Source organism: Cherax quadricarinatus, chromosome 86 (assembly GCF_038502225.1).
Source record: "Cherax quadricarinatus isolate ZL_2023a chromosome 86, ASM3850222v1, whole genome shotgun sequence".
NCBI classification, from domain to species: domain Eukaryota; kingdom Metazoa; phylum Arthropoda; class Malacostraca; order Decapoda; family Parastacidae; genus Cherax; species Cherax quadricarinatus.
In genome coordinates, this window is record NC_091377.1 from 18,633,432 (window position 1) to 18,704,861 (window position 71,430).

The following is a 71,430-nucleotide window of genomic DNA, read 5'->3' on the forward strand; positions in this document are numbered from 1 at the left end:
AGCAAAAACAAAAAAGCACTAAAGTGCTTTACCATATACCAAATATTGTACTGAACAAACATATACAGATATATACAGCAATAAACACTGAAAGTAAAGGCATTAAACATGCTATTTACCAGGTGGATTTTATCCATTGTTTTAAAAGTCTGTTAAGCTGAGGGTTCACTACTAGATCGGGTCAAGTGAAATCTAACTCGATACACTGCACTAACTCCATTAATATATACAATATTGCATTTTCCTAAAAAAAAACGAAGATGACTGGAATAGTAGTAAATGTAATAGGCTAAAAACCCAATGGCTTATAAGATTGGTTCTCACCATGTTGTCTGTTTCTAGTTTTATTTTCAGTTTGTGAGAAACCAACAGTCACAAGAATACCTATACAAGTAATATACCTGCAACTCATTCTAATCCTCTCACTGTCCAAAACATATTAATGCTCACTAACCACAATAAAAAAAATGGTAGAGAATCTATTTCTGAAGACAATGACATCAAGAATACAAAATTTGGTGGAAAACTCATGGAATTCCACAGGTGCAAAGTTAATAGTATGGACACAATTTATGCTTCAACAATTTCACCGATTATGAGTCCTATTTTAAGCCAATTCCACTGCTCAATTTGACCAAATTCTTTTAGCTATTTTGCTGGTATAAACCTTGGTAATAAATACCGACAAGTTGGTTTAGAAAGACACGTAAGCAAACACTATAACATATTTATTAGAAAATGTTTCGGTCCTGGGACCTTGATCACTTCTAACATACAGAGGCAGAAAGACATTATATATATAGGCGGAGAGTGAGATGTGACGCACGTGACCTGAGGAATGTCATAAGAACACAAGAATGGAGGAACACTGTAGAAGGCCTACTGGCCCATGCGAGGCAGGTCCTTATCAAAACAACCTCTGCCTATGATGAGGACGGGTAGACGATGAAATCATGTGACTCCTGTGTTGTTGGGTTGGTGCTGCTTAAGTATCATGTATGCCAATGTCATCGATGTAAGGTACGCCTGTGTCCTCCACAGAGACTCTACGGGGCATTTGATGAACTGGAACGAGGCACAACTCGTTCTCACCGAACCAGACCTCAGATGCCGACGGTGCCTAGAAGCCTCACTAATCACCGTCACCGACACTATAGAACGCAACACTGGAAACTACAAAATTTCAAAAACATTGGCATACATGATACTTAAGCAGCACCAACCCAACAACACAGGAGTCACATGATTTCATCGTCTACCCGTCCTCATCATAGGCAGAGGTTGTTTTGATAAGGACCTGCCTCGCATGGGCCAGTAGGCCTTCTACAGTGTTCCTCCATTCTTGTGTTCTTATGACATTCCTCAGGTTACGTGCGTCACATCTCACTCTCCGCCTATATATATAATGTCTTTCTGCCTCTGTATGTTAGAAGTGATCAAGGTCCCAGGACCGAAACGTTTTCTAATAAATATGTTATAGTGTTTGCTTACGTGTCTTTCTAAACCAGCTATTTTGCTATGCCTTCTGTTCTACTGACTGAGCACAAGAAACTGCCCATTTAACTATCAAAACTATACTATAAACTGCACAGAATTTGACTATTTGGCAAAAAAAAAAAAACTGTTGTCATTCCAGGCACTAAAACAACAATTCCTCTGTTCATTAATTGCATCCTAAGGTCTCTCCTATATTGCACTTGCCTTCCACTTTGAATTCATCACAAAAAAATAGATTTTCCCCCATTTGTCAAACACAACATAACCAGGAATGATTGGTCATGGCTTATGACATCCAAATAATTGAATAAGACATAGTAAAAGCCCAAGCAACACACCAGGGAGTGTACGGGAGCTTTACCCACTCTCCAGAAAATCAGCAAAACTAATATTTCTGCTACTTTGAGGCAGACTTCAAGCTATTTCCAGTTCTGGAACCAATCAATATCATTCTATTTCAGCAGCATGTCTTCCATTCTATTAAATTATACCAAGAAACAGATAATAAAACCATCTTAGAAAACACCTCAAACACAAGGTCAGAATTTTGCTTTTCCTATCATGCATCACATAAGGCTGGAATTTTTTCTATACTGTACACACACCACAGACCCTTTCTCTCATATCTAGGCCAAAATTTACCGCTCACAACTTATCTGATTGAGCTGAGCTCATGACATACGTCTACATGACGGACCTTGGTGTCAATAATGTAAATCTACGTGACAGACCTTGGTGTCAATAATGTAAATCTACATGACAGACCTTGGTGTCAATAATGTAAATCTACGTGACAGACCTTGGTGTCAATGATGTAAATCTACATGACAGACCTTGGTGTCAATAATGTAGATCTACATGACAGACCTTGGTGTCAATAATGTAAATCTACATGACAGACCTTGGTGTCAATAATGTAAATCTACGTGACAGACAGTAAAAGGGTTAAAGGTATTTTCTACCCTGCCAGCCTGGTCTTTCAGCCAGGCTTTCTTGTTGAATGCCTGTTCAGCCAAGTTAGTTGTGAACTGTTGTAGTCATTGTATTGTGAGTTAGTTGTGAATTGTTGTAATTGTGGTATTGTGGGTCCATTGCTGTTAGAGGCCCACTGGCCCACTAGCCTGACTGATTAAGACAGATAAGAGTAGTTTGCATTCTCCCAAATTTGGCTTCAGAAACTAGAACAAAAAGAGGGTAGTTTATTTAAACTACCCTCTTTCTGTTCTGGTTAATATCCTGTGAGTGAGCAATTAGTTTGCTACAGTAGATCATTATACTATTACACGGTAGCTAGGTTCCTGAAAATGCTGTGTTAGGTAAATCTGTATTAGATAAACTGAAGAACTTATAGGAAAAATAAGGTTACATTCTTGAGATCCCAAAAAAAGTCAAACAACTTTTGTTTTTTAGACATCCAAATCTTACAAAAATAGGAATGATAATTTTTTTTTGTTGTTGCTTAAGATTACAAATGCAACAGAAATATTATTATTTTTTTCTTTTTTTTCCAACAAGTCAGCCGTCTCCCACCGAGGCAGGGTGACCCAAAAAAGAAAGAAAATCCCCAAAAAGAAAATACTTTCATCATCATTCAACACTTTCACCACGCTCACACATAATCACTGTTTTTGCAGAGGTGCTCAGAATACAACAGCTTAGAAGCATATACGTATAAAGATACACAACATATCCCTCCAAACTGCCAATATCCCAAACCCCTCCTTTAAAGTGCAAGCACTGTACTTCCCATTTCCAGGACTCAAGTCTAACTATATGAAAATAACCAGTTTCCCTGAATCCCTTCACTAAATATTACCCTGCTCACACTCCAACAGATCGTCAGGTCCCAAGTACCATTCGTCTCCATTCACTCCTATCTAACACGCTCACTCACACTTGCTGGAAGTCCAAGCCCCTTGCCCACAAAACCTCCTTTACCCCCTCTCTCCAACCCTTTCGAGGATGACCCCTACCTCGCCTTCCTTCCCCTATAGATTTATATGCTTTCCATGTCATTCTACTTTGATCCATTCTCTCTAAATGACCAAACCATCTCAACAACCCCTCTTCTGCCCTCTGACTAATACTTTTATTAACTCCACACCTTTTCCTAATTTCCACACTCCGAATTTTCTGCATAATGTTTACACCACACATTGCCCTTAGACAGGACATCTCCACTGCCTCCAACCGTCTCCTCGCTGCTGCATTTACCACCCAAGCTTCACACCCATATAAGAGTGTTGGTACTACTATACTTTCATACATTCCCTTCTTTGCCTCCATAGATAACGTTTTTTGACTCCACATATACCTCAATGCACCACTCACCTTTTTTCCCTCATCAATTCTATGATTAACCTCATCCTTCATAAATCCATCTGCCGACATGTCAACTCCCAAGTATCTGAAAACATTCACTTCTTCCATACTCCTCCTCCCCAATTTGATATCCAATTTTTCTTTATCTAAATCATTTGATACCTTAAATTGTGATTGCTGGTTTATGTCAGTGATTGTGAAGAGAGTGGAGATACATGGTGTGGCCCTACTGGGCTGAGGTGGATGGTTGTTGGTTGTCAGCAGAAGTGGATGGTTGAGGTTCTGGTACTAAAGTCGATGGTTGTACTGGAGTGTGCATAAATTCTGTAATGGATCTCTGGGCTCTTTTACCCTGCAGTACATTATAAAGCTGACAGTAAGGCATCATTAGCTGCTCTAGACCCCGTTACAGAGCACTGCTTCTAGATATGTTAGGGTCTTCTTCAGTGAAAAAGTCTGCTAGTTTAGCAGCAACATAGAACTGCTCACATAACTGCTGCAATGTTAACTGCTTTTCTGCAGGTTCTTCTCCTTCTATCTGCCTCCCTTGTATCTATGCATCGAGCTCTGCCAACATTTCCTCTGGACTCCTGTCTTCATCATCATTATCTTCTAAGAGCTCATTCACATCTTCATTCATATCTTCAAAACCATCACCTGGTAATCTCCTTGACAGCTGAACAATTTCCTGAACCTGACTCTCAAGCAAGGAAAAACCAGTGAAAGAAGGCCATAACTTTCCCCAGCTTGCATTTAATGTTGATTGAGGCACTTCATTCCATGCACTTCTAGCATAGCTGATGGCATCTGCAATAATAAATTTATTCCAGAAGCTTGGTACTGCCAGGTTGGAATCAGAGTCCATTGATGCAACTAGTTTTTTTTTTATAACTTTTCTTGTGTAGTTACACTTGAATGACTTAACAATTTCTCAATCCAGTGGTTGTATTAAAGATGTTGTATTTGGAGGTAAAAGTACAGCTTTTACATGCGGGGTCACATCCAGCAAAGCTTCTGGATGAGTACGGGAATTATCAAGAATAAAGAGAGCCTTGAATGCAAACTTCTTGCTGTGCAGGTAAAACTTGACTTTGGGAATAAAGTGACGCTTGAACCAGTCAATAAATATTTCCTGTCATCCATGCTGACTGGTTGACCTCCAAATTACTGGTAAGGTGTTCTTATCTATACCTTTCATTGCACGAGGATTCTTAGAGAGGTAAACAGCCATGGGCTTACACTTGAACTCACCTGACGAATTACCACAAAGGAGCAAGGTGAAGCAATCCTTTGCTGCCTTGAAGCCCAGTGCACTTTTCTCTTGCTGACTTATATAAGTTCTTGTTGGCATTTTCTTCCAAAAAACACTTGTCTTGTCAGCATTAAACACTTGATGTGGCTCACAGCCATCCTCAGAAATAATTTCCTGCAATTCAGCAGGGAAATTACTTGCTGCTGTATGATCAGTTGAAGCACTTTCACCAGAAAACTTAATATTATGTAACTTATTATACAACTTAAAGTTGTGGAACCAGCCTGTGCTAAACACACACACTTTTTCAGGCCTTCCTTCCTTATCACACATTGCTGTAAACAACTGTAAGGCTTTTTCCTTAACTGAGATGAAATTAAGAGGTGGACCTTTCTTTGTTTTTTGTTCAGTCCACTCAAGCCATAAGTTTTCCATTTTATTTACTTGTAATCTACGTGTCATTCTTTTCGTGAGATGACATCCTGGGTTATTCATTACACAAGCTCATATATTCACCTCATTCGTTTTAATTGGACGAACTTACGCTTTATTAAGGCCATAGGCTCTCACTACATCCGCCACATGTGAGCCACTCTTAAGCTTGTCTAATACGTATCTCAATTTTCTCGTAACTCCAAGACTTAAACTCTTAAACCTTTTCTTGCCACTTTCAGCAACATTTATATGTCTACTGGGTGCCATGATTGCTTGGTAGATACAAGATATGGCAACTGAAAGATCAAAATACAATCCACAAACACAGCTAGCTCCTAGGAGAGAATGGTTCTACACACATATGAACCGAAGGCTGGAACGAGGGTGGTGGGGGTGGCAGGGGATGGCGGTAGGTCTTCCCCATTGACTTAGTGGTCTAAACCACAGCCAAGCAGTGGCCTGAGTTGGGCAAATATCCTGCGGGCTATATTCCAAATTTTTTCCCCTCCCGCAAACCGAACCGTGTTATTTTACGAAGTGTTGTATAAAACTGTGCAGCAATTTTTCAATAGTGCAATAATCAAAACGCGCCAAATAAATCCATGTAATATAATAGTCTACTGTACATCCCCTAACCCATAAATCTCTAATCTTTTATCTCAGATAGAAAGACTTTAAATATTTTATCATATATATACGTATATAAATTGTATGATAAAGCTTTTTAACACAATACATGTATTGTTCTCTTTCTTTATGAATTCTCATGTTTCATAGCAGTATTACATCAGACACATCATGATGCCTGCTTGTTGGATTTTTATCCATAATTCATCCTCCTATACTTCTTGTTTCCACTATTTTTCTACTCTCATATATGTATTGTGTTATACGTTGCAATCCTTTCTGATATAGCTGTTGTATTGAAAAATTTTTCACATAATGATAATTTTACTTGACAGCTTATATTAATATAATTATAAACTAATTATTTATATCACTTCAACTATAAACTGCTATAAGAGTTATTTCTGTCATTCTCATTATCATCACACTCCTGTCCCTTTGATACTGTTGTATTAACATGATTTTTTTACTTAGAATGATAAATTTTTTCAACTCCTGTTAACCCTTTACTGTCTCCCACATAGGTCCCTATTATTGATGCCAGGAGGCAGGACCAGCACCAGCCCAGGCTAGGAGCCTTACCACACACTCCAACAACCCCAGTCCACATCCACCACCCACACCACCACCACCACCACAACCAGCCACAAATATCAAGCACCCACCACCAAACAGCATCTAGGATTAACAGAAGGGTGCACATTTTATGTGCAATCCAAATCAATTTCACGACACACACACACACAGTGGAATCAAGCCCAACTATACCCTCAGAGCAATGTCACTGAACTTGAACTCTATTTTGATGAACCCCAGATGAAAATTATAGCAAGGGAAACCAACAGACACTGCCAGTATACACTGGCAAAGCTGGTTTCACCATAATCACAACTGCACGAGTAGAAGGACACAACTCTTCATTTCCACAATCATGCTCATGCCACGTGTGTATAAGCACAATATTGCATCATAATCCCTTATATGTACCCTGACATTCAGTGAATTCATACACATCAACAGATTTATCCTGCCATTATGTATGCTACACTTCTCAGACAAGGCCCAAGAGAAGTGATATGTTAAGCAAAATCAGGGGTGTTTTTATGTATCTCAAGCAAAAGTTCACCAAGTTTTTTCATCTCATCTGGAAAAATGCTATTGATGAGTCTTTGATCGTGTTCAAAAGCAGACTGTCGTTCAAGCAGTATATACCAAGCAAGAAGAAATGCTTTGGTATTAAGCTATTTGTTTTGCGTTATTCTTAAAGTGGAATGGCATTAGATCTCATTGTTTACACAGGAATTAAAATATTGAAAATTACCAGGAAGTTATTGGGAATCTCTGGTGATGTGGTGAAAAAAAATGAAGGACCCATATCCTGGTAAAGGTCATACATTAAAGATTGTTAACTGGTACACAAGCTTTTTACTCAGGAATTTCCTGCAGGTGAACATGTGTGGTACAGTGCAGGCAACATAAACATGCCCAGGTTCAGTGCTGGCATTGGTACTGGTGAGGTGCAGGTTATATGTTAAGCAAGATCAGGGGTGTTTTTATGTATCTCAAGCAGAAGTTCAGCAAGTTTTTTCATCTCATCTGGAATCTTGCTATTGATGAGTCTTTGATCTTGTTCAAAAGCATGATTCTTAAAGTGGAATGGCACTGGATCTCATTGTTTACACAGGAATCAAAACATTGAAAATTACCAGGAAGTTATTGGGAATCTCTGGTGATGTGCTGAAAAAAATGAAGGACTCATATCTTGGTAAAGGCCATACATTATACATGATAACTGGTACACAAGCCCTTTACTCAGGAATTTCCTGCAGTTGAAAATGACAGACATGTGGTACAGTACGGGCAACATAAACATGCCCAGGTTCAGTGCGGGCATTGGTATTAGTGAGCTGCAGGAGGTTCATGACAATATCTTCATGACAATATCATCATGGCATTTTGGTGGTATGACATGTTCTGACATTGTTGCCATTGATCCACCAGCACAAAATGAAAGACATAAGAAAAGTAACTAAACCCATTGTGAAACCAGCTGCTGTTATGGATTACGTGGATTACACCAGCAATGTGTGTCTGGTGGACTAATACAATATGCAGATTGGATATGTTGATGGTGTCCAGAAGAGTTACAACTGGTACATGAAACTCTTCTTCCATCTAGTTGCCACTGCAATGACAAATGCATGCAATATGTACCAGATCAAGACTGGCAACAGATTGCTACATGCCAACTTTTGTCTGTCTATCATCATACAAACAAGAAAGAAATAACGGGTCACAACATATACACCACTGTACTGATCATCAAATACCCTCTTGTTTGAAGTATGGTGATCACTTTCTGAGTGCACTTCTTGCTACAGATAATAAACACCGAGCTCAGCAATTATGTTATGTGTGCACAGACAACAAGGTGCCCAGTAAAGAGCAGGGACATGTGTTCTATATGTAGGGAGTGTAAAATACAGCTGTGAATTGAACCATGTTTTAGGAACTTACACATAAAAGAGTAGTAAAGTAATTGAACATGTGTGTCTATATTGTTTTGTAAAAATATACCAGTGACATTACTAGTGTGGGTATTGTGTTGTATATACACCATGACTAGCCTTATGTGCATTTTGCATGATTTGTGTGTCATAGGGCCACAACAGTTATTGAAAAATGTAAATTAGAAAATCCCAGAACAAAAGGGCACTGCCATCACCACTGTTATCATTAACAGGTCAATAACCCTCAAATTCATATCTTGGTAAATACTGATGGAAAAATTCTTGTGGTCTCATGCACTCTTATTTTGAGAAGAATTTTTTTAAAATCATGATGTTTTCAGTACTTTGAATTTTGGGGGTCATTACAATGAGTTAACACCTTGCAATAAATCCCAAAAAACTTTGTAGTCTTAATAGTTAATACTAGTCTAAATTTGCTTGAAATGCTATGTATCCTATGGACTTTATAATTACAGTGGTACCTCAATATTTGAACTTCATCTGTTCCAGGAGGCTGTTCGAATAGTGAGTTATACGAATATTGAATCAATTTTTCCTATAAGAAATAATGTAAATTGGATTAATCTGTTCCAGGCTCCAAAAAATGACCAATTATGAAACATTTTAAGTAAGAATATTGCTTATTTAAACCTGTAAAATATTTGCATGCATAAAACCATACATAAAAACTATAAAAACAATAAATACATGAAATAAATGAAAATTTAATGAACTTTACTGAGGAATGCTGATGGCCTAGATGTTGTTTGGAAAGGTTGTCACCTGTTTAGTGTTTTTTCTCTTTTTTGTCTTTGTGCAGTAGTACTTGAAGATGATGGGGATTCACTAACATTTGATTTTTTCTTTGGTAAAGAAGCTGTCCAATGTTGTCTGCTCTTGACGACTTTTCAAAAAAAGTTGTCAATATTGTGGCTAGCTGGTCCAGTGGCTAACGCGACGGTCTGGAGTTTCGAGACTCTCTGACCGCGGGTTCAAATCCTGCCCGTGGTATGGTAAAGTTGTCAATATTTTCAATGAACAAGTTGATGCTCCTATTCACAACAATAATGATGGGATGCCCTTTTTCCACCAGGCTCTGTATTTGAGCCCAGTTCATTAATTTCTGCAGTGGAAATGTTGCCTTACTGCTTCCCTCCTCTGAAGAAATTTCCTCAACCACTTCTTGCTGCTCCTTGAAGTTCTGTGGTGATCTTCTGCTCCTTGAAGTTCTGTAGTGATCTTCTGCTCCTTGAAGTTCTGTGGTGATCTTCTGCTCCAAACCCATGGACTGGCCCAGAGAAACAATATCCTTTAGCACAGGCTCTGCCTCAAAGCCTTTAAAATCTCTGACTGACTGTACATAGTCTGGCTACAATTTCTTCCAGGCAGAGTTCATTGTCCTGAAAGAAACTTACCCCCAGGCTTTGTCTATTATCCTTGAACACTGGAGGATATTAAAATGTTTTTCTCTAAAATTCCCTAAGGGTAAACTCTGTTTCAGAGGTCACTTCAAAGCACTTTTTAAACAGTGCTTTTGTGCAGTTTCTAAAAATTGGAAATTACCTGCTGGTCCATGGGTTGGATAAGTGGTGGTAGTGTTAGAGGGGCAAGAATTTCACTTTAATAAAGCTATATTCATCCACCAAATTTTCCTTCAAGCCTGAAGGGTGAGCAGGAGCATTGTCCATTACCAGAAGTACCCTTAATGGTAAGTTTTTACTGCTAGGCACGTCTTCACACTTGAGGCAAACACTTCATGTATACACTCAGTGAAGAACTGCCTTTGTTACCTAAGCTTTACTATTAGCCCTCCACATTACAGTGACTTTACTTTTTATCACATTATTTATCTTAAAAGCCCTTGGATTTTCAGATTGGTACACTACAATTTAATTTTGCAGTCCCCACTAGCATTATCACACAACAAGAGTGTTAGCCTCTCTTTTATGGGCTTGTGTCCTGGTAATGATTTTTCTTGTGTGATGTAGGTTCTCTAAGGCTTTCTTTTCCAAATGAGACCAGTTTCATGACAATTAACCCTTTCAGGGTTGAGAGGCTCTCTCCTAAACTTGTTCTCAGGGTCAAAAATTTTTTGGAAAAAAAATAAAAAATTATTTTTTCTTATGAAATGATAGACAATCTTTTCCCGATCATAATGACATCAAAAGTATGAAATTTGATGGAAAACTTATGGAATTATGCTCTCGCGAAGTTAGCGGTCTCGACATTTATGCATCGGCGACTTCGCCCACTTTGAGCCCTATTTTCGGTCAATTCCAGTGTACTAGTCAACAAAAATCGTAACTATTTTGCTAGAACTCCATTTTTTCTATTGAATGAGTACAAGAAACCACCCATTTACTGATTTCAACTATCCAATAAAGTGGTCAGAAATTGGCAATTTTGACAATTGCACACAAATTTCAAAAGATTCCAATTTCCAAATAGGGTCCAGAATAAACAAGACAGGCATTCCTGGCACTAAAATAAAAGTTTCTCTGTTCACTAGTCATGTCCCCAGGCCTGTCTTACATCTCTTTTGCTTTCCACTTTGAATTTTTATTCTTACAAAAAATAGAAGATTTACTGTTATGCAGACTACTGCATTGGTGTAGAAATGGTATAAATAATATCAGCGCACTTGTGAAAGAATATTAGACTCGCCAGTTGACGTGTATTGGACGCGTAGCATGATTTGTTTACTTTTGAACTTTGGCAAAAATCGAACATTTCTGCTACTTTGAGCTCAATTTCAATGTACTTTTCATTGTGAAACCAATCAAAGTCCTCTCAATTTCTGTAATATATCTTCCATTCTATAAAATGAGACCAGGAAAACTAGAATACAACCATAAATACCATATGAAAATACAGTGCAAAGTCGCTGTTCTAAACCAAAAACACGGTCAGAATTTTTTTTTCTCATTATGCACTGTGTACTGCAAGATTTTTTTTATACTGTGCACACTGACCACACAGACCCATTCTTTCATATAAAAGCCTACCAGCTTTCTCTCGCTAGATCTGAAGGTGCTAGAATTTACGCATACTAGTACGTCAATAACCCTGGCGCGTAAGCTGTACTAGTTTGTCGAAAACCCTGAAAGGGTTAAAAGCCTGTTAAGGAATAAATTCCTCACTGTCTACATAAGTTTTAAATTTCTTAACAAACATTTCTGGCCTGATCTGTGTTAGCAGTGGCAGTCTCCCCATGCCTTACTACACTATGAATCCCACTTGTTTTTTTAAACCTATCAAACAGCCCCTACTTGCCTTATATTCATCACTTTCAGCACTGTTTCCTGGGGTGTCTCCTGGAGTATACCTGGAGAGGGTTTCGGGGGTCAACGACCCCACGACCTGGTCCGTGACCAGACCTTGTGGTGGATTAGAGCCTGATCAACCAGGTTGTTACTGCTGGCCACACACAAACCGATATACGAACCAAAGCCCGGCTGGTCAGGTACTGACTTTAGGTGCTTGTTCAGCACCTTCTTGAAGACAGCCAGGGACCTATTGATAATCCCCCTTATGTATGCTGAGAGGCAGCTGAACAGTCTTCGGCCCCTGACACTTATTGTGTTGTCTATTAGCATACTAGTGGTGCCCCTGCTTTTCATTGGGTGGATGTTGCATCTCCAGCCAAGTCTTTTGCTTTCATAGGGAGAGATTTTCATGTGCAGATTTGGGACTTGTTCCTTGAGGATTTTCCAAGTGTATATTATCATGTATCATTCTAGCCTGCATTCCAGGGAATACAAATCATGGGACTTCAATTGCTCCCAGTAATTTCGGTGCTTTATCGTACTTATGCATGCCATGAAAGTTCTCTGTATATTCTTCAAGTGTACAATTTTGCCTGCCTGGAAAGGTGCCATTAGTGTACAGCAATATTACATTATTATTATTATAATCAAAAAGAAGCGCTAAGCCACAAGGGCTATACAGCGCTGCAGGGTAGGGAAGGAAGCAAGGGAATTGGATGGCAGAAGGGAGGGGGGATGATCAGCAGGTTACAGAAAACAGCGGGGCAGGGGATAGTACGGGGGTAGAGGGTAGCAAGAGATTCAAGTAGAAAGGGCTGAAAGTATCAGAATTTGTGAAGTAAGTCAGTCGTTGTCAAAAAGTCAATGAGAGAGTCCGGATGAAAGGTGGGTCCATCAGCGAGAAGGGAAGGTAAAGAGAGAGCAGCGGGGCGAAGACGACGACAGAGGTAAATTCTGCGTGCTCGTTGATAAAGTGGGCAGTCCAACAGAATGTGGCTGACTGATAATGGAGCTTGGCAATTCTCACAGAGAGGAGCAAGACGCCTTTCCATGAGATATCCATGAGTAAGACGAGTATGGCCAATGCGAAGACGGGAGAGAGTAGTCTCCCAACCTCGACACTGGTGATAAGAAGACGGCCAGTAACCTATACTCGGTTTAATAGACTGAAGTTTGTTGCCGAGCATAGTAGACCAACGTTGTTGCCAACGGGTGTGAAGGTGGGAAGATATTACAGCAAAATAGTCCGTACATGGAATACCTCTATAAGAAACTGGTAGGTCATGTACTGCTGACCGCGCAGCAGTGTCTGCCTGTTCATTGCCCTGTACGTCAACATGACCAGGGACCCAACAACAAACAATATCTTTATGCTTAGTAAAGATGCGGCGTAGCCAAAGTTGGATACGGAGGACTAAGGGGTGAGGTGTATCAAATTTTTGTATAGCCTGTAAAGCACTAAGGGAGTCTGAGACAACCACAAATGATGACACAGGCATAGATGCAATACGGATAAGTGCTGTAAGGATGGCATATAATTCAGCAGTAAAAATACTAGCTGAAGATAGTAAATGCCCTTGTACGACGCTGTCCGGAAACACTGCTGCGAATCCTACGCCGTCAGAAGACTTAGAGCCATCTGTGTACACAGCAATGGCATGAGAATGAGAGTGAAAGTGGTCAAGAAAAAGAGAGCGGGAAGCGACCGTAGACAGTTGGGCTTTCGAGCAAGGGAGGGAGAAAGAACAGACTCGAACAGCTGGAACTTCCCAGGGGGGTAGGGAAAAGTGAGATGCTACATGTACATAGAAAGGTGGTAGTTGAAGAGAAGACAAGAGCGAATGAAGGCGAAGAGAGAAGGGACGGAGTAAGCAGGGGCGGCGAACAAATAAAGAATGTCTACTAATATCAGTGACCATTCTATAAATGGAAGGATTGCGGAGATCATGAGAGCGTACATAGTAGTGCAGGCAATGGGCATCACAGCGATCGGATAAGGATGGAACGTTCGCTTCTGCATAGAGGCTTTCGACAGGGGAAGAGCGAAAAGCACCAAGGCATAAACCCAATCCTTGGTGATGAATGGGGTTAAGGCTAGAGAGAGTAGCAGGAGATGCCGCTGAATAGATCTGGTCACCATAATCAAGTTTCGATAAAATAAGGGTGGAATGTAGGTGAAGGAGGGTTCGACGATCAGCTCCCCACGAAAGATGAGCAAGGGTTTTAAGAAGGTTCAGCCGGCTGTGACAAGTTGCCTTCAGAGAGGTAATGTGAGGTTTCCAGGATAACCTACGATCAAAGAGGAGGCCCAGAAACTTGACTGTATCACGTTCAGGGATACGGGAGCCATAGAGGTACAAAGGATGATCGGAGATGACAGAGCATCTAGTGAAAGTGATTTGGTGGGTTTTAGTGCTGGAAAATTTAAACCCATGTGTGGTGGCCCAATTGGAAACATGGTCGACTGCATGCTGGAGAGAAACTGTAAGGAGGTGACAGTCAGCGCCTGCACAGGCAATAGCGAAGTCATCAACATAGAGTGATGACCAAATATTTGATGGAAGACTAGAGGCCAAATCATTAATAGCAAGGAGAAAAAGTGTTGTGCTCAGAACACATCCCTGGGGGACACCTTCAGCTTGGATAAAGTCCGGGGAGAGCACATTATTAACCCGAACACGGAAATGCCTGTCAGTTAAAAAGTTCTTAAGGAAGGATGGTAGATTGCCTCGAAGGCCTAAGGAGTGGGCTTGGGCTAAAATATTATACCTCCAAGTTGTGTCATATGCCTTCTCAAGGTCAAAAAATATGGCAATAACTGAGTGGTTATTCGCAAAGGCATTACGAACATACGTATCCAAGCGCAGTAAGGGGTCTATGGTAGAACGTCCCTTACGAAAGCCATATTGACGAGTGGAGAGACTGTTGTGTGTCTCTAAATACCACACTAAACGTCTATTTACTAGACGTTCCATTACTTTGCAAACTGCACTGGTAAGAGCAATGGGACGATAGTGGGAGGTTTCATGTCCCGTAGTGCCTGGTTTGCGGAAAGGGAGAACAATGGCGGATTTCCACAGCTGTGGAAGAACTCCTTGTGACCAAATAAGATTGTAAAGGCGTAATAGGACTGCAAGGGCTGACTGATGTAAATGTTGTAGCATACGAATATGAATGTCGTCAGGCCCAGCTGCTGATGATCGACAAGCTGAGAGTGTTGCCTCCAGTTCTTGAAGTGTAAAAGGCACATTATACTGTTCTTCTCTGAGAGAAGAAAAGTCCAAGGGTGCTAACTCTCTGGCAGACTTTGAGGAAAGAAATGAGGGGCATAGATGGAGTCCCTGAGAAATACAGACCAGATGATTGCCAATTTCATTGGCAACATCTAGTGGGTTTGCTATATCAACACCGGCAACCCGCAGAACAGGAGCCGGGTCAGGAGAATATTTACCACTCAGTTTTCGTTCTTTTTTCCAGACTGCACTCATAGAGGAAGCAGAGGTGATGGTGGAGACATAATCTCGCCAGCAAGTGCGTTTAGCGTCACGGATGACACGGCGAGCGATCGCACGCTTCTGTTTAAAATCAAGGAGTCGCTCTGTGGTTCTATTGTACCGGTACCTGCCCCATGCAGCGCGTTTCAAACGTACTGCACGAGCACAAGCAGGAGACCACCAAGGCACGCATTTCTGAGAATGCCTGCCCGAAGTTTGGGGTATAGAATGAGAAGCTGCGGTGAAAACGGAGGACGAGAAGAGGTGTAAAAGCTCATCGATGGAGGACGAAGAAGGAACCTCTTTAAAAACAGTCAGGTGTGAGTAGAGGTTCCAATTTGCCCGATTAAATTGCCAGCGTGGGGTGCGAAGAGGTGGCGAATATGAAGGGGAAGTAAGAATGATTGGGAAATGATCACTGTCATGTAAGTCCGGGAGAACAGACCAAGTGAAGTCTAATGCGGCGGAGGAAGAGCAAACTGAGAGATCGATGCAAGAGAGAGTATGAGTCCGAGGATCAAAATGGGTGTGAGTACCTGTATTTAAAACATGGAGGGGGTGGGTGGCAAGAAAAGCCTCTAACTGAATTCCACGGGAATCACAGTGAGAACCCCCCCAGAGGAAATGGTTGGCATTAAAATCACCAAGTAACAGAATCGGTGGCGGTAATGACGAAACAAGGAAGGCAAAATCCGGAATAGATAATGCCCGAGAAGGAGAGAGATATAAAGAACAGAGCGTATACCACCTATGTAAGTGGATACGGGCTGCTGTGTAATGCAGCGAAGTATGAACAAATAGCTGATGGTACGGAATATCAGTGCGGAGAAGAAGGGCACTTTCATTAAAGGTCCCATCAGGAAAAGGATCTGAAGAATACAATAAATTATAGCCTGAGATGTGAGAAATAACAGCAGAGTGTAATTTTGGTTCCAGTAAGCAAACACCAACAGGGGCAAACTGGGAGAGTAACATCTGAAGCTCACCCCGATTACCCCTGAGGCCGCGTATATTCCACTGTAAAAAGGCCATGATTGGCAATGATAAAGATACTTGAAATCCGCAGGTAAGGGTTCCTACGGACTAGAAGGGTTAGAAAAGTCCACATGCGGAGGCAGTGGAAAATGTTCAAGCAGCGAAGGAACGGTGTGCTGTGAAGAAAGGAGTTGCGCAGATGGAGCAGAGGAGAGAGAAAGAGCGGAAGGTGGATCAGTGTCCATTGATGGTTTGGTCTCTGCAATATATTCAGAGATTGCTTCAAGTGTTTCGGAATTCAGAGATGTCGTATGGGAGACAATATTGGGAATGGTAGGGGGAGGATGAGTAAAGATTGGAACTGTATTGGACTGTACCAAGGTAGGGGGGGGCGAAAGGGTGGAGGGAACTGGAGAAGCGTGGCAGGGGACAGAAGAGACAGGAACCTGGGAGGTGGCAGAAGAGGAAGAAACTTGGGAGGGAACAGGGGAGGAAGGTACATTACGAGGAGGAGGGTGAACCTCTGCACTTGTAACTGAGCCAGTGAGAGGGGAAGAACTAGGGACAGAGACAGGGAGGGTAAAATGAGGAGGTGGAAGATGGGTAGGAGGTGTTACCGGACCTTTTTTTGACTTTTGAGAAGTAGAGGGACGATTGGGAAGAGGTGTCGTACGAGGTCTCGTCGATACTGAGGCTTGTAAGAGAGAACTCGAAGAAGCGAGATTAGACTGAGGCGTTGAAGTAGGGACGTCTGAGCCGAGGACAGCAAAAGGATTAGATACAGGAGTGATTATGGGAGAGGTAACCACAGAGGTGGGTGTAGAAGATGGGATACCAGAAGTGGGGGGACGTTTTGAAACACGGGAATAAGAAACACGTGGGAGTCTCCCTTGGAGGCGGAGATGAGAAACTGCCATGGCATAAGGGAGACCTTCTGTCTCTTTGAGGTAACGGATTTCCCGCTCTTTTAAATAGACCTGACAACGGCGAGAGTACGAAGGGTGAGCCTCATGACAGTTAAGGCAAGAGGGAGATCGATTGCAAGACGTATTAGAATGGTCATCGGCACCACAGACTGGGCATTCGGCGATAGATCTGCAATATTTCACTGGATGGCCAAATCGCCAGCAATTTCTACACTGTTGTGGTGTAGGGATCACCTTTCGAACTTGTAACCGATGTCCTGCTATATAAACTGAGGATGGGAGTTCTCGGCTGTCAAAAGTTAAACGAGCCACATTGCTAGGGTATCGTCTCCGCCCACGGGCAGGAAGAACGTAAGTGTCTACCTTGAGGATTGGGAGATCTTGGAGTTCCAGCTGTTCTAGAATGTCGGTGCCACATGTCTGGAAATTTTGTTGAACTATGGTATGGGGCAGAATGACGGTACCACTACAAGAATTGAGGGAATGATGTTTTTCAAGGGTGACAGGAACAGTATCTATATGGGAAAGACGAGAGAGCTCACGAGCCTGGGTAGCATTCTGTACGGTAATGATGCGCGTACCGCTCTTAAGAGCATGAAAAGAAATATCTTTACCAACATGGCGTAGGAGTGCCTTGCCAATACTATGGTCAGAAAGATAGGCAGTAGAGGAAGTTGGTCGTAAAGTGAAGAATTTAGTCCACTGTTCAGTCTGAAACTGAGCGTGGAAAGGTAGTGAAGGACGTGTCGATCGTTTCTGAGAAGAACGAGAAGGTGAAGGTGGAGAAGTATCATCAGCAGGTAATTGTCGTTGACGTTTAGGCGTGGGACCAGAGTTGGTCCGACGTGGAACGGGTCGGCGATTTGAAAATTGCCGCACCGTAGAGGGAGAGGCCGGAAGCATAGTCAGAGGAGAGCGAAGGTCTGATAAATCGAAGGAGTCAGTCGAGGGCTCAGTACCTGAAGCGGGTGAGGAAACAGCACCGGCAATAGGTACAGAGGCATGAGGAATGTCTGAAGAGTGGTCCAAAGATGAGGCGGGGTCAGAACGGGGTGCGGTATCAAGAAGGGGCCCGGGGGTACCAGGTTCATGGACTAGGGCTGCCATGGTTAGGTTACTTCTTTCTTTTTGTTTTTAAGAAAAAAAAAGAAAGAAGAAAAGAAAATAAAAATAAAAAAAAGAAAAAAAAAGGGGGGACCGGGGAGGGATAGGTCCTAGGAGGAATGAAAGGGCCAGAAATCTCCCTCCGCGCCCAAGAGGACCTCAGCACCGCAAGTAGCGCAGATGCAGCATGGAACCCGTGCCATACCCTACCCATCATGCTAGTAAACTAACAATCCGGGATAGCAACCTCACATCTGCCGAGCTACCTCGGTGGACAAAAGAGAGGGCGGCCGGATATCCGCCACAAAGCATACCTCCTTCAGCCACCACCCCCGGAATCCGAAAGGTGGCTTCCAGAGATACACTCGTCGCCCGAAAGACACCCAAAGCTACTCCGGGATACCGGAGAGGGATCGGGACATCCCCAGGCGATCCAGATTCCACGGCAAACTACGCCACCGCTAAGAACCTCAACGGAATGGGATGGACCCCGGTATCCTTTCTCCTACCCAGGAACTAGCGCGCCTGTGGGAGAAATCCCAAAGGACAAAAAGAGGAAGGGCAAAAGGGAGGAGTGGGGAGGAGGAGGAGGAAAGGAAAAAGGGGAGGATGGGGAGGATGGGATAGGGGAGGGGAGATTGGGGGGTAATTAGGTTCGGTCTGAGGAAGAAGACCGATAGGTCTAATTCCTCAGACCAAGAGCCTCTTCACCACGCCAAGGAGCCCCCCTTGAAGAGGAGCAATATTACAGCTTAGAGAGAACAAGCAATTTGAAGAGAATCATTATGGGCTTGGCATCCCTAGTTTTGAAGGTTCTCATTATCCATCCTATCATTTTCCTAGCAGATATGGAAGATACATTGTTGTGATCTTTGAAAGAGATCTTCTGACATTATCACTCTTTGGTCCTTCACATTAGTTTTTTACTCAATTGTGTGGTTGGAATTTGTTTTATACCCCATTAGTTTTAATTCCCTTGAGTTTTCCCAAACAGAGTAATTGAAATTTGTCTTCATTAAACTTTATACATGTTTTCTGCAGCCTATTTAAATATTTGGTTTATGTCCGCTTAGAGACTTGCAATGTCTTCAATGGAAGACACTGTCATGCAAATTCAGGTGTCATCAGCAAAGGAAGACATAGTGCTATGACTTACATCTCTGTCTATGTCAGATATGAGGATGAGGAACAGGATGGGAGCGAGTACTGTACCTTGGGGAATGGAGCTTTTCACTGTAGCCACCTCTGATTTTACTCTGTTTACTATTACTCTTTGTGTTCTATTTGTTAGGAAGTTCTTGCTCCATCTACCAACTTTTCTTGTTATTCCTTTATCACACATTTTCTGTGCTATTACACCATGATCACACCTGTTAAAGGCTTTCATAAAGTCTATGTATACTACATCTGCATTTTGTTTGTCCTCCAGAGCATCCAAGTCCATGTCATAGTGGTCCAGTAATTGGGATAGGCAGGAGCAACCTGGGTTGTGTAACTGATGGGTATTGATGTGGGTGGCGATCTTCCTTCTTAGAACCTTTTCAAAGATTTTTATGATGCGGAATGTTAGTGCTATCAGTCTGTAATTCTTTGCAATTGCTCTACTGCCACCTTTGTTGAGTGGGGCTATATCTGTTGTTTTTAGTGACTGTGGGATGACCCCTGTGTCCATGCTCCCTCCCCATGGAATGCTTAAGGCACATGAAAGAGGCTTCTTGCAGTTCTTGATGAACACTGAGTTCCACAAGTCTGGGCCTGGGGAAGAGTGCATGGGCATGTCATTTATTGCTTTTACAAAGTCTTGTGGTGTTAGGATAATATCGGAGATTTTTTAAGTAACCAGATTTTGAGTCATGGTCATAAAAAATTCATTTAGATTGTCAACGTTTAGTCTGATTAACGGCTCACTAAACGCCGAGTCATATCTCGCCTAGATCACTATATAATCGCTTTGCTTTTTCACAAATTATTGTTTTAGAAAAATGAAATACCAAAAATGAAATACCAAAAAAGTTTCACAGAGCTTGTACAAATGATGCTTAACGAACGAAAGCTGACAAGAGACAGCACGCGATGCTTTGTTTTCATTGGACTTTGTCCAGATACAGTTTTGTTTAGGTCAAATATCAGGACAATATCCGAATACCAAGTCATATTTTTCTCAAAAAAGTTAGGAAATATCAAGTTGTATGAATATAAGGACATACGTACGAATATTGAGATTCCACTGTATGGTATACTTTATAAAAAGATTTGAATTTGATTGTAAACATTATCTAAAAAATGCTATTCATTTAAGTGTAAAATGATTCTGACATTAGCTCAAAATTCCTTTCCCTATATGCATCCTTACATGGGAAGCTAAAACAGATTTCTTTGAAAAGCCTTTTAAGCACTCAGAACACCTGTATGGTTTCTCTCCAGTATGAGCTCTCATGTGTGTTACTAGAGATGATTTTTTTGAAAAATATTTTAGACACTCTGAACAATTATATAGTTTTTCTCCTGTATGATATCTCATGTGTGATTTTAGAGATGATTTATATAAAAAGTTTTTTAGACATACTGTACATTGATATGGTTTTTGACCTGCATGAACTTTTGTGTGTGTTGCTAAAACAGATTTACACAAAAATTCTTTAAAGCACACTGAACAATTATAAGGTTTCTTTCCTGTATGAACTTTCACATGTTCTGCTAGAGATGAGCGATAAGAAAACTCTTTTCGGCACATTGAACACTGATAAGGTTTTTCCCCTAAATGAGCTCTCATGTGGGTAAATAAAACTGACTCCTTTGAAAAACATTTTTGACAGACTGAGCACTGAAAGGGTTTCTCTCCTGTATGAACTCTTGTGTGTATCACTAGATTTGTTTTACTTGTAAATTCTTTCTGGCACACAGAACATTTGTATGGTTTCTCTCCTGTATGAACACTCATATGCGCTACCTGAGCTGACTTATGTGAAAAACTTTTAAGACACTTTGGACACTTGTATGGCTTCTCTCGTGTATGAACTCTCATGTGTATTACCAAGTGTGATTTTTGTGAAAATTTTTTTAAACATTCTGGACAACTAAATGGCTTCTCTCCTGTATGAATTCTCATGTGCATTCCTAAACTTGAATTATTTTTAAAGTCTTTTAAACATATTGAACACCGAAATGGATTGTCTTCTCCTGTATGAGTGCTCATGTGTATTAGAAGAGCTGATTTGCGAGAAAAGTCTTTCAGACACTCTGGACATTTATACGGCTTTTCACCTGTATGAATCCTCATGTGTACTACTAGGTTTGATTTTAAATTGAAGTTTTTTAGGCACACTGAGCATTTATAAGGTTTCTCTCCTGTATGAACTCTTGAATGCATCATTAGTAGTGATTTTTTTGAAAATGCCTTTACACAAACTGAGCATTTGTATGGTTTCTCTCCTGTATGAATTCGTGTATGCGTTATTAGAACTGACTTTTTTTTAAACTCTTTTGTACATACTGTACATTTGTATGATTTTTCTCCTGTATGAACATTCATATGTGCTACTAGATTTGATTTAATTGAAAAGTGTTTTTGACACACTGAACATACATATGGTCTCTCTCCTGTATGAACCCTCATGTGGGTTACTAAAACTGATTTGTATGAAAAGTCTTTTAGACATTCTTGACACTTATATGGTTTTTCTTTCGTATGAACTCTCATGTGTAATAAAAGATGTGATTTGTATTGAAATTCTTTGACACACATTGAACACTTGAATGGTTTCTCTTGATGAACTTTCTTCATATGTGCTGTTAAAGCTGTTTCACGCACAAAGTTTTTCTGACACAATGAACAGGAAAATGGCCTCTCTCCTAAATGATTTGTCATTGTTCCAATTACAAATTTTACAAGGTCTTTCAGAAACTTTGAACATCTATGTTGTTTCTTCCATACAGAATTACTATCTTATGTTGAATTAGATATAATAGCCTGTTAAAAGTATTTGGGATACTGTACAATAACAGTTTTTCTGTAATGTACAGTCTTATTATATTTTATCTGAAAAATACTTTGACACTAAACAACAGTATGCTTTTAAAAGTCTTACATATTTAGTACATATTTTTCTAGATTCAGAAAGCACTAGGTGTATTCTTTACACACTGAACTCTAACGAGCTTCATCTCCTGTAACTTTTGTAAAATGGTTTTATGAGAAATGGTTTTAGGCACTGAATACTAATATATGAACTTTTACAAAATAATTTTAGATCTTTAAACCATTTACGATTTCACTCAAATGCATCAAAGTATTAACCATGGAATAACTCTGAACAAAAGTGGTGGTTAACAAAATGTGTGGTGGATATAATTTGGTATAAAGAAGTCTGTAATAGTTTATAAGAACCTCTCTTTACATCTTGTCTTTAAAGGTGCTGAGGACGTCTTGCTGAAGTATACTGGTGCTAGTTCTCCTTATGTTGCTTCATGTGAAAAAAAATGCAAAAATATAAATGTCACTTTCAATATCTTTAGCTCAATGTTAATCTTTTATCTTCTCCCAATAATTCACTACTTAATGAAAGTAGGAAGTAGAGTGATGATAGTATTTTGTTAAGCAAGACCCTCCCATGTCCCAGGTGCTATATGGCCCTTACAGGTTTACCCATTTCCCATGAATATAATAATATTAGTAATAATAAGAGTAGTAATAATTTAATAATAATGATAATTAATAATAATTTTATAATAATAAAAGTATTGTAATTAATCAATTCTTCATTTGCAACCTGTCCAACTGTACTTATGACTGTAATGTATTACCCAAGCTTTACTAACTTAAATTTTATTCAAGGTCTAGAATTAAGTAGTAGTAGGAATTATGATTAATGTACCTGAAATGCATTTGTATAATTAGTAGCATTCTCGAGAGCCTTATTTTGTTTCATATTTCATCTGTATTATAATATGATCAAATGCAATATGTAATCATTTTGAATGTATAACTGCTGTATGTGTATGGTTCTTTAGAAATAAATAAAAAAATTTAAGATTAGATTTTATTTTTCAATTTCTTGTCTTTTTTTTTAACAATGGCTGTCTCCCACTGACTTCCACCATCATTTACTCTATCACTGTCTTGCCAGAGGCAAGTCTGAATAATTACTTTCTAAAGAAGGCTCTTTGAAGCACCAAATAGAATAGTAAAATGTCTGCATAACCTCTATAACACTACTAATACTCTTAGATCACTGTGCACATGGACACATGCTCTCACTGTAATGACTCGTGATAAAGGCTTCCAGCTTCACTTGAAGAACCTGGTAAGAAACAACTGACAAGAGTAAGTGACAGATACCATGGTTCATGGAACCCTTCATAGACAGTAGTGTTGCACTCTCTAAAACTCTCTATAGCAGTGTTCAGGATCCATGAGTTACTAATAGGAATCCTGCAAATAGTACCCAGATTCATAGAGGAGGCAGCTGAAAACCTTAGGGAGGATACTTAAAATGCAAAGCACTAAGACACCAAACTCACCTCTCAACCTGTGACATGGGAGATTTATAAAACAAACTGCTAGATAAAAACATCTCTGTGGATGCAATTGGATGTCTTAGGTAAATTATTATTATTATAATCAAAAAGAAGCATTAAGCCACAAGGGCTATACAGTGCTGCAGGGTAGGGAAGGAAGCGAGGGTATTGGGCGGCAGAAGGGAGGAGGGATGATCAGTAGGTTACAGAAAACAGCGGGGCAGGGGATAGTACAGGGGTAGAGGGTAGCAAGAGATTGAGGTAGAAAGGGCTGAAGGTATCAGAATTTGTGAAGTAAATCAGTTGTTGTCAAAAAGTCAATGAGAGAGTCCAGATGAAAGGTGGGTCCATCAGCGAGAAGGGAAGGTAAAGAGAGAGCAGTGGAGTGAAGACGACGATGGAGGTAAATTCTGTGTGCTCGTTGATAAAGTGGGCAGTCCAACAGAATGTGGCTGACTGATAATGGAGCCTGGCAATTCTCACAGAGAGAAGCAGGGCGCCTCTCCATGAGATATCCATGAGTAAGACGAGTATGGCCAATGCGAAGACGGGAGAGAGTAGTCTCCCAACCTCGACACTGGTGATAAGAAGACAGCCAGTAACATATACTTGGTTTAATGGACTGAAGTTTGTTACCGAGCATAGTAGACCAACGTTGTTGCCAACGGGTGTGAAGGTGGGAAGATATTGCAGCAAAATAGTCCGTAAATGGAATACCTCTACAGTGGACCCCCGCATACCGTCGGCATCACATAACGTTTAATCCGCATACCGCTCGCTTTTATCGCAAAAATTTTGCCTCGCATACCGCTCAAAAACCCGCTCACCGCTGTTCGTCCGAGACGCGTCCAATGTGCGCCCTTAGCCAGCCTCACATGTGCCGCCGGTGGCATTGTTTACCAGCCAGCCTCCGCGGTAACATCCAAGCATACAATCGGAACATTTCGTATTATTACAGTGTTTTTGGTGATTTTATCTGCAAAATAAGTGACCATGGGCCCCAAGAAAGCTTCTAGTGCCAACCCTACAGCAATAAGGGTGAGAATTACTATAGAGATGAAGAAAAAGATCATTGATAAGTATGAAAGTGGAGTGCGTGTCTCCGAGCTGGCCAGGTTGTATAATAAACCCCAATCAACCATCGCTACTATTGGTGGTACAGCTGCTGCTGCTGATGTACCACCGTCAGCTGCTGCTGCTGCTGCACTGTCAGCTGCTGCTGCTGCTGTAGCACCGTCAGCTGCTGCTGCTGTTGTACCACCATCAGCTGCTGCTGCTGCTGCTGCTGCTGTAGTACCGTCTGCTGCTGCTGTAGTACCGTCTGCTGCTGCTGTAGCATCGTCTGCTGCTGCTGTAGCACTGTCAGCTGCTGCTGCTGCTATACCACCATCAGCTGCTGCTGTAGTACCATCTGCTGCTGCTGTAGCATCGTCTGCTGCTGCTGTAGCACTGTCAGCTGCTGCTGCTGCTGCTGTAGTACCGTTGTTGGTGTGGCTTATTGAGAATACCAAGAAACAATTAACCCCAGAGGATTTGGCACCCAGGATAACCCAGAAAAGTCAGTGTCATCGAAGACTAACTTATTTCCATTGGGGTCCTTAATCTTGTCTCCCAGGATGCAACCCACACCAGTCGACTAACACCCAGGTGAACAGGGAGAAATGCCTGGAACTAGTGCTCATATTGGTGAATTTAAAGCCAGCAAAGGTTGGTTTGAGAGATTTAAGAATCGTAGTGGCATACACAGTGTGATAAGGCCTGTTCTGGAAGAAAATGCCAAACAGGACCTACAGTACTCAGGAGGAAAAGGCACTCCCAGGACACAGTGTCTCATCAGTCATTGCTGCATCTTCAATAAAGGTAAGTGTCATTTATTCTTCATTTAGTAGAGTAGTACATGCACAATATATATTGTGCATGTACTACTCTACTATTGTGCATGTATCCTTCTCTTTGTGTGTAGGAAAATGTATATTTCATGTGGTAAAATTTTTTTTTTCATACTTTTGGGTGTCTTGCACGGATTAATTTGATTTCCATTATTTCTTATGGGGAAAATTCATTCGCATACCGATCATTTCGCATAACAATGAGCCCTCTTGCACGGATTAAAGTCGCTATGCGGGGGTCCACTGTATATGAAACTGGTAGGTCATGTACTGCTGACCGCGCAGCAGTGTCTGCCTGTTCATTGCCCTGTACGTCAACATGACCAGGGACCCAACAAAAAACAACATCTTTATGCTTGGTAAAGATGCGGCGTAGCCAAAGTTGGATACGGAGGACTAAGGGGTGAGGTGTATCAAATTTCTGTATAGCCTGTAAAGCGCTAAGGGAGTCTGAGACAAGCACAAATGATGACACAGGCATAGATACAATAGGATAAGTGCTGCAAGGATGGCATACAATTCAGCAGTAAAAATACTAGCCGAAGATAGTAAATGCCCTCGTACGACGCTGTCCGGAAACACTGCTGCGAATCCTATGCCGTCAGAAGACTCAGAGCCATCTGTGTACACAGCAATGGCATGAGAATGAGAGTGGAAGTGGTCAAGAAAAAGAGAGCGGGAAGCAACCATAGACAGTTGGGCTTTCGAGCAAGGGAGAGAGAAAGAACAGACTCGAACAGCTGGAACTTCCCAGGGGGGTAGGGAAAAGTGAGATGCTACATGAACATAGAAAGGTGGTAATTGAAGAGAAGACAAGAGCGAATGAAGGCGAAGAGAGAAGGGATGGAGTAAACAGGGGCGGCGAACAAATAAAGAATGTCTACTAATATCAGTGACCATTCTATAAATGGAAGGATTGCGGAGATCATGAGAGCGTACATAGTAGCGAAGGCAATGGGCATCACGGCGATCGGATAAGGATGGAACGTTCGCTTCTGCATAGAGGCTCTCAACAGAGGAAGAGCGAAAAGCACCAAGGCATAAACGTAATCCTTGGTGATGAATGGGGTTAAGGCTAGAGAGAGTAGCAGGGGATGCCGCTGAATAGATCTGGTCACCATAATCAAGTTTCGATAAAATGAGGGTGGAATGTAGGCGAAGGAGGGTTCGACGATCAGCTCCCCATGAAAGATGAGCAAGGGTTTTAAGAAGGTTCAGCTGGCTGTGACAAGTTGCCATCAGAGAGGTAATGTGAGGTTTCCAGGATAACCAACGGTCAAAGAGGAGGCCCAGAAACTTGACTGTATCATGTTCAGGGATACGGGAGCCATAGAGGTACAAAGGATGATCGGAGATGACAGAGCGTCTAGTGAAAGTAATTTGGTGGGTTTTAGTGCTGGAAAATTTAAACCCACGTGTGCTGGCCCAATTGGAAACACGGTCGACCGCATGCTGGAGAGAAACTGTAATGAGGTGAAAGTCAGCGCCTGCACAGGCAATAGCGATGATCGGAGATGACAGAGCGTCTAGTGAAAGTAATTTGGTGGGTTTTAGTGCTGGAAAATTTAAACCCACGTGTGGTGGCCCAATTGGAAACACGGTCGACCGCATGCTGGAGAGAAACTGTAATGAGGTGAAAGTCAGCGCCTGCACAGGCAATAGCGAAGTCATCAACATAGAGTGATGACCAAATATTTGATGGAAGACTTGAGGCCAAATCATTAATAGCAAGGAGAAAAAGTGTTGTGCTCAGAACACATCCCTGGGGGACACCTTCAGCTTGGATAAAGTCCGGGGAGAGCACATTATTAACCCGAACACGGAAATGTCTATCAGTTAAAAAGTTCTTAAGGAAGGATGGTAGATTGCCTCGGAGGCCTAAGGAGTGGGCTTGGGCCAAAATATTATACCTCCAAGTTGTGTCATATGCCTTCTCAAGGTCAAAAAATATGGCAATAACCAAGTGGTTATTTGCAAAGGCATTACGAACATACGTATCCAAGCATAGTAAGGGGTCTATGGTAGAACGTTCCTTACGAAAGCCATATTGACGAGTGGAGAGACTGTTGTTTGTCTCTAAATACCACACTAAACGTCTATTTACCAGGCGTTCCATCACTTTGCAAACTGCACTGGTAAGAGCAATGGGACGATAGTGGGAGGTTTCATGTCCCATAGTACCCAGTTTGAGGAAAGGGAGAACAATGGCTGATTTCCACAGCTGTGGAAGAACTCCTTGTGACCAAATAAGATTGAAAAGGCGTAATAGGACTGCAAGGGCTGACTGATGTAAATGTTGTAGCATACGAATACGAAAGTCGTCGGGCCTAGCTGCCGATGATCGGCAAGCTGAGAGTGTTGCCTCCAGTTCTTGAAGTGTAAAAGGCACATTATACTGTTCTTCTCTGAGAGAAGAAAACTCCAAGGGTACTAACTCTCTGGCAGACTTTGAGGATAGAAACGAGGGGCATAGATGAAGCCCCAGAGAAATATGGACCAGATGATTGCCAATTTCATTGGCAACATCTAGTGGGTTTGCTATATCAACACCGGCAACCCGCAGAACAGGAGCCGGGTCAGGAGAATATTTACCACTCAGTTTTCATACTTTTTTCCAGACTGCACTCACAGAGGAAGCAGAGGTGATGGTGGAGACATAATCTCGCCGGCAAGTGCATTTAGCGTCACGGATGACACGGTGAGCGATCGCACGCTTCTGCTTAAAATCAAGAAGTCTCTCCGTCGTTCTATTATACCGGTACCTGCCCCATGCAGCGCGTTTCAAACGTACTGCACGAGCACAAGCAGGAGACCACCAAGGCACACATTTCTGAGAATGCCTGCCCGAAGTATGGGGTATAGAATGAGAAGCTGCGGTTAAAACGGAGGACGAGAAGAGGTGTAAAAGCTCATCTATGGAGGACGAAGAAGGAACCTCACTAAAAACAGTTAGTTGTGAGTAAAGGTTCCAATTTGCCTGATCAAACTGCCAGCGTGGGATACGAAGAGGTGGTGAATATGAAGGGGAAGTAAGAATGATTGGGAAATGATCGCTGTCATGTAAATCCGGGAGAACAGACCAGGTGAAGTCTAATGCGGCGGAGGAAGAGCAGACTGAGAGATCAATGCAAGAGAGAGTGTGAGTCCAAGGATCAAAATGGGTGTGAGTACCTGTATTTAAAACATGGAGGGGGTGGGTGGCAAGAAAAGCCTCTAACTGAATGCCACGGGAATCACAGTGAGAACCCCCCCAGAGGAAATGATGGGCATTAAAATCGCCAAGTAACAGAATCGGTGGTGGTAATGACGAAACAAGAAAGGCAATATCCGGAATAGATAATGCCCGAGAAGGAGAGAGATATAAAGAACAGAGCGTATATCACCTATGCAAGTGGATACGGGCTGCTGTGTAATGCAGCGAAGTACGAACAAATAGCTGATGGTACGGAATATCAGTGTGTAGAAGAAGGGCACTTTCATTAAAGGTCCCATCAGGAAAAGGATCTGAAGAATACAATAAATTATAGCCTGAGATGGGAGAGAGAACAGAAGAGTGTAATTTTGGTTCCTGTAAGCAAACACCAACAGGGGAAAACTGGGAGAGTAACATCTGAAGCTCACCCAGATTACCTCTGAGGCCGCGTATATTCCACTGTAAATAGGCCATGATTGGCAATGATAAAGATACTTGAAATCCACAGGTAAGGGTTCCTATGGACCAAAGGGGTTAGAAAAGTCCACATGCAGAGGCAGCGGAAAACGTTCAAGCAGTGAAGGAACTGTGCGCTGTGAAGAAAGGAGTTGCACAGATGGAGGAGAGGAGAGAGAAGGAACAGAGGGTGGATCAGTGTCCATTGATGGTTTGGTCTCTGCAATATATTCAGAGATTGCTTCAAGTGTTTCGGAATTCAGAGACGTCGCATGGGAGACAATATTGGAGATGGTAGGGGGAGGATGAGTAAAGATTGGAACTGTAATGGACTGTACCAAGGCAGGGGGGGGGGCGAAAGGGTGGAGGGAACTGGAGAAAAAGCATGGAAGGGGACAGAAGAGGCAGAAACCTGGGAGGTGGCAGAAGAGGAAGAAACTTGGGAGGGAACAGGGGAGGTAGGTATAGTACGAGGAGGAGGGTGAACCTCTACACTTGTAACAGAGCCAGTGAGAGGGGAAGAACCCGGTACAGAGACAGGGAAGGTAAAATAAGGAGGTGGAAGAAGGGAAGGAGGGGTTAAAGGACCTATTTTTGACTTCTGAGAAGTAGAGGGACGATTGGGAGGAGGTGTCGTACGAGGTCTCGTCGATACTGAGGCTTGTGAGGGAGAACACGAAGAAGCGAGAACAGACTGAGGCGTTGAAGTAGGGACGTCTGAGCCTAGGACAGCAAAAGAATTAGATACAGGAGTGACTATGGGAGAGGTAACCACAGAGGAGGTTGCAGAAGATGGGACCCTAGAAGTGGGGAGACGTTTTGAAACACGGGAATAAGAAACACGAGGTAATCTCCCTTGGAGGCGGAGATGAGAAACTGCCATGGCATAAGGGAGACCTTCTGCCTCTTTGAGGTAGCGGATTTCCCGCTCATTTAAGTAGACTTGGCAACGGCGAGAGTACGAAGGGTGAGCCTCATGACAATTAAGGCAAGAAGTAGGTTGATTGCAAGCCGTATTAGAATGGTCATCGGCACCACAGACTGTCCATTCGGCTATGGATCTGCAATATTTCGCTGGATGGCCAAATCGCCAGCAATTTCTACACTGTTGCGGTGTAGGGATCACCTTTCGAACTTGTAACCAATGTCCTGCTACATAAACTGAGGATGTGAGTTCACGGCTGTCAAAAGTTAAACGAGCCACATTGCTAGGGTATCGTCTCCGCCCGCGGGCAGGAAGAACATAAGTGTCTACCTTGAGGATTGGGAGATCTTGGAGTTCCAGCTGTTCAAGAATGTCATTGCCACATGTCTGGAAATTTTGTTGATCTATGGTATGGGGCAGAATGATGGTACCACTACAAGAATTGAGGGAATGATGTTTTTCAATAGCGACAGGAACAGTACAGTGGACCCTCAACCAGCGATATTAATCCGTTCCTGAGAGCTCATCGTTAAGCGAAATAATCGTTAGTCAAGTTAATTTTCCCCATAAGAAATAATGGAAATCAAATTAATCCATGCAAGACACCCCAAAGTATTGAAAAAAAAATATTTACCACATGAAATATTAATTTTAATACACACAAACTGAAGAAGACATGCACAGTTACATGACACTTACCTTTATTGAAGATCTGGTGATGATTGATGGGATGGGAGGAGGGGAGACCGTTGATCTTGTTAATGTTTAGAAAAGGAATCCCCTTCCATTAGCACTTGAGGTAGCAAGTCTTTTTCTTTGGTTACTTCCCTTGTTCTTTTAATGCCACTAGGACCAGCTTCAGAGTCACTGGACTTCTGTCGCACAACATATCTGTCCATAGAAGCCTTTACCTCTCGTTCCTTTATCCTAAAGTGTTTCACGACATTGTCAGTGTAATAGTCACCAGCACGGCTTGCAATAGCTGTGTGAGGGTGATTTTCATCAAAAAAGGTTTGCACTTTAAGCCATATTGCACACATTTCTTTAATCTTTGAAGTAGGCAACTTCTTCAATTTCTCTCTCCCCTCCTCCGAAGCAGTTTCCTCAGGTGTGGCCTCTTTCTGTTGAAGATGATCTAGCAGCTCATCAGTGGTTTGTTCTTCATTGTCCTCCTCCACCAACTCTTCCACATCCTCCCCACTAACCTCACCAATATGAGCACTAGTTCCAGGCATTTTTTCCTGTTCACCTGGGTGTTAGTCAACTGTTGTGGGTCGCATCCTGGGGGACAAGATTAAGGACCCCAATGGAAATAAGTTAGACAGTCCTCGATGATGCACTGACTTTCTTGTGTTATCCTGGGTGGCTAACCCTCCGGGGTTAATCGTTTCTCGGTAATTGTTTCACGTTAAGCCACACCAACAACACTCTCTCCACATCTTCGAGTAATACAGCTGATGGAGGTGCAGCAACAACAGCTGACTGTGGTGCAGCAGCAGCTGCACCTTTGGCAAGACCAGCTTCCTTGACTGCCGTTTTCTTACCCACAATAGCAGCGATGGTTGATTGGGGTTTACTATACAAACGACCAGCTCAGAGACACGCACTCCACTTTCATACTTAGCAATGATCTCTTTCTTCATCTCCATAGTAATTCTCACCCTTTTTGCTGTAGGGTTGGCACTAGAAGCTTTCTTGGGGCCCATGGTGACTTATTTTGCAGGTGCAATCACTACAAAGGCTGTGATAATATGAAATGTTCCAGTTGTTGTATGTTTGGAAGCGACCGCGGTGGCTGGCTAGCTTGTAAACACTGGCACCCAAGGGACAAATGAAGTGCGCTCAGGCCAAAGTGGACGCGTCTCGTACGGACCGAATAGCGCTGGTCGGGTTTTTAAGCGCTAGTTGAGGCAAAATTTTTGCGCTAAAATGTATCGGTAGTCAGATTTATCGTTAATCGATGCCATCGCTGGTTAAGGGTCCACTGTATCTATATGGGAAAGAAGAGAAAGATCATGAGCTTGGGTAGCATTCTGTACTGTGATGATGCGCGTACCGCTCTTAAGAGCATGAAAAGAAATATCTTTACCAACATGGCATAGGAGTGCCTTGCCAATACTGTGGTCGGAAAGATAGGTGGTAAAGTCAGTCGTAAAGTGAAGAATTTAGTCCATTGTGCAGTCTGAAACTGAGCATGGAAAGGGAGTGCAGGACGTGTCGATCTTTTCTGAGAAGAACGAGAAGGTGGAGAAGTATCATCAGCAGGTAATTGTCGTTGGCGTTTAGGCGTGGGACCAGAGTTGATCCGACGTGGAACGGGCCTGTGATTCGAAAATTGCCGCACCATAGAGGGAGAGGCCGGAAGCATAGTCAAAGGAGAGCAGAGGTCAGATAAATCAAAGGAGTCAGTCGAGACCTCAGTACCTGAAGCGGGTGAGGAAACAGCACCAGCAAGGGGTACAGAGGCATGAGGAGTGTCCGAAGAGTGGTCCAAAGACGAGGCGGGGTCAGAACGGGGTGCGGTATCAAGAAGGGGCCTAGGGGTACCAGGTTCATGGATTGGGTTCTCCATGGTTAGGATACTTCTTTCTTTTTGTTTTTAAGAAAAAAAAGAAAGAAGAAAAGAAAATAAAAATAAAAAAAAGAATAAAAAAAAGGGGTGACCGGGGAGGGATAGCTCCTAGGAGGAATGAAAGGGCCAGAAATCTCCCTCCGCGCCCAAGAGGACCTCAGCACCGCAAGTAGCATAGATGTAGCATGGAACCCGTGCCATACCCTACCCATCATGCCAGTGAACCAGCAATCCGGGATAGCAACCTCACATCTGCCGAGCTACCTCGGTGGACAAAAGAGAGGGTGGCCGGATATCCGCCACAAAGCATACCTCCTTCGGCCACCACCCCCGGAATCCGAAAGGTGGCTTCCAGAGATACACCCGTCGCCTGAAAGACACCCAAAGCCACTCTCCGGGATACCGGAGAGGGATCAGGACATCCCCAGGCAATCCAGATTCCACGGCAAACTATGCCACCGCCAAGAACCTCAACGGAATGGGATGGACCCCGGTACCCTTTCCCCTACCTAGGAACTAGTGCGCCTGTGGGAAAAATCCCAAAGGCCAAAAAGAGGAAGGGCAAAAGGGAGGGGTGGGGAGGGGGAGGAGGAAAGGGAAAAGGGGAGGATGGGGAGGATGGGATAGGGAAGGGGGGATTGGGGGGTAATTAGGTTCGGTCTGAGGAAGGAGACCGACAGGTCTAACTCCTCAGACCAAGAGCCTCTTCACCATGCCAAGGAGCCCCCCTGAAGAGGTCTTAGGTAAAGCCCAGTATTCTTCAGTAAGGACTAGCTTCACTGTCTCCTTGCTAGCCAAAAAAAAAAAAAAAAAAAAAAAAAAAAAAAAAAAAAAAAAAAAATCCTGATCATGGCAAATATATGAAAAATTGATGCAAAATCTTAAGTAACCTTCTGTAATCAACCACCTGCCTCGAAACACAATCATCCCTGTGGAAAACTACCACTATCAGCATTCTGAAAACCAGTTACCACATCTGACCCCCAATTTACAACCTAGAAAGGGTCAGGTCAGATGCTTAGAAGATCAGTGTGAACCATTCTGTAGCATACTTTAGGAATGAAATGAAAATCATTAATATCTTTAGGCATGCAACAGAAATCAATTATGTATCATATATGCTGAAAACAGATATGATTACTGATTTCACCCAAGTGAAAAGGAGACTGGATCTAGCACTGAGAGTCAAGTTGGATTAATGAAAGATTTGTATGTAGAAAGGTTTTTTTTAAGCCACTGCAAGCAAACCCACAATCAAAAAATAAAACTATATAGTGTGAGTTTTGTATTCTCTTGTTGCTGAGACAAAAATCTCCCGGGGTTAGAGTAAAAGATGGGGTACTTGTTTTATGTTTATTTCACAAGGGGAGTGCTAACCCATAGGGGTCATACACTGCCTTGGGGAATTTGATGTAATCAAATTCTATCCAAGGAAAGGGTAGTTCCACTTCACTGGATCAAGAGCCTTTCACTGGATGATTGTTGTACAGCATGCAGGGTACACAATCAATACACAAATAACCCGCACATAAAAGAGAGAAGCTTACGACGACGTTTCGGTCCGACTTGGACCATTTACAAAATCACACAAGTCCAAGTCGGGCCGAAACGTCGTCGTAAGCTTCTCTCTTTTATGTGCGAGTTATTTGTGTATCGTTCCAGTCACGGTATTGTGCCTTTTTTTGTTATTTATGTACACGATCAAGTTCCTAGAGCAATAGTCAGAAGGAATACTGTTTTCTGGATAAGGTAGATATTTTGTTCAAGGTGAATGATATGTGATAGGTTGGTGAATGACAGGTTATAGGTAATATATGATAACACAACCTCGAAAGAGCAACTGGAGATCTGGGGCATGTAAAAGCATAATTTCAATTGTGATTTAATTGTGAGTGGTCAGTAGGAAAACTCACAGGTGACACAAGTTCACCTGTTTTACAGTAACATCTTAAATCATGCAATTTATAGCTAATTTTCACCATTGTTCAAAAGTTGTAAACAAGCAGTTACAGGTTTAGCACTGATGTGAGATCAAAGAGCCTCAAACAAAATAAAATACAACCTCTCCTCATTTAACAACGGAGTTCCATTCCTAAGACCACGTCGGTAAATGAATTCATTGCTAAGTGAGGAGCATACTGAAATGGTAATGGGTTTGTGTCAACCATCTTTGATATTGTTTTAACCCTTAAACTGTCCAAACGTAGGTCTACGTTTGCACACACAGTGCTCCGCCCTTGATTTTCTCCATAGAATGTAAAAAAAACGTAGATCTACGTTTGGAGCGCTACACAAGCAAACGTAGATCTACGTTTGGACAGTTTAAGGGTTAATGTCACCTTTGCACCATTTATAACATTTCTGGTATATTTTTAAATGTTTATACAGTAGTGTACTGTATACTGTAATAGACAGAATAGAGGAATTCAGTTCTAATACACATTATTTAGGTATGCATACTCGTCAAAGTGCCTGTCGTAAGTCCAAGTCATCAGTAAACAAGTACGTCGCCAAGTGAGGAGAGGCTGTACATTGATCTTCTCACCCTTGCCAAACAACCCAGTTTCCTTGACCCACCATTTCTGCTGAGGTCCTCCTTATTCTCAATATGCCTGTCTCTGCCTCTCCACCAATCCTACTATTGTTTGCATCTGCTTTACACTAATCATATGGCAAGTCCAGAACATGTATCTCAATGTTATCACTCATGCAATAGGTCCAGTTAGTGTAGCATAAGAGAAAAAGGGGATTTGGAAGTTATGAAAAGCAGAATTCTGAAGGGAAGACAGCAGTGCCTAAGTGTCTGTAATAAGGCTAACAGACTGCATGGATTGACAAAGTCCCCTTAGTGGGCAAAATATTTCCTCAATAAATGTTCTGTATGTTGCACCTGTATCTTTACCTAACAAGAAGTAGAGGTATATGCAACAGGAGCCCAAATGTTATTCTACATACAGAGAATGATGGCAAAATTAATCCACTATATAAGGAAGCATTCAAACAGTTAGACCAAAAGCCCTAAACCTGCACTCATGAAAGATGCAGAAAGGGGAGAGACATTACTGAAGAATATACATGGAAGGCAGGTACAAGAGGCCCCCCGCATATACAGCTCCTACTTTTCGGCGTTCCATGTTTTCATTGGTTTTCAATTGAGACATTGTTTATGTTTGGTACTTTTACTGCTTTTCCACCATTATTGCCATTTTTGTGCAACAGTTGCATAAGGGAAGGACGAACATGCTGAATTTTAAGGTAAGTATTTTATCTGCTTTTTTAAGCGTAGCTGTATTGAGTACTTAACCCTTTCACTGTCGGTGACATATAGGGACGGCTTACAAGCCAATGTTGGTGATGTATTAATACCCCAAAATTCTAGTGGCTTCAAATCTAGCAGGAGAAAGCTGGTAGACCTACATGTAAGAGAATGGGTCTGAGTGTGCAGTGTAAAAAAATCCTGCAGCATGCAGCGCATAATGAGAAAAAAAAAACTCCATGTTTTTGGATTAAAACGCCAACTTTCAGGTGTATTTTATGGTATTTATGGTTGTATTCTCGTTTTCTTGATCTCATTTGATAGAATGGAAGATATATTATAGAAGCAGAGATGATTTTGATTGGTTTCATGATGAAGAGTACCTTGAAATTGAGGTCTAAGTAGTAGAAATGTTCGATTTTTGCTGATATTCAAGAGTAAACAAATGACATCACCATCCAATACGCATCCAACTGGCCAGTCTAATACGTAGCCACATTATTTACACGATTAGATAATAATGCAGTAGTCTGCATAACAGTAAATCTATTTTTTGTGTGAGGAAAAATTTGAAATGGAAAGCAAGAGTAATATAAGAGGGGCCTGGAGATGTGACTAATGAACAGGGAAAACGTTATTTTAGTGCCAGGAATATTTGAATTGTTAATTCTGGACCCTATTTTAAAATTGGCAGCTTTTGAAATTTGCAGAAAATTGGCCAAATTGCCAATTTCTGATCACTTTCTTGGGTAGTTGATATCAGTAAATGGGCAGTTTCTTGTACTCAATCGATAGCATAAATGGAGTTCTAGAGAAATAACTATAAGTTTGGTCAACTGGAACAATGGAACTGGCCAAAAATAGGGCTCAAAGTGGGCGAAATCGCCAATGCGTATATATTGCCAAGACCGCTAACATTGCAAGAGCGCAATTCCATGAGTTTTCCTTCAAACTTTACATTTTGGTGTCATTACCATCAGGGAAAGATTCTCTATCATTTCATAAGAATTTTTTTTTTTAAATTCTTCAACACTGAGAGCAAGTTTGTGAGCAGGGGTCTTGACAGTGAAAGGGTTAATATATGATACTGTAAACATGTTATCAAGCGTTTTAGATGCATTCAATAATGAAAAAAACACACTTTTCCACCCACCGGCAATTTTTGCTGATAATTTGGGGTCACTGTACAAACTGTGGAGCTGTACAAACAGAGTCCTGTATAAATAAAGAAGATAAAGAAAGGATGCTTAGATTTTATAACCAAGAACTCAGAACAATGGATTCTAGTTTGATAAATTCATATTTAGAAAAAATATAGGAACTGATTCATTTGGAAATGCAATTTTAGACAAGTGGAGCAAAAATCTGGCAAGCAAGGTTAGAGACAGGTATGAAATCTGAGTGCTCTTCAAAATAAAAAATTCCTACAACATACATAAGAAAAGCAAAACAAAAATTTACAATGAAAAAACACAACATGCAAGTACACACAGTCACACCAAGTTAAAATACCCAGCAATAGTTAAAAGTCCTAAAAACTTTCCGAGATCCCTACAGGCACCCTGGAAATTATAAAAACCACAACAAAAATTAAAAGGCCTAAGCCATATGCAAAAAAATTTAAATGTTTCACAGTCAGCTGCATGCCACAAGGATCACAGGGAAGTGGAGGGTCAGGAGCACCTACAAACAGGTGGCCACGGTGGGTGAGGTGTGTGTGTCCAATCACCTGCAATCTTTAAAAACAGGTTGGATAAATGTATGAGTGCCTGGTGGCTCAGTTGGCAGCACATACAGCTCACACACTGAGTGCCCATTTTTCAATCCCCAGTACAGGTGAAAACACTGGGCATGTTTCCTTACACCTGCTGTCCCTGTTCACCTAGAAGTAAGTGGGCACCTGGGTGTTAGCTGATTGGTGTGCATCACATCCTGAGTGGTGATAGTATACAGTAGGGGTCCACTTTACGGCGTTTTGCTTTACGGCATTCTGCTAATTCGGTCATTTCAAATTATGATCAAAACTCACTATACGGCTCCCCCCACCTGACTTTCTAATACGGTCAATGCGCCCCAACCGGTTTGTTTACATTCTCTGTGAGATCCGTAAGCACTAAGTCTCTCCATTATGTCTGGAAACTCCAAAATTTCAAGTGTTTTTAAAAGTTATTTCATATTTTATATATACAGTAGACCCCCGCATACCGTTGGCATCACATAACGTTTAATCTGCACACTGCTCGCTTTTATCGCAAAAATTTTACCTCACATACCGCTCAAAAACCCGCTCACCGCTGTTCGTCCGAGACGCGTCCAATGTGCGCCCTTAGCCAGCCTCACATGTGCCGCCGGTGACATTGTTTACCAGCCAGCCTCCGCGGTAACATCCAAGCATACAATCGGAACATTTCGTATTATTACAGTGTTTTTGGTGATTTTATCTGCAAAATAAATGACCATGGGCCCCAAGAAAGCTTCTAGTGCCAACCCTACAGCAATAAGGGTGAGAATTACTATAGAGATGAAGAAAAAGATCATTGATAAGTATGAAAGTGGAGTGCGTGTCTCCGAGCTGGCCAGGTTGTATAATAAACCCCAATCAACCATCGCTACTATTGGTGGTACAGCTGCTGCTGTACCACCGTCAGCTGCTGCTGCTGCTGCACTGTCAGCTGCTGCTGCTGCTGTAGCACCATCAGCTGCTGCTGCTGCTGTACCACTGTCAGCTGCTGCTGCTGCTGTAGTACTGTCTGCTGCTGCTGTAGCATCGTCTGCTGCTGCTGTAGCATCGTCTGCTGCTGCTGTAGCACTGTCAGCTGCTGCTGCTGTTGTACTGCCGTCAGCTGCTGCTGCTGCTGCTGTAGTACTGTCTGCTGCTGCTGTAGTACCGTCTGCTGCTGCTGTAGCATCGTCTGCTGCTGCTGTAGCACTGTCAGCTGCTGCTGCTGTTGTACCACTGTCAGCTGCTGCTGCTGCTGTAGTACCGTCTGCTGCTGCTGTAGCATCGTCTGCTGCTGCTGTAGCACTGTCAGCTGCTCCTGCTGCTGCTGCTGTAGCACTGTCAGCTGCTCCTGCTGCTGCTGCTGTAGCACCGTTGTTGGTGTGGCTTATTGAGAATACCAAGAAACAATTAACCCCAGAGGATTTGCCACCCAGGATAACCCAAAAAAGTCAGTGTCATCGAAGACTGTCTAACTTATTTCCATTGGGGTCCTTAATCTTGTCTACCAGGATGCAACCCACACCAGTCGACTAACACCCAGGTGAACAGGGAAAAATGCCTGGAACTAGTGCTCATATTGGTGAATTTAAAGCCAGCAAAGGTTGGTTTGAGAGATTTAAGAATCGTAGTGGCATACACAGTGTGATAAGGCCTGTTCTGGAAGAAAATGCCAAACAGGACCTACAGTACTCAGGAGGAAAAGGCACTCCCAGGACACAGTGTCTCATCAGTCATTGCTGCATCTTCAATAAAGGTAAGTGTCATTTATTCTTCATTTAGTAGAGTAGTACATGCACAATATATATTGTGCATGTACTACTCTACTATTGTGCATGTATCCTTCTCTTTGTGTGTAGGAAAGTGTATATTTCATGTGGTAAAAATTTTTTTTTCATACTTTTGGGTGTCTTGCACGGATTAATTTGATTTCCATTATTTCTTATGGGGAAAATTCATTTGCATACCGATCATTTCGCATAACAATGAGCCCTCTTGCATGGATTAAAATCGCTATGCGGGGGTCCACTGTACTCTGATAATTATACTTATGTATACCTGTACCTAAATAAACTTACATACTGTGCTGGCGTGCAGGTACACATTAAAATCATTAAGTGTGTCTTATATCTCGAGACGTCATATTAGTAATGATAATAATAATCACCGAGTCTCATTTAAATGTCGTATATTACGTTAATATACACATTTTCATTAATCAATCTATGATATTTTTTCAAAATTATATAATAAACACAATGCATAACATATAAAGATGATAAATACACCTCACAGTAGAATAAATAAACATAAATATGAGATGTGGTAGCCAGATGACTTGCATAAATGATGCCATATTAGAAATGATAATAATAATAATAATAATAATAATAATAATCACCGAGTCTCATTAAATGTCGTATATTACGTTAATATACACATTTTCATTAATCCATGCATGATATTTTTTTCAAAATTATATAATAAACACGATACATAATATATAAAGATGATAAATACACCCCACAATAGAATAAACAAACATAAATATGAGATGTCATGTCGTAGCCAGAAAACTTGTACAAGTGACTGCAAGAATAACATTTTCTCTAGTCTAACATAAGAGAAAATGTGTTACTGGGGGTAACTGTAGAAAATCATTCCTTTCATATGTATGTATGTAAGTTTATTCAGGAATACACAAATACAGTTGCATAGATTATCACACATAACAGCATATGCATAGAGAACCTAGGATAACCCAAAAAAGTCAGAGTGACTTATTCCATTGCCTTCACTCAGAGCGTCATTTCTTCTAAAAATGGAGTTAAATGAGAATGGGAGTGTTATTCTTTATTTATTCTACTGTATCAATGTAGAGACAACTTGTACACAATGTAACTTGTACAGAAACCAGACGTGTACACTTTGTTTGTTCACAAAACTTACGTTCGCCTGGTTTGTTTACATAACTCTGCACCTGTCCTCCCTCATGTACTCTCTCTCTCATTTATTCGTTTTTATCTCGTTTACTCACCTGTGACCCTACATTAACCCATTCAGGGTCAGAGGCCAAATTTCAAAGTGTGCACCAGGGTCCAGAATTTTCAACAAATAATTTTGTTATTTTTTCTTATGAAATGGTAGAGAATCTTTTTCTGAAGGTAATAAAACAAAAAGTATGAAATTTGATGGAAAATTGATGAAATTATGCTCTCGTGAATTCTGATGTGTCGGCAATATTTACGCATTGGCGATTTTGCCGACTTTGACTCCCATTTTATCAAATCAAAGTAAATCAAATCAAATCAAATCAAAGTTTATTCTCTATAAGGATTACAATGCAGGGTTTACAGATTTTGGTTATTGTGTGGTTTACATGTAGCAAAATAATAATTACAGAGGGGGCCACTAGAACACCTAGCATGGCTAGGCATTTTGGGCAAACTTAGATTAATTCTTAACCCTAAATTATAACAAATTGTGGAGTAAGTTGACTAAATACTAAGTGACAAATATACTAGTTTGTGAGTTTAGCAATGTGAATGCTTTTGTTTTGGCACAATACATAGTTTCTATATTGGAATATCACATGCAAACTTACGACTAGTTTGGAATCATTACGTATTTTAAGATTAGGATACGTATTTCTGTGCTTATAGTCAAATGGGTGAGTGAGTGAGTGTAAATGTGGACCACCAGGTGGTTTTTACGTAGTTAGTTGATGGGGTGTATCAGGGAAATAAGATGTTTTCTAACAGTAGTTTTGAAGGTGATGAATGTGTCTGCTGTTCTAGAGCTTTCAGGTAGAGTGTTCCAGATTTTAGGGCCTTTGATATACATTGAGTTTTTGTAAAGGTTTAGTCGAACACGGGGAATGTCGTAGAGATGTTTGTGTCTGGTGTTATGCCTGTGGGTCCTGTCACAACTATCAAGAAAGCATTTTATGTCAAGGTTAATATTAGAATTTAAGGTACTGTATATGTAGATTGCACAGTACTAAGTGTGGATGTTCTGAACAGGGAGTAAGTTTAGATCTATGAAGAGTGGGGGGGTGTGTTGCCAGGAATGGGAATTAGTGATTATTCTTATTGCAGCTTTTTGTTGAGTTATTATTGGCTTTCAATTCAAATTCAAATTCAAAGTTTATTCTCTATAAGGATTACAATGCTGAGTTTACAGAATTTGGTTATTGTGTGGTTTACATGTAGTAAAATAATAATTACAGAGTTTACCACTAGAACACCTAGCATGGCTAGGCATTTTGGGCAGACTTAAATTAAATCTTAAGTTTAAAATATTACAAAATTATGATGTAAGTTGGTATTATGGCTAAGTGACTAAATACTAGTTTGTGAGTTTAGCAATGTGAATGCTTTTGTTTTGGCACTATACATAGTTTCAGTATTGGAGTATAACAGGCCAACTTATGACTAGTTAAGATTCATTATTTTGAGATTGAGATTGATATTTCTGTTTATGGTCAAATGGGTGAGTGAGTGTAAGTGTTAACCACCAGGTGGTATTCGTGTAATTAGTTGACAGGGTGTATCAGGGAGATAAGATGTTTTCTGATGGTAGTTTTGAAGGTGATGAATGTGTCTGCAGTTTTAGAATTTTCAGGTAGGGTGTTCCAGATTTTAGGGTCTTTGACATACATTGAATTTTTGTAAAGGTTTATTAGAACACGGGGAATATCATAGAGATGTTTGTGTCTGGTGTTGTGCCTGTGGGTTCTGTCGCAACTATCAAGAAAGCATTTTAGGTCAAGGTTAATATTGGAATTTAAGGTCCTGTAGATGTAGACTGCACAGTAGTAAGTGTGGATGTACTGAACAGGGAGTAAGTTTAGATCTATGAAGAGTGGGGGGGGTGTTGCCAGGGATGGGATTTAGTGATTATTCTTACTGCGGCTTTTTGTTGGGTTATTATTGGCTTTAGGTGTGTTGCTGCAGTTGAACCCCAAGCACAGATAGCATAGGTGAGGTATGGATATATAAGTGAATGGTATATATACAAAAAAGCGTCACAAGTACTATCACCAATCATTGCAACACTCTTTAACAAATCCATCGAATCCTCCACCTTCCCTACAGTTCTCAAAATAGCAAGGGTCACCCCGATCCATAAAGGAGGAGACCAAACAGAGTTGAATAACTATAGGCCAATATCCAATTTACACCCTCTCTCAAAAATCTTCGAAAAATTAATTCATAAACGAATCTACTCCTACCTCATCTCCCAAAACATTCTCAACCCCTGCCAATTTGGATTCAGGCCTAATAAAAATACTAATGATGCTATTATATACATGCTAGAACATATATACACTGCAATAGAGAAAAAAGAAGTCCCACTGGGGATCTTTATTGACTTACGTAAAGCTTTTGATACAGTTGACCATGACTTGCTCCACGTAAAATTGTCACACTATGGTATTAGAGGGCACTCCCTCAACCACCTCAAGTCTTACCTCAGCAACAGAAGCCAATATGTGTACGCAAATGGGGCAAGCTCTTCCGCACAACCAATTACAGTTGGTGTCCCACAGGGAAGTGTCCTTGGCCCTCTTCTCTTTCTCCTATACATAAATGACCTACCAAATGCTTCGCAATTACTCAAACCCACACTTTTTGCAGATGACACTACATACGTCTTCTCTCACCCGAGCCCAGTCACGCTAGCCAATACTGTAAACACTGAATTACAGAAAATATCTACCTGGATGAGGACTAACAAACTTACACTAAACATTGACAAAACCTACTTCATTCAGTTTGGTAACAGAGCTACAGATGTACCTCTTAACATAACAATAAACGGATCACCTATCACAAAGCTAACAGAGGGAAAATTCCTAGGAATCCACCTCGATAATAGACTCAAATTTCATACACATATACAACAAATTTCTAAGAAAATCTCCAAGACTGTAGGCATACTATCGAAGATACGGTACTATGTTCCACAGTCAGCCCTCCTGGCCCTTTATCACTCTCTTATTTACCCCTATCTCACCTATGGAATTTGTGCATGGGGCTCAACAACAATTAACCATCTCAGACCACTAATTACCCAACAAAAGGCTGCAGTTAGAATAACAAATTCTCACTACAGGCAACACACTCCACCAATATTCAAAACACTCAACCTACTCACCATACAAAACATCCATACTTATTATTGCACCTATTACATACATAGAACACTTAACTCTGATATTAACCCTCCCCTCAAACATCTCCTTGCCAATCTCAACAGAACACATGACCATAACACAAGGCACAGATCACTCTTTGATGTTCCTCGTGTCCATCTCACGCTATGCAAAAACTCAATGCACATAAAAGGCCCTAAAATCTGGAATTCATTACCTGTAAATATAAAAGAAACACTACCTGTTTATAAATTCAAGTCTCTTCTCAAAGATCACTTACTCACTCAAAACCAAATAAATACTGAATAACTGAACCTTATAAATTGTATATCCTATATGTTACTCACAATTATATCACACAAATGTTAAACCTAGGACCCAATCTAACTTTATTATTTTTTTAAATACACTACCTAACTGAATACTCCATTCGACTGAATGTACAGCAATGCAAGCAACCATATGACCTGTCTTTGTAATACTCATTTGTGCTTTATAGTTATCTGTTTACAATAATGTTTTATCACTGATTTCATCATTGCTGTTAATCTTAAGTTAATTTTAAGCCAGCCCGTAATGCTATGCATATAAGTGGCTTTGGCATGCTGCTCTTACCTGTATTTTTTGTACCTCTGTTCGTATGCTTAAATAAATAAATAAATAAAATAAATAAAGGGCAGTTTGTGGCACGTAGTATCGTATCTTGGAGAGGATCCCAACCGTTTTGGATACTTTTTTGGTTATGTGTTGGATATGGGTGCTGAAGTTCAGGTTGTTGTCGAGGTATAGGCCTAGGAATTTGCCCTCATTATGCCTGGCAATTAGAGTGTTGTCGATCTTAATGTTAATTTGCGCATCTCCTGCTCTGCTACCAAACATAATGTAGTAGGTTTTGTCAGTGTTAAGCGTAAGTTTATTGGCTGTCATCCAAGTCGATATTTTGATCAGCTCCTCATTAACAATGGTGTTGAGGGTGGCAAGATTAGGGTGAGAGATGACATAAGTCGTGTCGTCAGCAAAGAGAATGGGGTTCAGGTGTTGAGATACGTTTGGAAGATCATTGATGTATATGAGGAAGAGCAGGGGACCAAGGACACTTCCCTGCGGAACTCCAGTATCAAGTGGCTGTGTTGTTGATGCTGTGTCTTTAATGGTGACATACTGATACTTATTAGTAAGGTAAGATTTGAAATATGCAAGCGCATGGCCTCTTATACCATAATAGTCAAGTTTGTGGAGTAGGATGCCATGGTCTACTGTGTCAAAAGCTTTTCTTAGGTCAATAAAAATTCCTAGTGGATATTCCTTATTTTCCAATGCTGTGTAAAGCAGATCTAGCATTTTTATGATTGCATCGTTAGTGCTTTTATTTTTCCTGAATCCAAATTGGCAGGGGTTGAGTATGTTTTGTGCCGTTATAAATGAATATAGTCTCCTGTGCACGAGTTTCTCAAAGATTTTGGATAGCAATGGTAAGTTTGATATTGGCCTATAGTTGTTTAAATCTGTAGGGTCACCACCTTTATGTATTGGTGTAACCCTTGCCGTCTTCAGTAGTTTCGGGAAGGTGCTAGTTTCTAGTGACTTGTTAAAAAGTAATGAGATAGCATGCGAGAGGACATGGGCCGCTCTCTTGTACAATAATGGTGGGACATGAGACAGATTCCCCGAGTTATTTTTAAGTGACTTTATAATCTCAGTGGCTTCCATGGGCTCAGTTGGAGCAAGATAGAAGGAATTTGGGAAATTCCCATCTAGGTAGTCCCCGGCATGGGATTTTATTGGCGAGATTAGATCCTATGGTTGAGAAGAAGTCGTTTATCTTGTTAGCTGTTTCAGTGGGATGCAGTGGTGTTTCATTAGGTTTAGTTAGGACAATATTCTTGTTTTTTTTCAGTTTGTGGGCGCCCAAAATCTGAGAGAGTGTTTTCCAGGTCTTTTTTATGTCTTCTCTTGTGTTAGTGAATCTGCTGGAGTAGTACAGCTGTTTGGCTTTCTTTATTAATTTGGTGAGAACTGATGAATAGTGTTTAATTAAAGAATATCTTTATGTATAAAGCCCTGTCTATATTGCTTTTCATATTGGTGTTTCTTATCAATGGATTTCAGAATGCTGCTGGTTAGCCATGGGCAACCGAGCCGTTTATTCGTGATCTGTTTCGTTTTTATAGGACAATGTTTGTTGTATAGTCTAAGTAATTTGTTAAGAAAAATGTCTGTCCAACCGTCAATACCATTGGCCTTGGAGAATTCTGTATGCCAGTCAACAGTCTCTAGGTCTGCTGTGAACTTCCTTATTGAGGCCTCGCCATGGAGTCTAAATGAAACTTTGTTGTATTCCAGTGGTGGTTTCCTAATGTTTAAGAGAAAGGTAGGGTAGTGGTCTGTAGTGCTGTCTGTGATTATCCCTGATTTAAGGGGGGCTAGTATAGTGGTCCATATGTGGTCTATTATGGTTGCATTTGTCTCTGTGAGCCTGGTTGGTTTAGTTATTGTTGGTATGAGAAGTGTGTTGTTCATATTGTTGATGAAATCAGTTACAGGCTGATCATCTAGTAGTCCAAGGTTGATATTGAAGTCTCCAGCTAAGAGAAGGTGGTGCTTGTTCATTTGTCTGTTTGTTATTAGTGCCTCTAATTTCTCACTGAAATTTGGGATGTTTGTGTGGGGTATCCGGTAAATGGCACCGATTGTTAGAGGCATCTTAAGGTTTTTTACAGTAAAATTAGCAAAAATGTATTCCCCATATTCATCACTAAAGCAAGTGGTGCTAATACAAGATAGTTGGTTAAAGTAATAGATTGCAATACCATCTCCAACTTGGTATGGTCTGCAGTTGTGGATTGCTGTGTATTATGGTAGAGGGTAGATATCTATTGTGTCCTGTTTAAGCCAGGTCTCAGTAAGAATAATGCAGGAGAAAGGTGTCTTTAGCGACTCAAGAAGCGCCAGGAGGTCATCATAGTGTTTGCTTAAGAACCTGATGTTGTAGTTAAGAACTGATAGACTTTTAGCACTGCTTAGGATAGTGCTGGCTTGTGATGCTGTGTAATAAAGGCAGTTACTTTCCAGTAGGTTTTGACTGGGTGTTAGATTATGGAGGTTTATATCAGGGTTGACGTGATCATTCATCGTCTAGGTTTAAATTGTGGTTATTTATATCCTGAATTGTGTTGAGTTCTAGTACTGATATCTGTAGTAGTGGGAAGTTTGGACAAGTATATAGCTAAAGCACTTTGGTCATTTAGAGTATAGTCACTAATAAACATAATGAAGTTGATGTTGTCTAAGTGTTGTGCTAGAATGAGCTAAAGTACAACTAAGTATAAACTAAAAATATAAAAATCCAAATTAAAAATAGCACCAGACTCTCACTTGTAATTGCACTAAGGTCTAATATAATGAATTTGGTGTTGTCTATGTATTGAGCTAGAATGAGCTAAAGTACAACTAGGTTTAATCTAATAATATAAAAAATGCTAGTTTAAAATGGCACAAGACTCTCACTTGTAATTGCACTAAGGTCTAATATAAGTTGTTAACAAGAACTAGAGTATAACTAAATTTAAATTGACAAGACAAAATACACAAGTTAAGGTAGTAAAAGAAAGTAAAAGAAAGTAAAAAAAATAAAAAAAATAAAAAATGGCAATGACTTGGTTATAATATGATAGTAAGATGGTACAGAGGATAATATTAAAGTTGGAGTTTAATATACAAGCTTAAAAATTAGTAACAAAAGGGTAAGAAAAGTACAATAGAATAGGGCAATAATAAAAAAGTATATAATAAAATTGGGTAATAAACTTCACAGATAAAAAGGGCAATAATAAAAAGTTTAAATTAGATTGGGCAATAAAGTATTGGTATAATTGGGCAAGTATAAGATTGGGTAATTAATTCAAGACTAGAATAGTGCAATAATAAGATGAAAAGTTTACAATAAAGTTGGGCACTAAAATATAAAATAAAAATGGGCAATAATAAAAAGTTTACAATAAGGTTGGTCAATATAGTTTAAAGTAAAATTGGGCAATAATAGAGATTTTAAAATAAAATTGGGTGGTAGAGTATTTTTTAAAGTGAGGTAGAATAACTGAGGACAAGCTATGGTTAGTTTCAATTAAAATAAGATAGAACAATGAAGTGGTAAGAAGTAAAATAGGAGAGAGATTCTGTAGATATTAAACACAATTAAGACTATGAGGTAGAATGGTCGTTGAATACAACAGTGAGATTCAAAAGTAGTTGAGGTATTGGAGATTATTTGGGGGGAACAAAATTTATGGCATTATAACACTAATGGTGGACAGTGGGTATTATCTGCACCTTAATCTGATTCTGTTAATCCAGCCTCACTTAGGAATGTTTTAGGCCAATTACAGAATTCCAGTCAACCAGATTCTTAGCTGTTTCACTAGTATTACTTCTATTCTATTGATTGAGCACAAGAAATCGCCAAGTCATCTGTTTCAACAACAAAATAAAGTGACCGGAAATTGGTAATTTGGCCAATTTAATGCAAAGTTCAAAATATTCAAATTTTGAAATAGGGTCCAGAATAAACAATGCAGGCATTCCTGGCACTAAACTAACATTTCCTCTGTTCATTAGTTACGTTTTCAGGTTTTACAAGTGAATTCCATTTTGATTTTTATTCACATAATTAATTTTTATTCAAACCAAAAAATAGAAGATATACTGTAATGCAATACTGTAATAATTGTATAAATAATATCACCACATTTGTGAATGTATATTAGACCCACCAGCTGTCATGTATTAGACTTGTGAGGTCATTTGTTTATTCTTGAACATCGGCAAAAATTTAACATTTCTGCTATTTTGAGCTTAGTTTCAAGTCATTTCCAGTACTAAAACCAATCAAAATCATCTCTATTTCTGTAGTATATCTTCCATTCTATCAAATGAGACTAAGAAATTGCAAATACAACTATAAAAAACATGAAAAAACACTGCAAATTCGCTGTTTTAATCGAAAATTACGGTCTCGTTTTTTTTCTCTCATTACGCATTGTGTGCTGCAGGATTTGTTTTATGTAGTGCACACATACCACATAGATGTATTCTCTCATATCTAGGCCCAAATTTACTGCTCACAGCTTATCAGAGTGAGCTGAGCTCATAGCGTAGATCTATGGTTTGGACCCTGAATGTAAAGCCGTAGATCTACGGCACGGACCCTGAAAGGGTTAAGACTACAAATATTTTAAGGTAAGTAATGAGTGAACTGTAAATGCATTTTATTGCTCCGGGACACTTAAATGTAATAGAATATTATGTGCAGGTGGGGTGGCCTGGTATGGTAGCCTGGCTGACTACCATACATTCCACACTTGATTTCTTACAATAAATACTACTTGTCTTACTCTAGATCAAGACTAAATATTTTAAGGTAAGTAATGAGTGCACTATGTGTGTATCGTACTTTTTTATTTTTTTGATGCCTAGTTCTATTGCTAACTTAACATATGCTCGTGTAAACTTGTTATCTAGTATTTGTATGCATTTATAAGGGGAAAAAAAGGGTGTTCCACTTTACGGTGATTTCCGCTTTATGGTGGTAGCCTGGAACCTAACCTGCCATATAAGGGGGCCCTACTGTACCTTAGATAGGCTAGGGCTGTGAAATGAGCTGATGTATGATAGCACCTCTTAGCCTGTAAAATTGATTTGCGTAAAAAAAAAGCTTGGGTTTGTGAAGGACCTGTTTAGTATGGTCCAGAAGGCCTACTGCAGTGCTTCTCTATTCTTATGTTCTTCTATTATTAGCATAAAGGGTAGGTCAAAGAGATAAACTGCAGACAAGGGTGAGATAGTCAGTATAGTTTTGTTTATATTCCAGGCAATAATTTCATGTCACTGCTGAATCTGAAACTGTTTGTGCTACAACTTTTTGAAAACAGTGAAATTGGTTATAAATGCATGTTTCTAATTTTTTGAAGATTATGCTAAATACTGATATTAACATTATCATTGCATTATATCTCAGTTTAGATGCTTGATTAATTTTGGAGCAGTTTGAGGTAATTAATATGACCCTATATTGCATGAACATCTTATACATTAGTGTATGCTAGAATACCTTATAGCCAAGGCACCAAAAAGTACCAGGGTTCAATCACAGGCAAAGCAAGACAATAAGCAAGTCTTTTAACATTGATGTTCCTCTCCACTACAAGCAGGTATAATCACAGACAGCACTACAGACCACTACCCCACCTTTCTCATGACCAATTTATGTAAATTACCTCAAGACTCAAGAAAGATCTCATTTTGCCTGCATGACGAGAAATCGGTAAATAATTTAACCCTTTCAAGGTTTCAGAAGTACACTAGTACGGCTTACGCACCAGGGTTATTGACGTACTAGTATATGCCTAAATTCTAGCGCCCTCAAATCTAGTGAGAGAAAGCTGGTAGGCCTACATATGAAAGAATGGATCTATGTGGTCAGTGTGCGCAGTATAAAAAAAATCCTGCAGCACACAGTGCGTAATGAGAAAAAAAAAACTTTGACCGTGTCTTTGTATTTTTGTATGTTATTTATTGTTGTATTCTAGTTTTCCTGGTCTCATTTTATAAATGGAAGACATATTACAGAAATTGAGATGATTTTGACTGGTTTTGCAATGAAAAGTACCTTGAAATTGAGCTCAAATTAGCAGAAATGTTCGATTTTTACCAAAGTTCAAAAGTTAACAAATCATGCTAAGCATCCAATACATGTCAACTGGTGAGTCTAATATTCTTTCACAAGTGCGCTGATATTATTTATACCATTTCTACACTAATGCAGCAGTCTGCATAACAGTAAATCTTCTATTTTTTGTGAGAATAAAAAATTGAAAGTGGAAAGCAAAAGAATGTAAGAGGGGCCTGGGGACGTGACTAATGAACAGAGGAAATGTTATTTTAGTGCCAGGAATGTCTTTTTGTTTATTCTGGACCCTATTTGGAAATTGGCATCTTTTGAAATTTGTGTGAAATTGGCAAAATTGCTAAATCCTGACCACTGTATTGGATAGTTGAAATTGGTAAATGGGTAGTTTCTTGTACTCATTCGATAGAAAATATGGAGTTCTAGCAAAATAGTTATGCTTTTTGTCGACTAGTACAATGGAATTGGCCGAAAATAGGGCTCAAAGTGGGCAAAATCGCCAACGCATGAACATCGTCGAGACCGCTAACTTCGCGAGAGCATAATTCCGTAAGTTTTCCATCAAATTTCATACTTTTGGTGTCATTATGATCGGGAAAAGATTCTCTAGCTTTTTATAATAAAAAATATATATTTTTTTTTGAAATTTGGGCAACCCTGAGAACAAGTCTGGGAGAGGGCCTGGGGACCCCGAAAGGGTTAATATTAGCACTAGGTGACACTGATTTGCAGAGAGAGCTAGCTGATAGGAATAATATTGACAAAGACGTCAAAACTATTTTATATAAAACCCAAAACCTCTATAATATGCATTGTCTGATCAAAATGAAGCACCTACTTTGATTAGTGGATGGTACCACTATGACCCTGCCTCCTCCTGCTTCGCCTGACCTGACTACAGTATATAAGCCACGTCTACAGCCCTATGCTGTACATTCTACAAGATTGATGGACTGAACACATCGATTCCAGGCTGAGGGACTGATTACCTCAAACTCCTCCTCTCCTTACACCTTTCTGCTTTGTATTGGACTGATGAAGCCACTGTGTGGCAAAACGTTTCCTCAATAAAGATTCCCATATGTTGCATAAGTGTCTCAATCTTCATAGTGCACACTTACCACACGGATCTATTCTCTCATATGTAAGCCAAAATTTACCAGTCACAGCTTATCTGAGTGAGCTGAGTTTATGGCGAGTGACAGTGGCTTCAAAGCCACCATATCATTTATGGACAATTTACGGTGTATGTGCTTTACAAAACAAAAAGCATTTCTTTTATTTGTTGGAACCATGGCTAGGGCTAAAAGTGAAGAGGTTATAACACTAAATGGAGAAAAAAAAATTGGAATGACTTATGCAGCAAGTAGCATCACCAAACAGCAGTGACAGGTTGGTGTGGTTACCCAGGAAATTTGAAATTATGCTATCCGAAATTAGTGCCAGATTACTGATGGAAGCGGATTACTGATTGCTGGATTAGTGATGGCCGACCTGTACTAGGATTAGACTGCCCGAAATTCCCCGGCATGATAGTGGCTTTCTTTGTATTAGCAAGCCAAAATTGTAATTACACATTGTAACCTTTACAAAGAAATAAAATCTTTATCTTTTTATGAGCTGGTAACTGGGAACAGAAATAAACCACACTGCTTTGTTGAAAACCATCCTGTGATGTGAGTGTAAGATACACACAGTTCTTGCTCTAACTTTGTAATATGTGATGTAGTTCAGGGTGCCCACATAATGTGTTCTATCTAATTTTGTTCATAAAAAACTGCATGGCTATTCCATGGGTTATCCTGAGTTAGTAGCCATAAAAACTGGAAAAAGTCTTATTTTTTAATCCTGAAATCAACAAATGACTTTAAAGATGTAAGAATTATAAAATATGTAACATAAATACATATGATCTAAGAAAATATAATAAATGCTCATGACGATCCACAGGTTTTCAGAGATTTGAGCTGAGGACCAAACTGAGGGTAGATGGTGGACTGTGACTTTACAGACCCCAGTTCAAATCTCTGAAAAACTTTTGGATATGAAGATGGATAAATGGGAAAGGGAGGGAGGGGAAAGAGATAGGGATTGGAAAGAGTGAAGGAGGGGAAAGAGAGAGGAAGGGCAGACAAAGTGGTCAGGAAGCTTTACAGCACTTCGATGTATCCTGCAGACAAAGTGGTCAGGAAGTTTTACAGCACTTCAATGCATCCTGCATCTACTCGACAGTATAGACTGCCATATTCTTTATGAGGCACAAGTATGCTCACACCTTGAGTATGCTTCACTTTCTTGGATTGCCTGACTCCATCTCCGTAATTTCTTGACAGAATAGAGAACAGAGCAAGATGACTCATCAGCCTGGACAGATCTATCATTTCAGCAGAGCCTTCAACACTGGAGGGATGTGGGTGGCCTTACTGTTATGAACAAGGCCAATACTGTCAAAGTTCCAAACTTGGATTGACTCCAAGTGAGCTTCTACACAACAAGACAGGCAGAAAACAGCAACTACACTGACTGTACCCTTCTCCAGAACATCACTTCATCTAAGGTCATTTATTCTCAAGATAACTCAAATCTTCAACATGTTTGTAAGGCACAAAATAAAGCCGTCTAGTTGAATCCTCTCTAATACACAACTTTCCTTGTATGAATCTTAGTCCTGGCTTCGTCTTTGTAGATGCCTTCCACCCCACTACATTGTAAAATGCTCCAAACTTCAGAACACCCATGACTTAACCTGATTCCTCATTTTTTCTTCTTCTCCCTTTTCCCCTTTCCTCTTTCCTTTTTTGTTTTTCTTTCTTCTGTCATGTGTTTCTGTTCCTTCATTATTTATCTCATCACTTCCCCTTCCCCCCACCTCTGTGCACTTGCTCTCCCTCTGTGGACACCTAGCTCCCTTGCAGTGCTCCCCTTTCTTTGTATTTGACTGGCTTCTCCTCCTTAATTCCCCACTACCACCACTACCACTACTACTACTACTACTACCACCACTACCTCTTCCTGCCTATATATAGCCGTCCTGCTCCACTTCTGGTTAGTGTGACTTTGTAAATGGTCCAAGTCGGACCAAAACGTCGTCGTAAGCTCCTCTCTTCTATGTGCGGGTTATTTGTGTATCGTTCCAGTCAGGGTATTGTGCCTTTTTTTGTTATTTATTTGACTGTTTCGGTCGTATATATACATCTTACGAGCCAATATGTTGACGTGTATACACCTACCATCCGACTTACGACCAAGTTCGGTTTCGAGAAACCGGTCATAAGTCAAAATGGTCGTAAGTCGAACTTTACTACTGAATATCAACAAAACATTTTTGTAATGACTTTACTTTATTGTTTTATTTTGGTATTTCATGTTTTACTTTACTTATGCTGTAAGTACTATATTTTATACTGTAAGGTTTAGGATAGACACTGTGTACAACACAAATAGTTGTTTATTTCCAAGAAATTTGGCATAAAAAACACGGTCGTAAGTCGAGTGGTCGTAAGTCGAGCAGGTCGTAAGTCGGATGGTAGGTGTATATTCAAAAATTCTAGCGGCTTCAAATCAAGCGGGTATGTACACATGTGAGAGAATGGGTCTGTGGTCAGTGTGTGCAGTATAAAAAAAAATCCTGCAGCAAGCAGTGCATAATGAGAAAAAAAAAACTCCGTCCGTGTTTTTGGATTAAAACTCCAATTTTGAGGTGTATTTTCATATAGTTTTTATGGTTATATTCTCGTTTTCGTAGTCACATTTGATAGAATGGAAAACATATTATAGAAATGGAGGTGATTTTGATTGGTTTCACTATGAAAAGGACCTTGAAATGGAGTTCAAAGTAGGGGAAATGTTTGATTTTTGCCGATGTTCAAGAGTAAACAAATGACATCATTGTCCAATAAATGTCCAACTAGCCATTCTAATATGCAGTCATGAATGGGTTGACATTATTTATACAATTATTACAATATTGCAGAAGTCTGCATAACAGTAAATCTCCTATTTTTTGTTTGAATAAAAATTCAAAATAGAAAGCAAGAGTAATATCAGAGGGGCCTGGAGGTGTGACTGATGAACAAAGAAAATGTTATTTTAGAACCAGGAATGTCTGCATTGTTCATTTTGGATGATATTTTGAAATTGGCATATTTTTTAATTTGCATGAAATTGGCCAAATTGCCAATTTCTGACCACTTTACTGGGTAGTTGAAATTAGTAAATGGGCAGCTTCTTGTACTCAGTAAATAGAACAAATGGAGTTCTAAAGAAATAGCTATGAGTTTGGTTGACTTGAATAATGGAATTAGCCGAAAATAGGGCTGAAATTGGGCGAAATTGCCGATTCGTAAATAGCGCCGAGGTTGCTAACTTTGTGAAAGCGTAATTCCATAAGTTTTCCATCAAATTTCGTACTTTTGGTGTCATTACCATCGGGAAAAGATTCCCTATCATTTCACAAGAAAAAATAAATTTTTTTTTTCAAATATTTTGCGACAACAGGAGACCCCTCAGGATTTAGGGTTACGACAATCAAAGGGTTAATTTAGGGAATTGGAGCACAGATCTTATTCCCTAGAGCAAGAGCCCCTCACCAGCATCAAGGAACCTCCCTTGAGGGGATGTTAACCCAAAGAAATTGACAATGACAAGTTTATTTTAGCATGATACATGTTTGTACATAGGCATGTAACATAACAATTTGGTGAACATACCAAAAGCCCCTTTATATGCAGAGCATTTTGGGCAAACTTAAGACTAATTTAAGATTAATAAGACAATAACAGTGCAGTAATTTTACATATGGTCATTCGGTGAGTTACAATAAATACAAGAAAATTGAATATTCAACTAGTTCACGCTATATGCCTTTAGTAAGTTCAGCAGAGAATGATTACAATTTTGATATAGTTTATAAAAAATACAATATTACAATTTAGTACAAATTAAAAACAATGAAGTTGAAAGAATAGTAAGTTTGAAGTAACGATTAAATAGTTGAGGAATCATCAAGCACAGTTTACAATATGAAGTATTACAGTTTAGCACAATTTAACCCTTTGACTGTTTTGGCCGTATATATATGTCTCACGAGCAAGTGTTTCAGACGTATATATACTCAATAATTCTAGCGGCTTCAAATCAAGCAGAAGAAAGCTGGTAGGCCCACATGTGAGAGAATGGGTCTGTGTGGTCAGTGTGCACCACATAAAAAAAATCCTGCAGCACAGAGTGCGTAATGAGAAAAAAAAAACTCTGATCGTTTTTTTGGATTAAAACGCCGACTTTGAGGTGTATTTTCGTATAGTATTTATCGATGTATTTGCATTTTCATGGTCTTAGGTGATAAAATGGAAAACATATTACAGAAATAGAGATGACTTTTATTACTTTGACGATGAAAACGACCTTGAAACTGAGCTCAAAGTAGCGGAAATGTTCGATTTTTACCAATGTTCAAAAGTAAACAAATCACACCACACGTCCAATACACGTCAACTGGGGAGTCTAATATTCTTTCACTAGTGCATTGATATTATTTATACCATTTTTACAATAATGCAGTAGTCTGCATAACAGTAAATTTTGTATTTTTTTGTATGAATAAAAAATCAATATAGAAAGCAATAATAATATAAGAGGGGCCTAGAGATGTGACTAATGAACAGAGGATATGTTATTTTAGTGCCAAGAATGTCTACCTTGTTTATTCTGGACCCTATTTTGAAATTGGCATCTTTTTTAGTTTGTGTGAAATTGGCCAAATTGCCAATTTCTGACCACAATATTGGGTAGTCCAAATTGGGAAGTGGGAGGTTTCTTGTACTCAGCTGATAGATAAAATGGAGTTCTAAAGAATTAGCTATGAGTTTGGTCAACTGGAACAACGGAATTGGCTGAAAATAGGGCTCAAAGTCGGCGAAATCGCCGATACGCATATGTCGCCAAAACCGCTAACTTCGCGGGAGCGTAATTCCATGAGTTTTCGACCAAATTTCGAACTTTTGGTGTCATTACCATTGGGAAAAGATTCTCTATCATTTCATAAGAAAAAATAATTTTTTTTTTTTTCAAAAATTTAGGGACATAGAATGACAGTTTCAGAAAGGTGCCTGAAACAGTTAAAGGGTTAATACAATGAAACTGAAAACATTTATGAGTCTGAAGTAATAAGTAAATGGTTGAGCAATCATCAAGCACAATATACAATAATGAAATTGAAACAATTTTAAGTTTGAAGTAAATGATCAAGTAGTTGAGCAGTCTTAAATTATTTGGGAGTGTTTTTGAGTAACTTTTGAGTAACTGCTAGGTACCAAGTAAGTAAAGTGTTTGTCTGGTTAATTTTGAGTGATGAGACGATTTCTAAGTAGGGCCTTAAATTGATTTACAGACAGGGGTTCTTTAGTGTGTTCTGGCAATGAATCCAGATCTTCGGGCCTTTTATGTTTACCTGGAGTTTACCTGGAGAGAGTTCCAGGGGTCAACGCCCCCGCGGCCCGGTCTGTGACCAGGCCTCCTGGTGGATCAGCGCCTGATCAACCAGGCATAGCATTTTTGCATAGGGAGAGATGGACACGAGGGATACTGAAGAGTGATATCTTCTATTGTGGTTGTGTGTCACATTGTTGTTATTAAGGAGTAGTTTGAGAGGAGGGTTTATATTTGAGTATCGTGTTTTGTGTGTGTGTAGTAGGCACAATAATAAGTGTGGATGTTTTGTATATTAAGCAAGTTAAGACTCTTAAAAAGTGGTGGAGTGTGCTGTCTAGTGCAAGAGTTGGTAATCAATTGCACTTCAGCTTTTTGCTGGGTTATTAAATGTTTAAGGTGATTTGCTGTGGTTAAGCCCCATGCACAAATACCATAGGTGAGGTACGGGTAAATGAAAGAGTGGTAAAGAGCAAGAAGAGCTGATTGGGGTACATAGTACCATATCTCTGAAAGGATACCTACTGTTTTGGAGACTATCTTGGATATTTGCTGTATGTGTGTCTGGAATCTGAGACTGTAGTCAAGGTGGAGACCTAAAAATTTGCCCTGTCTGTCTGCCTTGAAATGGGTGAACCATTTATCAATATGTTTAGCTGTACATTTGAAGCTCTGTTTCCAAATAGCTTGAAGTAGGTTTTGTCTATATTGAAAGTAAGTTTGTTGGTAGTCATCCAAGTAGATACTTTTAGCAATTCAGCATTTACTGTGTCTGTTAGTACGGTTGGGTTTGGGTGAGAAAAGACATAAATTGTGTCATCTGCAAATAAAATGGGTTTAAGGAGTTTAGTTTCATTTGGAAGGTCACTGATGTAAATGAGAAAGAGAAGTGGGATAAGGACACCCTTGTGGGACTCCAACAAGAACAGGTTGTGTAGTGGAGTTAGCACCATTTGTGTATACATACTGTGTTCTATTGCTAAGATAAGAGTTTAGGTAATCGAGAGAGTGCCCTCTGACCCCATATTGTTTGAGTTTTAGGTGTAATAGGTTATGGTCAACTGTATTAAAAGTTTTTTAAGTCTGTGAAAAGTCCCAGGGGAATTTCATTTTTTCTGAGTGCCAAATACATTAGTTTAAGCATATGTATAATTGCATGGTTAGTACTCTTTTTCGATCTGAATCCAAACTGACAGGGGTTAAGTATGTTGTGGGATACTAAATAGGAGTAGACTTGTTTGTGAATTAATTTTTCAAAGATTTTAGATAGTAGGGGCAAGTTTGATATAGGCCTATAGTTGTTCAATTCAGTTGGATCACCTCCTTTGAAGATCGGGGTGACTCTTGCTGTCTTGAGTATGGATGGGAAAGTGAAAGATTCAATGGATTTGTTAATAAGAGCTGCAATAATTGGTGACAACACATGAGAAGCTTTTTTATACATGAGTGTTGGTAAGTTATTTAGGTCTCCTGTCTTGTTCTTTAGTGTTCTGATGATGGACAAGATTTCAGTAGTGTTTGCTGGGGCTAGAAATAGAGTATTTGGGTAGTTACCAGTGAGATAGTCTTTTAGTTGTATGTTTGAGCTTGGAATTTTGTTTGCAGGGGCCCCGTGGCCTGGCTGGCAAAGCTCTTGCTTCACATGCGGAGGGTCCGGGTTTGATTCCCGATGGGGTGGAAACATTTTGACATATTTCTTCGCACCTGTTGTCATGTTCACCTAGCAGCAAATAGGTACCCAGGTGTTAGTCGACTGGTGTGGGTCGCATCCTGGGGGAAAAGACTGAGGACCCCAATGAAAATAGGACACAGTCCTCGATGACGCACTGACTTTCTTGGATTATCCTTGGTGGCTAACCCTCCGGGGTTAAAAATCCGTACAAAATCTTATCTTCCTACGGTCGAGAAAAAGATTAAGTTTGTTGGCAGTATCTGTTAATTGAAGGAGAGATTCTTCTGGTGTCGTTAAGTTAATCTCTCTGTTTTGTGACAACTTTTTAGTTCCTAGAATTTCAGATAAGGTTTTCCAGGTCATTTTCATATTTCCTTTTGTCATGAAATTTGTTTTCGTAATAGTTTTTTTGACCTCCTTATTAGATTATCCTCTTCCCAACACCACAGCTTCTCTCTCAGCTCAACATATATTACATTACTTAACAAAATAGTAAGTGATGCCAGAATAAAGTACCAAGGTGATGAAAGTTACAAAACAGTGACAAAAAGGCACAGTAAAGTACTTGAGTGGTGAGAGATGGCGAAATCCTTTCTCTTCTTGTTAGTGTTTATAGGGCCACTGAGAGTGTAGGTCGTATTGAACCCTGTCCTCCAGTGTCCGGACAACACCAAGGTCGTACGAAATAGTAAGACTATTTATTTATTTGGACATGATATATAGTTGTACAAAATCAAAATCTTATTTCTTTGCAAAGCTTACAATATGTGGTTTAAATGTTATAAAATATTAATTACAAAGAAGGCCACTAGCATGCCTAGGCACATCAGGCACACATACTAATTCTTACTCTATATTTATTTATTTATTTATTTATTTATTTATTTATTTATTTCCAATTTGTGCACACATACAGAGGTACAAAAAAATACAGATAAGAGCAGTATGCCAAAGCCACTTATACTATGCATAGCATTACGGGCTGGCTTAAAATTAACTTAAGATTAACTAAGCAATGATTATTATTATTATTATAATCAAAAAGAAGCGCTAAGCCACAAGGACTATACAGCGCTGCTACTAAGCAATGATGAAATCAGTGATAAAACATTAATGTAAACAGATAACTATAAAGCACAAGTGAGTATTACAAAGACAGGTCATATGGTTGCATTCAGTTAGGTAGTGATACTGTTAGGTAGTGTATTTAAAAAATAATAAAGTTAGATTGGGTTTTAGGTTTAACATTTATGTGATATAATTGTGAGAAACATTTAAGATATACAATTTATAATGTTCAGTTATTCAGTATTTATTTGGTTTTGGGTGAGTAAGTAATCTTTGAGAAGAGACTTGAATTTATAAACAGGTTGTGTTTCTTTTATATTTACAGGTAATGAATTCCAGATTTTAGGGCCTTTTATGTGCATTGAGTTTTTGCATAGTGTGAGATGGACACGAGGAACATCAAAGAGTGATCTGTGCCTTGTGTTATGGTCATGTGTTCTGTTGAGGTTGGCAAGGAGATGTTTGAGGGGAGGGTTAATATCAGAGTTAAGTGTTCTATGTATGTAATAGGTGCAGTAATAAGTATGGATGTTTTGTATGGTGAGTAGGTTTAGTGTATTGAATATTGGTGGAGTGTGCTGCCTGTAGTGAGAATTTGTTATCATTCTAACTGCAGCCTTTTGTTGGGTAATTAGTGGTCTGAGATGGTTAATTGTTGTTGAGCCCCATGCACAAATTCCATAGGTGAGATAGGGGTAAATAAGAGAGTGATATAGGGCCAGGAGGGCTGACTGTGGAACATAGTACCGTATCTTCGATAGTATGCCTACAGTCTTGGAAATTTTCTTAGAAATTTGATGTATATGTGTATGAAATTTGAGTCTATTATCAAGGTGGATTCCTAAGAATTTTCCCTCTGTTAGTTTTGTGATAGGTGATCCATTTATCATTATGTTAAGAGGGACATCTGTAGCTCTGTTACCAAACTGAATGAAGTAGGTTTTGTCAATGTTTAGTGTAAGTTTGTTAGTCCTCATCCAGGTAGATATTTTCTGTAATTCGGTATTTACAGTATTGGCTAGCGTGACTGGGCTCGGGTGAGAGAAGACGTATGTAGTGTCATCTGCAAATAGTGTGGGTTTGAGTAATTGTGAAGCATTTGGAAGGTCATTTATGTATAGGAGAAAGAGAAGAGGGCCAAGGACACTTCCCTGTGGGACACCAACTGTAATTGGTTGTGCAGAAGAGTTTGCCCCATTTGCGTACACATATTGGCTTCTGTTGCTGAGGTAAGACTTGAGGTAGTTGAGGGAGTGCCCTCTTATACCATAGTGTGACAATTTTACGTGGAGCAAGTCATGGTCAACTGTATCAAAAGCTTTACGTAAGTCAATGAAGATCCCCAGTGGGACTTCTTTTTTCTCTATTGCAGTGTATATATGTTCTAGCATGTGTATAATAGCATCATTAGTATTTTTATTAGGCCTGAATCCAAATTGGCAGGGGTTGAGTATGTTTTGGGAGATAAGGTAGGAGTAGATTCGTTTATGAATTAATTTTTCGAAGATTTTTGAGAGAGGGTGTAAGTTGGATATTGGCCTATAGTTATTCAACTCTGTTTGGTCTCCTCCTTTGTGGATCGGGGTGACCCTTGCTATTTTGAGTACTGTAGGGAAGGTGGAGGATTCAATGGATTTGTTAAAGAGTGTTGCAATGATTTGTGATAGCACTTGTGAAACTTTTTTGTATATAAGGGGTGGTAAGGTATTTAAATCTCCTGCCTTGTTTTTTAGTGCGTTGATAATAAGGGAGACTTCGTATGGGTTAGTCGGAGCTAGGAACAGTGTGTTCGGGTAGTTGCCGGTGAGGTAGTCATTTGGTGGGGTATCTGAGCTTGGGATTTTATTGGCAAGGTTTTGTCCTATAGTGGAGAAGAAATCATTGAGTCTGTTTGCTGTTTCTGTTGGTGGGAGTTGGGGTTCATCTATTTTTGCTAATTTTATTTCGCTATTTCGTGATATCTTTTTTGTTCCCAGAATTTCTGATAGGGTTTTCCAGGTCTTTTTTATATCACCTCGTAAGTTGGATAATCTGTTCTCATAATACAATTTTTTTGCCCTTCTTATCAGGCTGGTTAGGATTGACGAGTAACGTTTTGTTTGGTCTCTGGTTATGTGACCCATTCTGTACTGTTTTTCATATTGGTGTTTTGTATTTATGGATTTGAGAATGCTGGGTGTTAGCCAGGGACTGTTCAGTCTCTTTGCTGTCATCTGTTTAGTTTTTTTAGGGCAGTGCTTGTTATAGAGGTATTGGGTTTTTTTTAGAAAATTATTAATACATTCGTCAATATCTGTATAGGTTTCTAGCTCAGTGTGCCAGTCAATGTTTGCTATTGCTGTTGTGAAGTTATTAATGGCTGCCTCATTGTGAAGTCTGAAGGTGACTTTAGTAGTGTCTTGGGGTAGTTTACCAAGAGTTGTTATGAGGAAAGTAGGGTAGTGGTCTGTGGTATTATCTGTAATTATGCCTGATTTTAAAGGGGATATGGTGTTGGTCCAGATGTGGTCAAGTAGGGAAACACTAGTCTCTGTAACTCTTGTAGGTTTTGTTACTGTTGGTAGTAACATACAGTTACTCATTGTGTTTGTGAATTCAGTAACGTGTGGGTCCTGGTCTTGCAGGAGATTTATATTGAAGTCACCTGAGAGTAGTAAGTGATCTTTGTTCATGCGTGCATCAGTTATCATACTTCCTAGATTTTGACTAAATTGGCTAATGTTTGACTGTGGAACTCTGTAGATGTTTATCAATGTGAGAGGTTTTTGTAGGTACTTTGATTTGAATTTAGCTATTATATATTCCCCATGTTCATCCCTTGTGCAAGTATTAGTGATACATTCTAGTTGGTCTGAGTAGTATATGGCTGTGCCACCCCCTTGTTGATCTGGCCTACAGTTGTGTATGGCTGTGTAACCAGGAATGGCATAGACATCTGTACTATCAGGCTTTAGCCAGGTTTCAGTTAGTGTAATGATGGACATATTGGCATGTAAGGAATTTAGTAATGCTATGAGGTCATCGTAATGCTTGCTTAAAGATCTGATATTGTAGTTAAATATAGTTATGTTGTTGTTGGCACTGAGAAGTGCCTTTGATTGTTCTGCAGTGTAGTAATTACAGTTACTGTTTGATTCATTTAAGTCATTAAATAAGAGGTTGGTATCAGGATCAATGCTTGTAATCATAAGATTTGTAGTGAATCTATAGTTTGAATTAAGTATAAAACAAAGTAAATAGTCTTAAGCTAAAAAATAGCACCTGGATTATTTAACAAATGTAAAATAATGAGCTAAGGGACTAATACAAATAAAGTGATGATCAAATAGTGGAGCCTGGGAATATGATAGTAGGTAGTACTATAAAGGTAATTTTTTAAAGTTAGAATTATAGTATAAAATTATAATATAAAAGGGACTAATATAGGTTGTGGTGACCAATAAAGTGGTAATCAAAAAAATGAGCTTTGGAATATAATGGCAAAATTGTGAACTTATTCTACTTTAGCACCTAAGAATAGCACCTTGATTATTTTAACAATTGTGAATATGTAAACTAGGATAGTTATATAAAGCTAAAATAAAGGAGAAAACATATAAGGGACTAAAATTAAGTAATGGTAAGCAAAGTTAAATGGACAGATGGTAGGAATTATAATATAAACTTATAATATAAAAATACAATTTGAAATGGTACTTGCAATTGCACTAGTCTGGTATAGGTTGTTGACAAGATCAAGATTATACCTAGATTTAAATTGACAAAATAAAATTCACAATTAAAGTACCAATATTGATATAGGTTATGGAGCAGTACATTTGAACGTACATTAATAGATACATAATTAGATACATACCTAATTAGGTACATACACAATTAGATTTAATATAGTTAGGTGGTACAAATCATATAATATTACAAATGGTAGCTTTAGTGATGGGATTGGATTTGTCTTGGCATGATCTTAGGCAAATTTAAGACTAGCTTTAAGATTTAATAGGCAAGAGCTATATTAGGAAATTTATGTTTACAGTCATTTGGGTGAGTGTAAGTGTAAATTAGGGGGAAGTACAATTATCAGCTCTGATGAAAATTCACATACACATTAACTATTAAATCTCTGCACCAAAGTCACCTTAAACCAGCAAATATTAGAGGCTACAAGACTAGAAAATACGCTGGGCCTCATCTTCAGTAACAACGACGCTCTGATACGTAATATAACTGTATCAAAGACAATACACTCAGACCACAACATAATAGAGGTACAGACATGTATGTACAGGGCTACTGACCAGCAAAATGTGATCAGTCATGAAAGTTTCTTCACAAAATTCAATTTCAATAATAAAAACATACAATGGGGTCAAGTAAACCATGTCCTAAACGAAACAAGCTGGAAAGATATCCTAAACAACACGGTTCCGAACATTTGCCTAGAAAAAATAAACTCTGTGGTTCTTGAGATCTGCTCAAGACACATTCCATTAAGAAAAAGAAAAAGAAGATGTAAACTACAAAGAGAGAGATACCCCATATACAGACGAAGGCGAAGAGTCACAGAGCTGCTGAGAGGGGCAAATATATCTGAAATACGAAGGGAGGCACTAGTCAATGAAATTGCAAATATCGAACTTAAGCTGAAGGAAGTCTGTGACCAGGCCACATGGTGGATCAGGGCTTGATCAACCAGGCTGTTACTGCTAGCCGCATGCAGTCCAACGTACGACCCACAGCCCGGCTGGTCAGCTAATGACTTTAGGTGCCTGTCCAGTGCCTGCTTGAAGACAGCCGGAGGTCTATTGGTAATCTCCCTGATGTATGCTGGGAGGCAGTTGAACAGTCTTGGGCCCTTGACACTTATTGTGTTGTCTCTTATCGTGATAGTGGCACCCATGCTTTTCACTGGGGGGATGTTGCATCGTCTGCCAAGTCTTTTGCTTTCGTAGTGAGTGATTTTCGTGTGCAAGTTCGGTACTAGTCCCTCTAGGATTTTCCAGGTGTATATAATCATGTATCTCTCCCGAATGCGTTCCAGGGAATACAGTTTTAGGAACCTCAAGCACTCCCAGTAATTGAGGTGTTTTATCTCCGTTATGCGCGCCGTGAAGGTTCTCTGTACATTTTCTAGGTCAGCAAATTTCACCTGCCTTGAAAGGTGCTGTTAGTGTGCAGCAATATTCCAGCCTAGATAGAACAAGTGACCTGAAGAGTGTCATCATGGGCTTGGCCTCCCTAGTTTTGAAGGTTCTCATTATCCATCCTGTCATTTTTCTAGCAGATGCGAATGATACGTTATGGTCCTTGAAGGTGAGATCCTCAGACATGATCACTCCCAGGTCTTTGACGTTGGTGTTTCGCTCTATTTTGTGGCCAGAATTTGTTTTGTACTCTGATGAAGATTTAATTTCCTCGTGTTTACCATATCTGAGTAATTGAAATTTCTCATCGTTGAACTTCATATTGTTTTCTGCAGCCCACTGAAAGATTCGGTTGATGTCTGCCTGGAGCCTTGCAGTGTCTGCAATGGAAGACACTGTCATGCAGATTCGGGTGTCATCTGCAAAGGAAGACACGGTGCTGTGGCTGACATCCTTGTTTATGTCGGATATGAGGATGAGGAACAAGATGGGAGTGAGTACTGTGCCTTGTGGAACAGAGCTTTTCACCGTAGCTTCACCATTACTGTCTCCCAGGACAGCACCTCCAGCTTTACCATTACTGTCTCCCAGGACAGCACCTCCAGCTTCACCATTACTGTCTCCCAGGACAGCACCTCCAGCTTCACCATTACTGTCTCCCAGGACAGCACCTCCAGCTTCACCATTACTATCTCCCAGGACAGCACTATCAGCCCCACATTTACTGACTACCAGGACATCACCTCCAGCCTTACAGTTTCTGACTACATGGCCAGTATCAAGGGCAGTACCATTCAGCCCAGTCTTTTTATGTTCCCATCTGTTGTAGAAAGCTTCCAGGATGTCTATGAAAGCAGCTTTGATGTTATCCTCTTTTAATACCCTTGTGATTTTAGTCCACAGATTTTCCTCATTTGGGCATACCCAAAAACACTTCCCTGTTTTAATACTGCTTGTAGCTAGTTCTTGGATATCTGCACAAGGGGCGTGACACCAATTTCCACAAAAATCACCACACACAAGCAAGCACACCCATACACACACACACACACACACACACACACACACACACACACGCGTGGTAATGCATTATTTACAGCTAGCAAAGTCAGGGTATTTCTCCAGAATGGTCTGTAATATACCACTGTGGATAAAATACGTTGCCATTTCTTGAACATTTCTGAGTGAGTTGTCTCTAAATTCATTAATTTTATCACACTCCAGTACATAATGACGCAAGGTGTGACAATAGTCCATCTGGAGTTTACCTGGAGAGAGTTCCGGGGGTCAACGCCCCCGCGGCCCGGTCTGAGACCAGGCCTCCTGGTGGATCAGAGCCTGATCAACCAGGCTGTTGCTGCTGGCTGCACGCAAACCAACATACGAGCCACAGCCCGGCTGATCCGGAACTGACTTTAGGTGCTTGTCCAGTGCAAAGTTTACATTTCGTTTGGTCTACATCTGGTGGTGGTGATTTAACCTGCCAAAGATACTTGTAACCCAGCCGGAGCCGGGCAGTAGTGACACTCAAGAGTCTGCTTATTTTATTTGATGCACCATAGACATGTGGCTCCTCCTGCATGATGGAATGATGATAGATGGACTGACGTGTGTCAATCTCCCTAAGCCTTAAGTCAATAAAGTTCATTTGAAGTTCTTTTCGTATTATTTTTCTCAAACTGCTTACTGACAACCCAAGATTGTAATCTACCCCCTCTTTGAAAGCATACAGCTTAGCCAATTTATCAGTTCTATCATGCATCTGAAGACCAATGTGAGATGGAATCCACAGCATGTGCACTCTGACTCCACTGTCCACAATCTTACCATACCTGTGTCTGGCTTCTGACACAAGCATGCCACAATTTATACTTAATGAGTTGAGAGCATTTGTGGATGACAGAGAATCAATTACAATTAAAGTGTCAACCTTAGATACATGGACACATCTGAGTGCAAGAGTATGGCAAACAGTTCTGTTTGAAGGGTAGAGGCCCAGTTATTGATGCGTGCTCTAATTTCTTTATGAGAGCCACCACTCTGTATGACAACAGCAGCACTATTAGCTGCACCAGTGGACTGGTGAACAGAACCATCAACGTAAATAATTTGTGAAAGTGTGTTGTGTGTGACTAAGTTATCAATACAGCTTAAGGCATCATGTTTGGCTTCAAGACGAAGCTTTGGTTGTGATTTAAGAAGAGTTTTGGGGGGAAATGGAGGAATGGTAGTTTGGAATGGGGTAATATCCCATGGAGCAGGGCAGTGCCTCTGGAGAGTTTACCTGGAGAGAGTTTCGGGGGTCAACGCCCCCGCGGCCCGGTCTGTGACCAGGCCTCCTGGTGGATCAGCGCCTGATCAACCAGGCTGTTGCTGCTGGCTGCACGCAAACCAACGTACGAGCCACAGCCCGGCTGATCAGGAACTGACTTTAGGTGCTTGTCCAGTGCCAGCTTGAAGACTGCCAGGGGTCTGTTGGTAATCCCCCTTATGTGTGCTGGGAGGCAGTTGAACAGTCTCGGGCCCCTGACACTTATTGTATGGTCTCTTAACGTGCTAGTGACACCCCTGCTTTTCATTGGGGGGATGGTGCATCGTCTGCCAAGTCTTTTGCTTTCGTAGTGAGTGATTTTCGTGTGCAAGTTCGGTACTAGTCCCTCTAGGATTTTCCAGGTGTATATAATCATGTATCTCTCCCTCCTGCGTTCCAGGGAATACAGGTTTAGAAACCTCAAGCGCTCCCAGTAATTGAGGTGTTTTATCTCCGTTATGCGCGCCGTGAAAGTTCTCTGTACATTTTCTAGGTCGGCAATTTCACCTGCCTTGAAAGGTGCTGTTAGAGTGCAGCAATATTCCAGCCTAGATAGAACAAGTGACCTGAAGAGTGTCATCATGGGCTTGGCCTCCCTAGTTTTGAAGGTTCTCATTATCCATCCTGTCATTTTTCTAGCAGATGCGATTGATACAATGTTATGGTCCTTGAAGGTGAGATCCTCCGACATAATCACTCCCAGGTCTTTGACGTTGGTGTTTCGCTCTATTTTGTGGCCAGAATTTGTTTTGTACTCTGATGAAGATTTAATTTCCTCATGTTTACCATATCTGAGTAATTGAAATTTCTCATCGTTGAACTTCATATTGTTTTCTGCAGCCCACTGAAAGATTTGGTTGATGTCCGCCTGGAGCCTTGCAGTGTCTGCAATGGAAGACACTGTCATGCAGATTCGGGTGTCATCTGCAAAGGAAGACACGGTGCTGTGGCTGACATCCTTGTCTATGTCGGATATGAGGATGAGGAACAAGATGGGAGCTAGTACTGTGCATTGTGGAACAGAGCTTTTCACCGTAGCTGCCTCGGACTTTACTCTGTTGACGACTACTCTCTGTCTTCTGTTAGTGAGGAAATTATAGATCCATCGACCGACTTTTCCTGTTATTCCTTTAGCGCGCATTTTGTGCGCTATTACGCCATGGTCACACTTGTCGAAGGCTTTTGCAAAGTCTGTATATATTACATCTGCATTCTTTTTGTCTTCTAGTGCATTTAGGACCTTGTCGTAGTGATCCAGTAGTTGAGACAGACAGGAGCGACCTGTTCTAAACCCATGTTGCCCTGGGTTGTGTAACTGATGGGTTTCTAGATGGGTGGTGATCTTGCTTCTTAGGACCCTTTCAAAGATTTTTATGATATGGGATGTTAGTGCTATTGGTCTGTAGTTCTTTGCTGTTGCTTTACTGCCCCCTTTGTGGAGTGGGGCTATGTCTGTTGTTTTTAGTAACTGAGGGACGACCCCCGTGTCCATGCTCCCTCTCCATAGGATGGAAAAGGCTCGTGATAGGGGCTTCTTGCAGTTCTTGATGAACACAGAGTTCCATGAGTCTGGCCCTGGGGCAGAGTGCATGGGCATGTCATTTATCGCCTGTTCGAAGTCATTTGGCGTCAGGATAACATCGGATAGGCTTGTGTTAATCAAATTTTGTGGCTCTCTCATAAAAAATTCATTTTGATCTTCGACTCTCAGTCTGGTTAGCGGCTTGCTAAAAACTGAGTCATATTGGGACTTGAGTAGCTCACTCATTTCCTTGCTGTCATCTGTGTAGGACCCATCTTGTTTAAGTAGGGGCCCAATACTGGACGTTGTTCTCGATTTTGATTTGGCATAGGAGAAGAAATACTTTGGGTTTCTTTCGATTTCATTTATGGCTTTTAGTTCTTCCCGCGATTCCTGACTCCTAAAGGATTCTTTTAGCTTAAGTTCGATGCTTGCTATTTCTCTGACCAGTGTCTCCCTGCGCATTTCAGATATATTGACCTCTTTTAGCCGCTCTGTTATTCTTTTCCGTCGCCTGTAAAGGGAGCGCCTGTCTCTTTCTATTTTACATTTACTCCTCCTTTTTCTTAGAGGAATAAGCCTTGTGCATACATCGAGTGCCACCGAGTTAATCTGTTCTAGGCATAAGTTTGGGTCTGTGTTGCTTAGTATATCTTCCCAGCTTATATCGGTTAGGACTTGGTTTACTTGGTCCCACTTTATGTTTTTGTTATTGAAGTTGAATTTGGTGAATGCTCCCTCGTGACTAGTCTTATTTTGTCGGTCTGGGGCTCCACGCATACATGTCTGAACCTCAATTATGTTGTGATCTGAGTATATTGTTTTTGATATGGTGACATTTCTTATCAGATCATCATTGTTAGTGAAGATGAGGTCTAGTGTATTCTCCAGTCTAGAAGGCTCTATTATTTGCTGGTTTAAATTGAATTTTGTGCAGAGATTTAAAAGCTCGTGTGAGTGTGAGTTTTCATCAGAGCTGCCTCCTGGTGTTATTACTGCAACAATATTATTTGCTATATTCCTCCATTTTAGGTGCCTTAAGTTGAAATCCCCCAGGAGCAAGATGTTGGGTGCAGGAGCTGGAAGATTTTCCAGACAGTGGTCAATTTTTAACAGCTGTTCCTGGAATTGCTGGGATGTTGCATCCGGAGGCTTGTAGACTACCACAATGACTAGGTTTTGGTTCTCGACCTTTACTGCTAAAACTTCCACTACGTCATTTGAGGCATTAAGCAGTTCTGTGCAAACAAGTGACTCTGCAATGTACAGGCCAACCCCCCCCTTTTGCCTGTTCACTCTGTCACATCTGTATAGGTTGTAACCTGGGATCCATATTTCGTTGTCCAAGTGATCCTTTATGTGGGTCTCAGTGAAAGCCGCGAACATTGCCTTTGCCTCTGCAAGCAGTCCATGGATGAAAGGTATTTTGTTGTTTGTTGCTGGCTTTAGACCCTGTATATTTGCAAAGAAGAATGTTATCGGACTGGTGGTATTGTTGGTACTGGGGGGGGATTTTTTTTCCGGCATTAGTATCTGTATCTGTTGGTTTGGAGTGGAGGCCATCGACTGTGGTTCCACTCCAGGAATGACTGGATTTGGTGTACGATTTCTGCCATTTCCTGCCAGTTTTTTTTCCTTCCTGGCACTAAAAAACCTCTCCCTCTTGAGTGGCTGTGGCTACCCAGGTTTTCCCATGGCCTGGATGTTTTGTATCTTTTTGTCCCCTTTAGATGGTATGCCTGGCAATTTAAGTTATAGCACAGTCTTTCCTGTACTGAAGAGGTACACATTTCAGGGTGAAAAAGCTTACAGGAAGGGAGTTTGCATTTTCCTGTTGTCATATGGGCATGACATTTTCTAGGGTGGCCATAGTTGCATGTCCCATCTGTTTTTCCAGATTTCCCATGCCAGCAGATACCAAGTGCATAGTATGTGCACAGGCTTGGTTTCCGTTTGCCTTGGGTTTCTGTGACTGTATTCCCTGTTGGTGCATGTTTCCCTGTCTTATTCCTATCCTCCCTAGCACCAACAATGGAGCTCCCACCAGTTGTTTTTGGTAATTTATCCTCACTATTGCTATTGGAGTCCTCTTGTTTGCTATTTCCTGCGGTATTTCTAGTTTGCAATATTGGTTTTATCTTATCTTTGACTACACTTGTTTCCCTACTATGGCTCCTGTCCTCTATGAGGCCATTTATATGTATTCCTTCCTGCGTATAATTCCCGACTACCTGGACAAAATCTCCAGCTTCACCATTACTGTCTCCCAGGACAGTATCTCCAGCTTCACCATTTCTGTCTCCCAGGACAGCACCTCCAGCTTCACCATTACTGTCTCCCAGGACAGCACTATCAGCCCCACATTTACTGACTACCAGGACATCATCTCCAGCCTTACAGTTTGTGACTACATGGCCAGTATCAAGGGCAGTACCATTCAGCCCAGACTTTTTATGTTCCCATCTGTTGTAGAAAGCTTCCAGGTTTTCTATGAAAGCAGCTTTGATGTTATCCT

The 71,430-nt window shown here is 40.3% G+C and overlaps 1 protein-coding gene across 2 annotated transcripts; it reads right to left on the bottom strand.

Moving 5' to 3' along the window:
- Positions 1-17,853: 17,853 nt before the first annotated feature.
- LOC128703020 (zinc finger protein 271-like) lies at positions 17,854-59,535 on the bottom strand. Of its 2 annotated transcripts, XM_053797571.2 has the most exons (3): positions 59,439-59,512; positions 37,370-37,431; positions 17,854-22,871 (listed from the first exon to the last, which is right to left on the bottom strand). In XM_053797571.2, exon 3 carries the CDS (start codon positions 22,274-22,276, stop codon positions 20,726-20,728), a length of 1,551 nt encoding a protein of 516 aa, XP_053653546.1. In that variant the 5' UTR covers positions 22,277-22,871; positions 37,370-37,431; positions 59,439-59,512; the 3' UTR covers positions 17,854-20,725. The 2 variants fall into 2 exon arrangements, with proteins under 2 accessions (XP_053653546.1, XP_053653545.1); XM_053797570.2 differs by lacking the exon at positions 37,370-37,431 and having other exon boundaries at positions 59,439-59,535.
- Positions 59,536-71,430: the final 11,895 nt, after the last annotated feature.

What these genes read in the sequence shown, in the direction of transcription:
- LOC128703020 (XM_053797570.2), bottom strand. Translation starts at nt 22,276, where the DNA reads ATGACAAATCATTTAGGAGAGAGGCCATTTTCCTGTTCATTGTGTCAG.